The sequence below is a fragment of the Clarias gariepinus genome, chromosome 4, assembly GCF_024256425.1.
Source record: "Clarias gariepinus isolate MV-2021 ecotype Netherlands chromosome 4, CGAR_prim_01v2, whole genome shotgun sequence".
NCBI lineage: Eukaryota > Metazoa > Chordata > Actinopteri > Siluriformes > Clariidae > Clarias > Clarias gariepinus.
In genome coordinates, this window is record NC_071103.1 from 17,339,155 (window position 1) to 17,398,049 (window position 58,895).

The 58,895-nt window shown below is 36.8% G+C and overlaps 4 protein-coding genes across 5 annotated transcripts; 1 reads left to right on the plus strand and 3 right to left on the minus strand.

The window, feature by feature from the left end:
• The first annotated feature begins 535 nt into the window (after positions 1–535).
• On the plus strand, positions 536–12,296 carry polr3glb (RNA polymerase III subunit GL b). Of its 2 annotated transcripts, XM_053495287.1 has the most exons (8): positions 536–817; positions 3,372–3,528; positions 7,992–8,121; positions 8,491–8,559; positions 10,152–10,208; positions 11,141–11,208; positions 11,402–11,515; positions 11,622–12,295. In XM_053495287.1, the coding sequence occupies exons 2-8, from the start codon at positions 3,409–3,411 to the stop codon at positions 11,706–11,708; spliced, it is 645 nt and encodes a 214-aa protein (XP_053351262.1). In that variant the 5' UTR covers positions 536–817; positions 3,372–3,408; the 3' UTR covers positions 11,709–12,295. The 2 variants fall into 2 exon arrangements, with proteins under 2 accessions (XP_053351262.1, XP_053351263.1); XM_053495288.1 differs by lacking the exon at positions 536–817 and having other exon boundaries at positions 3,378–3,528; positions 11,622–12,296.
• Positions 12,297–19,893: 7,597 nt separating this feature from the next.
• On the minus strand, positions 19,894–22,483 carry txnipb (thioredoxin interacting protein b). Its single transcript, XM_053494785.1, has 6 exons — positions 21,999–22,483; positions 21,796–21,871; positions 21,566–21,713; positions 21,079–21,438; positions 20,678–20,980; positions 19,894–20,571 (listed from the first exon to the last, which is right to left on the minus strand). The coding sequence occupies exons 1-6, from the start codon at positions 22,252–22,254 to the stop codon at positions 20,533–20,535; spliced, it is 1,182 nt and encodes a 393-aa protein (XP_053350760.1). The 5' UTR covers positions 22,255–22,483; the 3' UTR covers positions 19,894–20,532.
• Positions 22,484–26,133: 3,650 nt separating this feature from the next.
• hjv (hemojuvelin BMP co-receptor) lies at positions 26,134–30,990 on the minus strand. Its single transcript, XM_053494965.1, has 5 exons — positions 30,864–30,990; positions 28,916–29,015; positions 28,470–28,645; positions 27,857–28,368; positions 26,134–27,537 (listed from the first exon to the last, which is right to left on the minus strand). The coding sequence occupies exons 3-5, from the start codon at positions 28,570–28,572 to the stop codon at positions 26,938–26,940; spliced, it is 1,215 nt and encodes a 404-aa protein (XP_053350940.1). The 5' UTR covers positions 28,573–28,645; positions 28,916–29,015; positions 30,864–30,990; the 3' UTR covers positions 26,134–26,937.
• A 6,282-nt stretch (positions 30,991–37,272) lies between these two features.
• thbs3a (thrombospondin 3a) lies at positions 37,273–56,161 on the minus strand. The gene is made up of 23 exons (XM_053494590.1): positions 55,914–56,161; positions 51,899–52,105; positions 51,252–51,505; positions 50,228–50,330; positions 50,019–50,045; positions 49,859–49,941; positions 49,708–49,759; positions 49,276–49,424; positions 49,044–49,184; positions 48,283–48,357; positions 48,005–48,157; positions 47,738–47,848; positions 46,936–47,043; positions 46,621–46,780; positions 45,909–46,027; positions 45,483–45,535; positions 43,470–43,672; positions 42,379–42,557; positions 42,124–42,172; positions 41,806–42,002; positions 41,429–41,601; positions 38,426–38,565; positions 37,273–38,240 (listed from the first exon to the last, which is right to left on the minus strand). The coding sequence occupies exons 1-23, from the start codon at positions 56,002–56,004 to the stop codon at positions 38,179–38,181; spliced, it is 2,889 nt and encodes a 962-aa protein (XP_053350565.1). The 5' UTR covers positions 56,005–56,161; the 3' UTR covers positions 37,273–38,178.
• Between the last annotated feature and the right edge of the window lie 2,734 nt (positions 56,162–58,895).

Below are 58,895 nucleotides of genomic sequence, written 5' to 3' on the forward strand. Positions count from 1 at the left end.
AAATTAATCATTTAGTTTGGAATTTACCATTATGTATGGAAAACCAATGTTATTGTTTTCCATACATAATGGTAAATTCCAAACTAAATGATTAATAAACTGGAGCTTCAGTGTTGTGACAATAGTGGTAAGGTAAGCTCTTAAATTCCCGCTGACTTTTATGGAGATTTATAATCTGAAGATCTTAATATGGAAAAAGCTCGAACCACACTATCAGTTACTGTAGAACTTAGGAAATTAAACTCAGCAAATACTGGTGTTAAGAAATCTCTGCATATCCTTAGTACCATGTTTGGAACCATATCAGCAAACTGTAAGCAGCTAGATTTGGGTTTAAATGCTTTGTCTTGCAGAAGTTGTTTACAGGCGATTTAGCCTTTATGCAGACTTGAGGCTAATAGCTGTTATGGTTGCATTGCATTAAGCCTGACGTTCTCAAGCGCGCGCAAATGGTTCGTAGGAAGTGAAACGGCAGACAGTTTCTGATTGGCTGTGCTGTTCGGGGGCGGGACGTGTGTCCACTTCCGCTGTGCATTTGGTTTACGTTTGTTTGGCGCGGAACTTCGTACCCGACTTAGCCGGGCGCTAATATCGCGCACATTTAGTTATGACTGTGTAATTAACACACTGTGATTTGTTTGCATTATTAACACTACCTGATGAAGTGGTGCTGCGCGGGGACACTTACAGTAAAGCTAGCATGCTTAGCTAGCTGGCTAACTCCTTAGATAGTTTGTTTTCTTTTCTCTTTTGTTTTTGTACTTAAAATACGAACTTCTTCACTAGACTCCACGGACACCAGGCACGGGAATTTACAGTAAGTTCAGATATGTATTTCACGTGATTACTGTATAGGTTTCATACTCCTTTTGTTTGTGCACGGCTTTAGCCACTGTGATGCACAAATGACACCGTCAGCTCCAAAAGTATTGGCACCTTCCTAAACACGTACACAATATGGACAAAAGTATTTGGCCAAACTTCCAATAGCTTTGTATGCTTTTCCAAATATATATACTTTAATATAGAGTTGAGTTGTCCCCCCCTTTGCAACAGGGCCTTCCCCAAACTGTTGCCACTGTTGGAAGCCTATCATTGTTGAGGATGTTTTGATATGCTGAAGCATTGAGACTGCCCTTGACTGGGGATAAGAGGCCTGAATAAAACACCTGAAATGTAATAATCAATAGATTTGGCCGAATACCTTTGTCCATATAGTGTGGCTACATGACTCATGTAACATGCAAAAAAATCCAAAATTATTTGCGCTTCTACAAATAGTCTTTCTTGAAGTTGTCTGCAAGGAGAGACTAAAAGTACTGAGGATCTTCCCTTAAAGTTTAACAGCACTGAAGATACTCATAGATGGATCTTGGACCTTCTTCTAAACACCACATTTTTGTGAGCTTTTATTTTCTTGGATTTGTGCAGGTTGAAATTCAGAGACTAAAATTACCTTTAAAACACAGCCATTTTGTGCCAGGATCATTTCTTTGTTGATAGGTCGGCTGCTGATTGAAATCTGCAAATAATCACTTATTTTGTACAACAAAGAGAGAAATAAAGAGAGGTTCCCAGCTTTGGCCGAGGCAACCCGGTGTTCTGCCAATGCTCTTTTTTTTGTTTTTGTTTGCTACCTTAGGGTTCGGTGCATACCAAGACCGACAAGCTTGGGAACTGTTTCATTTGTTTTGCTGATAGTGTGCTGTGCACATGATTCTATGGGAATATTTGTCTATCAGAATATGCTACCCCGAAATCCTCCAATAAATATGTTATAATTAAGTATCAAATTATGCTCTATTGTTATAGAACATTTACCTTTTTATCATCTACCATTTTTTTATAGGGTTTTGTGACTCTGTTAGTTTACGTGATGGTAGAATTTTGTGAAAAGGCAGAACACCAGACTTACCTTACTGCTTTGTGCATGTGGGCATGAGTGACTATTCAGCATGACTGCACATATTCTGGATGATAAGAGGAATAGACTGTCACTTAAATATGCAGAAGATCCAATATTTTTAATACTACTAACAAGTAGCCATGATTGGCTCTCCAAATACAAAGTGACTGATGTCTATGTTTATTTAAAAACATTTGGTGTAGAGTTTTGATTTTTTTATTCATTGACAGCTTTGTGTTTCATGCATAATAAGTGAGTATAGTAGAACAGTCGCATTTCAGATAAGCATTTCAGCATTTCTTCCCCCCTGATGCTAGATAAGGAATGGAAAATGTTTGCTCTTTAGCCGAGCATATGCTATTTTATTGGTTCTCGTTTCTTTCTAGTCCACATGAAATAACAGAAAGGTATATATTGCATATGTTTCCTTGCATTAAATAAAAGTAAAAAATGTATAATACTTTTTCAGATCTTAATTATATTTGCACACTGCTGTTTAGAGTATTGTTGATTTCTACTGCTATAAATATTAAATAAACAATACTACACAATAAATATGTAACTTTAAATGTAAGATCTCAATAACCCACACCCCTGTGACCAGCGATTGTTATCGGTATTGGCCAGTTCTAATTTCTTTGATCAGGGATTAGTGATTGGCCCTTAAAACCCTGATCGGAGCGCCCCCTAATATTTTGGATTATTGCAGTGACAATCAAAATCAGTGATTCACCACATTTTATTATTATTATTATTATTATTATTTTTTTTTTTTTTTTGTACATACACTTTTTTTCTGGCTGAAATGTGTACATGCAAAAAGCTTAATTTTGTTCCTATCTGTCTACAGAATTGAGCTGTATTTTGTTGCTTATGAAATACATCTTATTTGATTTCTAAACATTTTGGTGGTGTTCAATATCCGTATACAAGTCTAAAAATCAGCTAAACCATGCAAATTCTGCAAATGTTTTCTTGAAGGGTGCCGATAATTCTGGATTTTATATGTGCAAATTAGTTGAATGTGGAAATTGCTTGAATGTTTTTTTCTTTTTTCTTTTCTACTGAAAGGCAAAAAATGTATGTATATACAAATCTGGAGTGCATAAGACTTTTGCACAGTACTGTATGTTGTTTTACCAAAATAACAGTAATACTCGTTGTTAATGTGAATGTCTGGAGCCTCTCCACCTCCCTGCCAAATGCTGGTCTCTTGTATCTGTGTAGCTCTAAATTATATACAATGTCTAAAAAGTCAGGAATGAATAAGATTACCAAAAAATCCAAAACACTACTCTTTTATCCAATGTTAATGACCCTTTTCACTTGTAAGAAATTAAGAAATATAAACAATACTTGAAAAAGTAGATAAATAAATGTGTATGTATTGTTGTTTACTGAATTATTAGACACCCTGTAACATGTCTTCAGTTACACTGTCATGACATCTTTGGTCCATTTTCAGAAGCTGCACGTTGATTTCGGCTGAATGTGAGCTGAGAATGGCAGGGCGAGGTCGTGCCAGAGGACGAGCTCAGCTCAGTTTTCCTGTGGAGGCAGTGGGAATAGGCAAAGGAGAGAACCTTCCACCATCCACTGTCCAGCCTACACCACTGTTTCCTGTGAGTTACATACAATGTACAATGCTGTGTATACATGCAAATGTTTTACTTTCTGCCTGTAGTTAACTGTGGAGTACCGAAGAACATCAGCACCAGCATCTGGCTAATACAAAAAGTATGACTCCCTCAGACTGGGAGATATGGATATGGATATGAGATATATAAAAGAGTGTTTGTGAATCCATTATGAAAGACATGATAGGTTGTTAATGAACACACAGGAACTAATGAAATAATTGTGCAATTTGTGACAAAACACCTGATGTTTTGATGAGCTTGTTTCATTTTATAGTAAAGCAATGTCAGATGAGAGTGCTGATATTTAGCACAAGAGCACAATCAGAAGTGTGATATTACTTATATATAACAGTTTAACAGACACCATTTAATATTAACAGATTATGATTTGTTTGTTTATATAACCAGTTATTTTGCTTCGCTAACACACATCCTTCAGTGCTAGGCGTAACTAACTAATTGCAACTATAGGAGCTGGTAACTAATAGTTAATTAACAGCGGTGAAAGTAGTTTTATATTTTTACTGGTACAATGTAGGCAAAGGGCTGAGGAGAATAAAATATACAGGCAGTGGACAGTCCTGTAAATCTATTAATTTAAATTTTTAAAATATCAGCTCTGTTAACTTCTGGGCTCTATAGTTTAATCCCTAATAGCATTAAATGAAAAGTTGGTGTGTTATGTAGGGAGTAGAATCCTTTGTAGCACACACCAAGTGGTGCCCACGTTCAGGGATTAGAGAGGGGTTTTGGATCCAGCCTTTTCCTAGAAGCTAGTTAGCTTTATAGCTTGCCTTGATTGTAAGTAAAATACCGTGGAGTCCATTCAGAATGACTAATTACAGTCACTTATTACAGTACCATTTGTTACATAGAGTGTTATTTAAAATGACCTAGCGATATCAGATTGTTACTGGCCTTAAATGTGGGTTTTTACATGTAGCTGCTCTCTCCTTAGTACTGTGGACTGTACTGACCTATTTTTACTCATGACCATCAGTTACAGTAGTTTACTATATATACATATAGTTAAACATCCCAGTGCTATTACCATGCAATATCACCAGTAATGGAATGCCTATCATCCAGTCAGATTACTCTGTCATAACTAACTGTTAAATAAATTTCTTTGGAACGACGTTGTACAGGATACATTTACAAAAACTAGATTATGCTTCTAAAATAGTAATAAAAAAGAATATAAAAAATACAAATAATACATTATATCAGTTACAAATCAATCAATCACTCAGTCATCAACTAAACACCACATAGAAAGACAAACTGCTGAAAATAACAAAATATAAACTACTGAGCAAAGAACAAGGTAATACATTTCTCTCAGTGAGAAGTCTTGGTGATTTGAGCACCACTTGGTTTTACCACTGAGGAGAGGCTTCTTGACTTCTAGCTGATGATGGGAACATTCTCACCATTTAATCACTTCATGACTCACATGTGTAGCATCATGAGACTGACCTGACACTGGGTTCTAGAGATGTCATTCATCCTCAGTAATTGCTTCTTTCTCCTGTTTCGGGTTTCTGTGGTGTAAATTTCTAATTTGTTTATGTTTTAGGAAATAGAATACGTAACATTAATTTCATCATTTTTGTAGGCGAGTGCAAACAGAACCTAGCCAAAATGATCAAAGTTTTGTTGATTCAAGTGGCATTGCTAGCTATAAATAAATTATAAAATCAATTCTCTTTTCCACATGGCGACTGAAAACTTATAACCTAACTAGCTAACCCTTGCTAGCTATAGAGTACCAGTCAAAAGTTTGAACACACCTTCTAATTCTTTTAATTCATTGTTTTTTTTTGAGAGGTCAGTTAGAGTTACCAGCCTCAAAAATCACCATTTAACAGCAAACACATTTACATAGCAAACACATCTCAAAATCAACTGTTCAAATGAGATTATTGCATGTTTTGAATGCTTTCAGCATAGTTTTACAATGTAAAAAGAAATCAAATAAAAAAAAAAATCAGGAAATACCATTGAATTAGGTGTATCTAGTCTTTTGACTGATATTGCATATAAAGTTTTTCTATAAAAATTGGGAATAATTTCTGTCACATCCAAACACAAGTAAGTAATAAGGTACATGGTGATTCACCTCTTCAATTCTTGCTTGCTGGTTGAGAATTTTCAACCAAATGCTGAGTTATCTTGTTCTAGCAGGAATTAATCAAATAGCAGCTATTTGTGGCAACTGTGTTAGAACATAACAATTTAATTTAAACTAAATATTAAATTATATGCAAATTGCTTAACCCAGGTACTGTAGTTAACCCAGGATCTATAGACCATGGACTGGTTTAGAGTTTGCCCATGAGGATGGGCTGGTGAGTTGCTCCAAGCTTCCTTTAGTATTCCTTTTTTTTTCTTTCTTTTTTTCAGAATGTGGAAATTGATTGAATGTTTTTTCTTTTCTACTGAAAAGCAAAAACATGTATATACAAATCTGGAGTGCGTAAGACTTTTGCACAGTACTGTATGTTGTTTTACTAAAATAACAGTAATACTCGTTGTTAATGTGAATGTTTGGAGCCTCTCCACCTCCCTGCCAAATGCTGGTCGCTTGTATCTGTGTAGCTCTAAATCATATACTATATAGGCCATGAGTCAGTGTCTGGTTTAAACCTGTAAATAGTTATACAGTGGCACAATTTCTGGTTTGTCTCAGTCCTCTAGAATACAAAATTTAAAGGGAAGCAAAGAGAGTGAAGATGCACTGCATGTTAAAAACTAGGGAATACACAATATGGGTAATAATAGGGTGCCTAAATAAAGGTGTTGAATATGACACTATAATATGACAATATAAGATGTGATAAATGTAACTGGCTGTGATACAGAACATAAGACGAAAGGAGTTTGTTATATAAGATTTATTTCACAATATAAAATAGGGTTACATGAAATTATTTTACCCTAAAATTGGGGTAAAATGATTTGTTTAAAAATGTGCATAATAAAAAGATCAACATCTAGACACCATCCTTAGGTAGGGAAGGCAGAGCAGGTCAAGCAAACCTGTTATACCTAGCAAACGATAGTCCAGAATCATAGTCACCATGCAGGCAAAGGTCAAAGCATTAACAAACAGCATTAACTAGGGCAGGCAAGAGCAAGACGAGGAAACCACTAACAGATTCAGAACTGGGGGAAACAATCAGAAAATCAAGGTTAGGTAATGACTTGTGGGAATACACACAGCATATCCTTCACAATGTCAGTGTGGAGTAAAAGCCCTTTTGCATGATATATGAGAAGGTTTGTGATAGATCTGTTGTAGTCCATATCGGTCATGATTGCAGACTATGCTGATCCACACTGGGAATTAGTTTTACACGGATTATGGCAAAGATATGACACCTCATCAATATTCTGCATAGATGAGAAATAAAAAAATGGCACATCATAACACAAGAATCTCAAATAATTTCTAATTTAGTACTTATGGTGTTGTACACAATAAGTAGTGCACTATATGTAGGGCACGCCATTTGAGATTCAACAACAGAAGAAAATGCCATGGAAGAACAGAGACAAAAGTAACACTGCAGATGTAAATGTCTGCCTTTGCATAAGACTTAGAGCTATTCTTAAAAGTGCCTTAGTATTTCAAGAGTATTTTTTACTTTTGCTTGAATAGATTATTAAACGCCAAACTTGAAATTGAGTTGTCTTGTTTGAGATCAAACATCAGACATATCTTCATTTTTTTGTTACAGATTCAGTCTCACATTTTTCTCCCTGTTTGATTCTCTTGTCAGTATGTAATATTTTTTGTTACTATTTAAGCTTTTAAGCTTGTTTTAGAAGCTAAGGTTAAGATAACAAAAAAAATGCAATTAACTGCGTAGCCTACTGCCAGCAAACAAGATACAAACCCCAGCCCTTAAAAATAGTTCACCTAGTTCAGAGAAACAGAATTAATTTACCCTAAATAACGTTTTTTTGTCTAGTGGTTTTTATTTCAAGCTTGTTTCAGGATAGTCTATATGGTGCCTTCAGCCTTGTCTTAATTATGTAAAATGTATGAAATGAACACAAATGAGCCAAGCATTCTGTCTCACCATACTACATTTGTACTGTAAGTGGAAATAAATGAACGAGACGTTGAAAAAATGAGCCACAAGAATGAGACAGTTATGTTATAGGTGACTTACAGCACATATGGCTAGACACTTGATAACTATGTATTTATTATAACATAAAATAAACTTACCCCAAAATGTATATATTTTTTATTTTCTAGTAAATTGTTGTTTGTTTCTCGTGACACCCTGCATAGCATCATGTTGCTCAGACAATACTGCAATTCTGAGAATTTGTATGAATATTGCTGTAATCATTTTCATGGTTAACTACATTCATGTAACTATGTTTTTCATGTTAAACATATTAAACTTTCATGTTGTTTAAATGGAAAGCCATTGGAGCACAAGCCAGTGCCGTTACAGACAGGAGAAGAAGCAGAATATATGCTAGCTCTGAAGCAGGAGTTCCGAGGTGCCATGAAGACTCTGCCTTTCTACATACGACCTGCTGCACCCAAGAAAGGTCACTGATTCTCCACTCAGCAATAAATCACAACTCATTACATCAGTTACAGTTTTATCATTAATGTATTAGGCAGAGATGAGGCCATTTTCATGGGGGTAGGTCATGAGGTTGTAAATCTTGTCATTCTACAGTGCCGTTTTCATGATGGAGCTGACAGTGGCTGGTTACTGACCTAAATTGTATGGACAGTAATTCAGTTATTTTAGCTTTGGTTCATGATGATGCACTAGCAAGTTTATAAAAGAGCTCTATTTACAATTTGTAGATATATTTTATACACAGATAGTTGTAATGCATTATCCTGTCAACATTTGTTGTTTTTGTTATAAGCAGATGGTTTCATTTATTTATTTATTTTTTTGGCAGATGTGGAACGTTACTCTGACAAATATCAGAATATGGAACCATCTGACAACACCAATGAATGGAGCCCAGGTAAATGTTTTATTTGAGAATGCATGTTCCCTAACATAAAAGGGCTGAATGTTTTACTGAAACTTGATCTGCGGTGTTATTAAGGGATGTCGCTGAGGTTTGTTCCATTGGATCATCACTCCCATGGAGCCTGAATTGACACCGTTAATTGAATGACAAATTACCATGAAGCGAGGATTGGTTCTCAGCACACTAATTAAACGCCTTATCTTCAACAAAGCTCTGGCTGTTGAGAACAGTACTGCAATACAGACACAGTTAGATCTGCATATTTGTTTATGTACTACCTTAATATTCAAGTCAAGGCTATATTTCTATTCCTCTCTTCATAGTCAAAGGCAATATTAGAAATGAAATTATCTCAAGGTTACACACTAATGTAACAGTGATAAACAGGAGGGACAATAAATACATATAATAAATTATACAATAAACAATATAATAAACATGTTAAAGATGTTTACTGTGTAAATAAGGATATATATGAACTATGTATTGACATTCCCATTATTAATATGTATTAATTATTATTCCTATTATAAGTAGATATTAATAGTTTCAATGCATTAACTGTTATAAAAAATATATAAATAATTAATAAAAAAAAGTTAGAAAAAGAAGTGGAAGTAAAACATCTGCAGCTAAATAAATAATAAAAAAATAAATGTGCATGGTTTTCAGCACAGTGCTTTTTTGATTACATGGTCGATTGACACATTCGAGTTTTTTATGATTTAATTTTATTTTCAATTTCACATATCATGTTAATGCGGCTCAGCTGTAGTCACACATTACTCTTATTCCCTATAACGTATAATTATTTTGCGTTTTATAAGGCAAGTCTTAGGCAAGTTGGAGCATGTTAAAATGATTAGATCAACCCATGTGTTGCTCACAAAAGGTCACTAAAATAATAAATTTCTATTAATTTATATAATTATTATATTGTAAATAATTTGTAATATTATATTATAATATAATGAATTAATTACAATATATTAATTATATAATAAAATATATTATAATAAATATGTCTGTATATACTTTATATTACATCTAATTTTCAGTTTACTAAAATGATAATTTTTTATGAATTTTACATATATATCAGAAGTCCCAGGATGACTTCAACATCCCTAGTGTGTGTGTGTGTGTGTAGTGAAAAAAAAAAAAAAAAAACTTAAGCTAGGTTTTCACAGGCATTTTACATTTCACATAGGCTATATACAGAGTCATCCAAAGAAATGTATATATACTTCAGGAAAAGAAAAATACAATGGTGTATATTATATTAATATAATATTATAATTATTTAGCTGAAATTAAATTATAATGAAGTTAATAGTATTATTATTATCATAACATTGTCATATAATACATTTAGTATTAAAATATTTACTGTAATATATATATATATATATATATATATATATATATATATATATATATATATTTTTTTTTTTTTTATTATTATTATTATTTTTCCCTGTATATATTTTTTGGCTGATCTAATATTCTGTTGTCTTTTCTGATTTCTTTGTTTTTGTAATAATTTAGCAAAAAATTTTTTTACCTTTTTTTTTTTTTTTTAGACTGGAAGCGTTTGCCGAAAGAGCTGCGTGTGCGGGTGAAAAGGCCTCCAAGCGAGAGTTAGTGAGCTGCATTTTGCTCAACATCCTGAACGAACACTTCCATGCATGCAGAATCAGGCTGATTAGCAGCTCTACTTTCTGCTCTTCAGGGAAACAATCTAAAGCCACACCACAGTAACACTGCACACTATATTGGTGGGAAAGCTGTTCCAGTCTCACAGGCCGCAGAGGATACACACAGAGCTTTTAGACAGAAATGATGTCAGCCTTTAAATATATTTCCTTTGAAAAGTGAAGTCCTCTGCTTGTTAGCAGTGTGAATTTATAAGTTGCTTTCCACTGCAGTTGTGTGTCCTTTCACAGCACTCAGGCCTTTCTGTAGCCACACATCTTTAAAGAGGGTAAATGGCATAAATTAGAGCACATGGAAGAGGCAGCCTTGTCTTCTTGTCTTTAAGTGTGGAAGGTAGGCTCTGACTCATTGCTGTCTCAGGGGAAATCAGGAAGACAGCACTCTGTGCCATTACACACACCTTCAAAATGAAAGGCTGCAGACAGAGTGGTGAACGATGCAGAAAACAAGAGGTGTAGAAAACAGTGTTTTCTTAGAGCATTGAGAGGGTAGCATGCATTTAGCTCATTAGTTATGTACCTTTATTATGTATCTTATTGCTTTAATAGCATTTTCAACAAGATACACCTCTATAGAACAAGATATAAATATATAATACATTCTAACTGGATAATGCTACAAGATAATGCTCCATTTACATGAGACTCAAAAAAAGTATATTACAGACAAAATGTTTACACAGCTTGGTTATTAACAGTCTGTGTTAATGTTAATGCTTTTAGTGTTAATTTTAATGCTTGTTTTTCCAGCCTAGTGCTGTTTGATGCTAACTGATACTGTTTACACATTATCATTTTGTCCTCTATATTGAACTAAGCATAGATGGTTTTGTTTTTGGTGAAATGTGTATTTTTAGGAAGCAAGGTCTTTCCCAAAACCAGAAAACAGCCAGAAGTGGATAAAGATATCATCCGCAAACTGGAGGTAGTATCCAGTTATCCTATTATACAAACAACTTGCACATTATTTCTTATTCTATAGTTAAATCAAATTAAATCTGTCTTTACATCATAGAAAACTAATTTTCAGTGGTCAAATATTTTGGCTGATAAATAACAGTTAGTTAATGAATGACCAATTCATTTTCACAAATTCTTTGTCAAATGTAATCCTTTAGACGCTGGAGAAAAAGGAGGAGGTGAGTTCTGATGAAGAAGAAGGTGAAAAGAAAAAAGCAGAGGATGAAGAGGTAGAGGGGGAGGAGGAGTATGATGAAGAAGAGTTCGAAGAGGTAAGGTTTCCATAGTGGCCGACAAGATAATGATCATGTATGTGACGTGTTCCTCTTCCAGTCTAAAAAAAAAGTGTATGCGTGTGTTTTATGGTTATTTAAACAGGAGACAGACTACATCATGTCCTATTTTGAAAATGGAGAGGATTTTGGTGCAGACAGTGATGACAATATGGATGAGGCTGTTTACTGATGCAGAACTGCAAAGCCACAAATGATAAGCTGAGTGAATCTGAATCCCTCACACATTTAAGTATGGCTGGATTGCTGACGATTTCTCTGGGCAGCTGAGTTTGTTATACAGAAACACATGAAAATTTTTTCACAGTGAGATTGAACATGATATAAATGAAGTGCAACCTTTTGGTGGATTAACATGCTATAAGATATAATCAACTTTACACAGTTGAGGTTTACTTACAAGCACACAAAAAAATAAGTTTTAAATGTACAGTAATTAGCCAATTTCATGAAGATGTAACGTAAACACGTTGCCTTGTTAAATGAGCACAATAGATTTGACCAATTGAGATTTTGCAGTGCATGAAAATACACGACATAAAATGTTCTAAAAGAGATTTGTAGCCAGGTAGACGGATATCTGTATATTTTGTTTTCTTATTAATAGTAACATTTCGGATTAGTTTTATCATTTTTATTGTCATTTTAATCGTTAAACAGAAAACAAGGAGCACAATTTGTACACAATTTTAAAGTTTTATACAATGTTGTTATTTGAATATTAAATGCAGTTTTTGGCTAACACTTGTGTTGATTATTGAGTACATTCAGAAACTTTTTCCAATATAACACTTGTTATAAGCAAGCTTAAGACAGTGGGATTATTTTCTCTTGCTGTAATTAATTATTTATCCCCAATAAATGATAATGAGCCTAGTGATTTAGGTTTGATTTATGAATGAATGTGAAATACTCGCCTAGGTTTATTGCTGAATTCTTAGTCCCGATACAGAGGGAGGTACACACACACATGTATGTATATATATATATATATATATATATATGTGTAAATTTATATACACACACACACACACACAGGTTTATATGATTTTATGAGGCATAATAGATTTGCTGTAATACTCATACCTGAACTTAAGGTTTTGTATTATGTTTAATACTGGAGAGTGTGAACGCTGGCATATTTTATTCATTAAAATAAAGTTGCTAGTTCAAGCTATTTTATGTTACATCAAATAAGTATTACAATTAGAAATTATGTAAGGAATTATAGATTGTACCTTATATATTATAAAAATGTTTGTAGACACAAGACCATCACATCCATTATGATTAGTATGATGTAAGTTCACAATTTCCTTCAGTGGTTCTAAGAGGCCCAAACCTGTTTAAGCATGACAATTATTCCAGGCACAAATTGGTCCATGCTTTGCCAAGGTTAGTATGGAAGAATTGAAAGGAAAACCTGAACACCTTTGGAATAAACTAGAGTGCTGACTCCACCAGGACTGTGTCCTCACTAATTCTTTTGTGGCTGAATGGACAAATCCCCACAGCCACGCTCCAAAATCTAGTGCAAGGCCTGTTCAAAGGAGTTGAGATAAAAAAGGAAGTGTAAGGGGATGTTTAAAAAGCACATATGAGTGCTTACACATAAGATAGTCATGTGTTCAAAAACTTTTGGCCACATCATGTATATCTAAAGATGATGTAACTAATGATTATTTAACTTTTATAAAATATTAAACAATCAGTATAATAACAGCAGTTAAATTGAAAATCATGTAATGTAACATTTTTATCATGAATTTAGTAATTTATCACATTCCATCACCCTCACAACAAATGTGTTTAATATGTAATATAAAGTTTTTAAGATGGTAATAATGAGATGGCAGGATATATCCTCTGAATCATTGAACAAAGCAATTCCATAAATTAACATTTATTATATAATATCCGACCTAAAAAGACCCTGCAGGGAGCATAAGTTGAAATCCCCAACAGTTCATGAACTCTTCTTTAAGAACAGGAGCTTTTCCAAGAAAGGTCTTCTATTCGGGGAACTACTGAACTGTATTCAGTGGAAGATTCCCACAGTGTAACTTTATCCAGGACAAACCAGGTCAGAGCTGGAGGTTGAGGAATGAATCAGTGCATGTCTGTAAAATCCCTCAAGCTTGCTCATCACAACCTGACAGAATGATTAGAAGCCTAACTGGACACCACTGCTCCGCTGTTCAGCAGGCAGTCTCGTTTTGCACATACTTTTGTAAAACCTCACTAGTTCATAGCTTTATGTCAGAAAGGTTTTTGCTGCTTGCATTCTTTCACAGTGTGTCTAGTCCTGCGCATGCTTTTTCTTCAAAAGCCCAGGTACCCAGACATGGCCTGGGGTCTCCGACAACTGCAGGATAATGACTATCGCTACTAATTCTGTATGGTTTTCTAAAATAGAATTTTCATGCTTTATACTGGAAAGTATCGAAATATTATGTACTTTTAATGGTTCCTAACTGTCTTTTTGAGAAAAAGCACAAAATAGATGGGTCAGCATAGTAATTTGTCCATTATGCTTTCTCAGCATCCCTTTACTAAATACTGTTACATGAGCCTGTGACTGGTACATCAAGTGCTAACCCAGGGCTCAAGTGTAGCACATAGACATCTAAAACTGTCTCTTAGCAGATCTTCCAGTATATCTTTGACTACTGATAATACTGCTAAAGTGTTTTAAGTATTAATCACCATTTTGTACAATCAGTTTACCTTATGTTAGTGCAGTTCTGGAGAAAATGTGAACATGTGCTGACATTCAGTACAACCAGCAACTGTTAAATATGCAGTTAATACCATACCTAGGTAGAAAAAGGAAACATGAACTAAAATATATGATGATATACAGTACAGTATACTGCAGTTATATCCACAATGGCAAGATTGACAAGAGGATCCTCACAGGTTTAATGTAAATAAACTAAAACAGCCAAACAAAGCAGAATGTGTGCATATGTCTTTCATCCTCTTTAATTAAAATTCAGCACTTGGCGTGTATAAGAGAGGAGCAGCAGTTGTGTGCTGAAAACAAAAGCAATCCTTCATGAAACTCTCCACTCCACTTCATTTGTTCCCTTCAAGAATTTTTTTTTATTTATTTCAGTAATTGATGTTTGCTCTTGAACGCTGTTTATAATATATATATATATATATACACACACATTTATATGATTTTATGAGGCATAATAGAATTGCAGTAATACTCATACCTGAACTTAAGGTTTTGTATAAGGTTTAATTGGTCAAATTGGTCCATGCTTTGCCAAGGTTAGTATGGAAGAATTGAAAGGAAAACCTGAACACCTTTGGAATAAACTAAAGTGCTGACTCCACCAGGACTACTCGTCCAACATAAGTGTCTGACCTCACTAATTCTTTTGTGCCCCCCCCCCCCCCGCCTCCAATTAATATATTATACAAAAGTATGAAACACTTTCTAATTCCATGATCATTCCTGATTTTTATTTCTTTCTACATTGTAAAGGAATGCTGAAGGCGTCCAAAAAATGCATTAATCTCCTTTGAACAGTTGATATTGAGATGTTTCTGCTACTTCATAACACTTCTAATCTGAGGTGCTGTTAATTGGTCATTTTTCAGGCTGATAACTCTAAATTAACTTCTCGTCTGCGGCAAAGGTAAGTTTTGGTCTCGCCCTCCTGGGATGGCCTTCATGAGAGCCAGTTTCATTATGGTGCTTGACAGATTTTGCAAATGCACTTGATAATACTGTTCTTGCAAGAACTATTACAGAAAGGCTGCCCTCTGTGTCTTAAAATAACAACTAACTGTTGTTTTTCTTGTTGTTACGTAATTACCTAATCCCATATGTGTTATTTTATAGTTTGAAATCCCCAGTATTATATATATATATATATACTGTATACATCATTTTGTTTCTTTTGTTCATTTTCATACTTTCATGAAATTTCATGAATTTCATGAAATTCAATTCAATTTTATTTTATTTATATAGTGCTTTTAACAATGGTCATTGTCTCAAAGCAGCTTTACAAAAATTAAAGGTTTATTAATTTATTTTTTTAGTTTTATATATGTATTTTTTCTGTTTTTGTATGGCCTGGTTTAGAGCATACACTTTTCAACATAGGCTTTTGTATGATGTGCACAAAGCATCATGCTACAATTGGTCTTTTGGACTTTTTACATTTATTTAGCATTACAACCTCTGCAAAACACTTTAAGAAATTGCATGGATATAATTCACCCTGCAATCTTTATAATATACAAACATTCTGTGTATAGCATGCTAATGTACTGAATACTGAAAATGTTTTTGTTTTTTTTTAGTTTCCTGTGCCTCACTTTCAATTAGTAGGTCATGGCATCCTCAGAGACAACAGCTTGCAAGAACAGTTTGTTCTCATGCCTGACATTGTATAAGAATAATCCAGATGCACAACAAGCCTGGATTAGTTTTCAGCACCAGCCCTCAGCTGTTAGCCGTATCTGACAAGCCCGTCCTCCCTGACCACTACAGACAATGTGAGCCATCAAAGACAGGAATCATAAATTTCATCTGGTAAAATGTCATGCAGTGTAAATAATGATAATAATAATAAGAATAAGAAGTAGAAGAAGAAAGCCCAGAGAAATTATGTCAAAATGATGAGCAGTGTCTTATTAGAGACAGAATTCTAAAAATGGCAAAACATGTTGAAGGTTAGTTAGAAGTCTTGTTTTGGGATGCTATTAAAACACAGCACCCATGACCTGGATAATCCAAAGTGTTTGCCAGTACACTGTTTTTAGACTGAAGGAAAGCACTCCCATCTGTCCCTAATGATCAAACGAGTGTTAGGTAAAGAAAAAGTCTTTTAAGAGACCGACCACTCTTCCTTCTCTCCCAAAAGCTCAAATTCAACTCAGGAAAAGCTTAATCATTAGTTGGTGAACTGAATCAGGTGTGTTTGGAATTAATAAACCCAGGTCTGACCTGAAATGTTAGTGTATGACAATAAAACTATTTTTTCCCCAACATTCAATGTTGTCAACAAACAATTAAAGTCCTATGAAAAGTTAAGATTTAAATCAAACCCCTATTTAAATTAAGTCATGTTTATTGTTAGGTCTATAATTACTTACTTGCCAATAGTCTGCAATTTCACTAAGCTTCCATTTTGCTCAGCAACCAAGATGTTTATCCTTTAGATCATGTACTCAGCACATGAAACAAGACATTGACCAATCATTGCCTAATCTTGTTGCATGATTCTAGCTAGGAGCCAATCGCATACAAGGAAAACCCCAAATGCCAACCACTACACATCTCAAAGGGCCTGTTTAGTCATGTGCCCAATAAACGACACACTGTGTATTTCTAATATTTTATTTTATTTGGAGACATTAAAGATATATCACTTATGTATGTCACACAGTCATTTCATATAATTTCAGCATCTGGGCATCAAAAGGTGTAGGTTTATATCAGTGTTTGTGCGCATATATGTGTATTTGTGGATGATATGTGTGTGTCTGCAGAATGTGTGTGGAGTGTGCTTCAGCATGCAGGGTGCCGGTTTGCTGCTTGCTTGACATTTTGGTTTGAATGGTTCAGCAAACATAGTGGCCTCAGTGCATCAAATGTCACTACAAATTCAGGGCTGCTTCCAAGCATGCAGAAGGGCCTATGTAGAGCCACCACTAGCTCCTTTTTATCCCTTCAGCCGGTCTATTCCTCCTACTCGTCCCTACATTTAAAGTGTCTCATTAAACAATTAGACCAATATAAGCTGAACAATTTCAGTGGGTAGATTATTTGTCTCTGAAACTATACTAGAGGGATAAACGCCATTCATTCACATAATATTCCCTCAATTAATGTTTTGATGATGTCGTGGAGAATATTGTCTAACATGCCAGTCCAAAATCTCCATTTAATGAAAAAGTTTTTTCATTACTTTGAGAACTGGTGACTACGAGGTATCTGACTACTCAACCATTTGGTAATCCCTACGACTCTTTGGATGAGGAGACTGTCATTCTGGAAGAGTGCATACCTATTAGGATAGAATTTTTTTTCATAGGTGTCATAAATGTTGTAGGAGAGCTGCAGTTAGGAGTTGTTTTTTTTTGTTGTTAATTTGCAGTAATCCTTCTCACTAAAAGAAGAGGTTCCAAACATTGGTCCTGGAGTACCCTATATTCCATCGGCCAAAACATGGGATTGACACTATTGTCGCATCTAGGTAAAAAAGTGAATTTTCAGATAGAATCATATAATACCATTTTTCATAATCTATGCTTACACATTTGCTACAGTAAATACAATTTCATGCCTTTTTACGTACCTTTTTTATTTTAAATCTTAAATTTGAAATCATTCAATGATCTTATTTGTCGTTCAGATGAAACTTGGCCAATTTAGATTTAACATGAAAAGACCTGAAAAAGTGTACTATTCTAAAGTGCAAAAAAGATTACAGGTTATAGGCCTCTAAAAGCCTATACTAATATAACAGACCATATAACAGACCAATATAACAACTAATTGTGGTGTCAATTGCTCAGATTCATAGAAGTATAAATAAATTTTGTTTGAAGCAAGACAGTATAACCCTGAAAATGGCCATTTTTGGTACACATCTAAAATCATCTTTCCAACAGACTGTAGCTGAAGTTCGCAGCTTGAATTTTTTACCAAGATTGGTCACTTCCATGTTGCATAAACTTCAGAAATAGCTTCTTTGGCACAATCTTATGTATTATATGTATAACCTGAAAAAAAAATCAGCACCAATATTGTGGTTGGCCGTATGTATTTTAGTGTTATCCAGTTAATCCGCTAAGTAAACAGCCCTTCCTAAGTGGTTATTGGTGTGTTAGAGCTGGGAAAACCTTTACATGTGCAAGACAGGTGGTACTACTGGATTTGGAAACCTGTGTTTTATGGAGAAAAGTGAAGCTAAACCACAGCATACCAGCCAAAAACCTCCCATAGGAGAACCACACACTCATAGTGATTATCGAATAATATGCTGGTCCTTAAAATTGTTAACTGAACAACATTTTGGTTTAGTCAGAGCATGAAAGCAACAAGGCAATGTTAGGTGGTGACAAAGTTGGTTCATGGCTGCTGCTAAAGTTGGAGGGTGCTGCAGATTGAGGACTGCTCGAAAAGGAGAAAGCGAGGAAGGGGGAGTGGACAGAAAGAGACCCTGGGCCTTTTTCAGGAGGTTCACTCTACGAGGACAGCTGCAGTGGGAGTAAACAGCAGCATCAGATTTCTGCCTTGATGGCTGCAGACATGCTGAGCACACCCATGTCATGATTCACACGTACTGTAATGTGTACATTTTCTCCTGCACGTATACCTTCTGTACCCTGTTATGTAAAGCTGTACTTTGCACAATTGCTTAAAAAATTCCTTGCTTCCCTTTAATAATTGGTCACCAGTCAACAAAGATTGTTATTGGAGTTAAATTGGTCTGTTATATGGTGTAAGATGACATCATACATTAGAATAATAACAGAAAGGCAAACTACATTTGGATTTAATGATCTCATATTGCCAAGTGAGAATAATACAGCTCAACTTTTTATGTAGTTGTGTATTATTGCAACCAAATATAAATGATCAATTCAATAGCAATGAAGTTTCTTTGACTAAAAAGCATAAGGACTTATACTTCATTCACAAGTAGAGAAATGTTTTATTTGTGGCAGAATTTAGCTTCATATAGTGATATATATGTCTTTTTATTGACATGTATTAGTTGGTATACTCTTTGAATGCACCAAGCAGGGCTACATGCACATCACCATTATGCCATCCCCGTGTATTTGGAGGATGATATTCACATAAGTCACTAGGCAGCCCCTGAATTGTTTCCAGCTTAACAGATACTGTGACTAACACCATCTCTGATACACAACAGGTGGTATTTAATAATATTGTGTTTCCTGGATTTGCTCCATTGGGTTTCCACTGAATACCCTGCTTCCAACCTTTCCTCCACATTACAGGGATCTAAGAACTCAAACCCGTACATACTGTACATAAGCTTAGCAAAATCACAGGTGATTCCAGTAGAACTAGCATTGAAACTTCTGGACTGCATTATTCTTTTTTATACTTAATGTTTATTGACTAATGTTGTTACTCAATAGAGCCCCCCCCAAAGTAATATTAGCTCATCTGTCCTTGACTAGCTTGGCCACTGATTCAAATATGTATTTACATAATTTAGTTTATGGAATAAATACTGAAACTGTTTTCTTTCCAATTTTATTTGCAACTTTGCCCTTAAGACATATATGTATACATGTACAAATTAGATATATGTAAAAAATATATACACAAAAAAATTACATTAATTATATAATTCTTAAATTTCCAAAGCAACTCTGCACTCTTTTAATATTAATGAGTGCAATTAAAATAAAAATAAACAAACTGTTAGAAAATATTGTTAACATGTTTATGAGTAAATCGTTTGTCATTATCATAATCTAACAAACTAACCATTAACTCTGATACAAAGTTGTATACTATTTTCAAAAGTGCATTCTGATGCCCTCTGAACTCTTATTTAATATAGTACAGTAAAAAGACACTGTATGCCCACTGTTACATTGTTTGTTTGTCCCCCCCAATCTCAATGATCTTTTCTAAATTATGATCTGGAATGATTATAAAGGCAGACCCATCACAAAGCCAATATGGCAAAAGCTCAACTTCCATCTGAAAATCAAACAAACAACAATAACAAAATAAAAAAAACTCTTTTAGATCTAAAAACTGAGGATACCCCAGAAATAATCAAGAAACACAAAGTAGACACAAAAGTCTAATGTTGTTTTCCAGAAGCTAATTCTTACATAATTTCACTATATTGTGATAGCATCCTGTATTACATTACATGCTGAAATGTAAATATGTTTCATAACTTGCAAGAACATCTGCAGTTAATTTCTCATGAAAATAAACACTTTTTTGCATCTTCAGCTGTTTAAACTAACTAGAGTGTAGTGCCACTGCAACTGCATCCTTCTTGCACCTGCAACAAAGGAGGACAGGGACAAAGTGTTAGGCTTTTTCACTTTTTGCTAATTTACTTAAGGAACTATTCAAACTTTCACATTTTAGACATAACGTTTGCATACCTCTGTATATGCTGGAGGGGGTGTCTGATGGTGCTCTCTGGCATGCATGAAGATAGGACAGTCATCTTCATCATAGTCATTGAGCAACGGTGTGATGAATGGGTCCAAGCAGCCATGCAGAGGTATTTCACTGTAGCTAGGCGGAGCAGAGGGCATGGACACCAGGCTGCTAGTGGCTGCTGAGCTCCCATCTTGGCTACTCATACTGCTGGTACGACTGGAAAAGCCAGTAAAAGGAATTGTCCCGATGACCAAAGGAAGCTCTAAACATATTTTTTCACTTCCTGGGATGTGCACGTAAATCTGTAACACATACAAAACAAATAAATTAAGATCTATGCAGGTAAACCCCAGACATAATATGAACGATGATGGCTCTTGTTGGCGCCTGCTGAACTCACCATCAACGTGTAGTCCATGTGGATGATGTTGCAGCCCAAGATGGTGGGTCTTAGTTTTGGCACTCGTAAGGTCTTGCCCTGCCACATGTCACACATACCAGAGATGATATGATTGCCCCTGACAGCTGAGATCTTTTCGTGTAGCACCTTAGTGCGACCATTGGCCCAGAAGGTGTGTTTGATAATAATAGCAGCTTTCGGGACAATGATGCGAGAGCAAGTGTTCTCAAATTTGGCATCGATGCAGATGTTCTCTCCTTCACAATAACCCTTACGATCAATCTTTGCTGAGATTGATACACTACCATCAGGGATAAACATACAGGTCAGCTTTTTCTCTTTTACCCCTGCAACAGGAGACTAGAAAGAGAGAAAAAATAAAAAAAATCAGAAAAATTAAAATCTCAAGACATGCATTTGAGTGTAAAGTAGTGTCCATGACCAATGGGGAATTTTATAATCAGCTAAACTGTTAAGGCTGACTTACTGTAAGTTCAGGAGTGTTGACATCAATCGGTTCCTCAACCTGAAAATACTTCTTGCATTCTACATCAGACTGACGGGGCCGCTCCATCACTGCTTTTACATAGTACTCAACAGAGCCAAATTTGCCTTTATATGAGGACACCAGCTGCCTGTGAAAACAGAAATAATTAAATTTTAGCTATCTGCATAACAAGCAGAAGTTGACAAACTCAAGGTTGTAAAGATGCTTACCCTGACTGAGGAAGCTCGAACCCAAACGTGTACTCGTATCTGTTTCCAGGTCTGAGAGTAACAGAGCCATCCGAATCTTAAAAGCAAAGCCAGACCACATCAGATTATAAATTAGTTTATAATGATTGTTTAAGTCGTTCTTTAAATCGACGGGCACAAAATTAACTGTGTGTTAAACTATAGTGTAGTTTTATTTATTTTACCTGTAGGCTGCTGGTCCAGGTGAAGAACATCTTGGTATTTGAGGTAATCAATGGCATCCTTGCAGCGCTGCTTCCCTTTGCTGTACTCCACGCAGGCGCAGCCGATCCCGTGCAGTCTCATGGCCGTGACTCGGGTCGTTTCCGACACCTCCACCAGCACGCGACCTGCCACTTTGTCTCCACTCCTGTAAAAAGCCTTGCTGGAGTCGTGGAACTCAATCTTAAAAGTTTTTGGTTTTTTAGACAAAACAACCATTTTCGCGTTTTACACCAAACTAACACGCGATAAAACAATAAATTTAAAGAGGCGCCGAATTTCACTGCTCACTTTCTCTCTGTACTTAAATTACTCCCCTGTTCTACAACTTCAACAGGTTTAATTATTAATTGTTGTTTTTTTTTTTCTTTTAAGTGTCTGTTTGTTCCGTGGTGGCAGTGTTATGAAGAGAATATGGGCACAGCTGTTTTATATTTACCAACATGTGAAACCGCTCACTGGCCTATCCTCCTTAGAATATGATGTGGCTATACCTGACATGCCTACACGTGAATAACGCGTGTACGCTATGAATTACTTCTAGCGCTGCGCTCTGATTGGCCAGGTGTGTTGTTTTGTGTATCTTTTAACCAATGAACGATGAGCAGTGGCGCGTGGACACCGCGTGGACCTCACCACTTAGTGGGAAAAGGCGGCGTGGCCAGTTAGCGGTACTATAAGAGTAGGTGGGGCGTGTAAGAGGAACCCTACATGGACACCCTATCAGATTCTGTTTTATTCCTCACGCTTCCAGTGTATTGTACACACGCGGTAAATAAATCATCTTTATTAATTACTCTTTCTACGAATATAGGCCCTATTTCAAGTCATATTTAATGGCAGATAACTTTATCTATTTTCAGAACTTTGTATATAAGGTTCTGTCTCTATTTCATTCTTTTCCCTAAATAAAGAATTCACACTTTTTTCCAGTGTTGAATCACAGACACATTTTTTTGGGTGAAAACAGATCCTACATGTAAAGAAAAATGTACTAACCTTTGCTTTTATACTTTAATATGCATCTACTACCTGTGAATATGTACAACATGTGACTTGCCTTGAATTAGCTGTTAGAGTAAAGGTTTACAGTTGATTATTAAAAAAAAAAACTATAATCCTATGGGCAATAGTGATTCAATAGGGTTTCTCGCCTGCCATGCAGAAGGCCTGGGTTTAGTATCCAATGCCCAAACCTAAGCAACTGGATGCAGTGCCGATACCAAGCTTAGATAAAACGGGACCGTTAGGAAAGGCGGCCGGCGTAAAACCTGTGCCCAGTTGTTGTGCGGATCAGATGTGAAGCTGTGGTACCCCATGAAGTTAACAACTACAACAACTACTGTATATTCACATTTACAGGTGCAAAGGTATATTCTTCCTAGGACATCCTTACTGACACAGTCGGGAGGCGTGTCAGTCGGAGTGTGTATGCATACTTTTACTACATGGATCAATCAAAGTTGTGATTGATGCTGTGATATAGCAGCAGTTTAGTGAAGCCATTCTGCCTAGCTGGCTGTTTTTGGAGAATGGGAACCTATATAGGCTTCTTGCACTACACATAAGAGGGAGGAGCTGCATCTTTGCAGGGTCTGGATAAGTAGCTATCATTGAAGCAAATTCTACAACTTAAAAGCCTCATCAACACCTTGTCCTCTTTGTCATGTTTCTCAAACCTGTCTGTTGTTTATGCACATCAGTGAGCCTTGGGTGCCCATGACCATATAACTGGTTCACTGGTTGTCCTTCCTTGAATCATGTTTGTTAGGTATTAATTGCTGCATACAAAAAACAAACAAACAAACAAACAAAAAAAAAAAACACAAGACTTGCTAATTTGGAGACTCCAACACATCACCTTTAAGAACTTACAGTTCACTTGAAGCCTTATACAATATATCCCACCCCTGAACTGGGACCATTGTAACAAAATAATCAATATTTTTCACTTGACCTGTCGGAAGCATTTATGTTTTTGGAAAATGATGTAAATTATATGTTAAGACCTTTATAGACACAAGATCTTAACTCATTTATACATGCAGATTGGATTCCATTCTGAAATTGCCAAAAATGCTAAATATCATAAATTTCAAACTTGATACCTGTCATAGATTTAGAGGTTTTCATGTCTGAGCCCAGCCTTTTTAAAATGATGATGATGCTGTTGCTGCTGCTGATTATTATAATGATGGTGATTATTATTATTATTATTATTATTATGTTTCAGTTTTTATAAGTGTTTGAAAGCAGATTAAAAGCCTTGGTTTATACTTTGAACTCACATTTTCAGTGACATATCTACATTAGTGATGTGTACCTTACTTATGAAGAGCTTTGATCTTTTTGCAAAGTGTGCACTGCAGATAGCATACTCAGCCAGAGTATATATCTTCCTTAGCCAGTACAATGTGGGCAGTGATCAAATGCTGGCACAGAGTCACTCATAGGAGAAGACTGAGCAGTTTCACTCCCCCACTGTCTCACTTTTTGTTGGTGGTAGCTGTACTGCCATCTACTGAGTGATTTTTGAAAACAACTCTTAACTTGTACTGTATGTCTAAAAGTAATGGTATTATTGCTAACAATTTTATTACAGTTTTGTCAATATTTTGTTTTGTTATTAGCAATGCAGCCCTTTTTGAACTCCTAGAATAGTGTACCATTAAACTAATTCTTAGAAATAACAGAATCATGTGATTAGGATAAAATTACTTGTACAGCAAAATGGAAAGATATTTTTTTTTCACATATCCCAGATAGAAAGATGGGGTTAGAGGACACGGTTACCCTCTGGAGCAAACAGGGTTACAGGCCATGCGAGGGCACAACAGCCGCAGCTTGACAGTGCTAAAACTTGAACCACGGACCTTCTGATAAGTAACCTTTACAGCCACCACTGCCCCTTTGAGTCACCACTGCCCCTATCTAAAAAAATTATATATATTTTTTTACCTTTTGCATGTAGAGTTATTCTGTCAGGCTCCAGGCTACGTTTACACACACCTTTTTATTCAAGGCTTAAAAAAAAAAAAAATTTCAGCAAATATATATATTTTTAATATTTTATTGTTTTTATTTATAATTGTAGACACCTTCACAAACTATTTATTTATTTATTATCTTATTTATGTATTTATGTATTTATGTATGCATATATTTATTTATTTGCTTTTTGATGGGTCTACCAATTAACATAATGCAAGAACCCAAACAGTGCTCCCCTTTTTTGACTAATGGTAATCTATACAAAAAAAAGCTTAATTAGGTTTTTAAAAAATAAAAAGAAACAAAACTCTGATTCATAACATGATTCATAATAATCAGTTATTAACTTGCTTATGTCTTCCAAAATTCAAAGCCTTTACATAATTTCCAAAAGCTATTAAAATATTCTTAAATAATTGTTAAAGCTTTAGTATATATTGTTTTTTCTAATCAAGGATTTGATTAGATTTGCCTTGTCCACTATATCAAGGGTGTTCTTTGTGTTGTCTTCCATAACAGTGCAATTAGTTTTTTAGCATTTAGGAAACCATATCCTGTAGGAATTTTTCTAATTTTATTTTCAAAACATTTTGTATATCTACTATATTTTTAAGTTTACTTTTAAGTTAGTGTTATATTCATCCACATTAGCCATTTACAGTATATTGAATTTGATATGTGTGTTTATTTTTTGAGTGTTAGCACTGAAATTCCTTATCTGAAACAATCTTTGGGATATTTTATATCTTTTTTATTGTTGATTTTAAGGAACTGGTAAGTGTATTGTTTTCATTTTCTTTAACAAAAAATACAAGTTAATAGTTTTTGATAAAATGCTTTTTGAAAAGGATTATAACATCCGAACACATCAAAACTATAAAATAACACATATGGCATTAATTGGCAAACAAAAAAAGGTTTAAAAAGTTTTTTGCACATTAAGACACAGATTACTTTTCTGACAGCCTTGCAAACTATTAAAAGTCAGGAAGTGTTCAACACATACAGAAACCCCTTTAAGTCTGTTGGAAAATCTTAAAAAAATATATTCCAAAGCTGTCATTAAAGTTTACAGTGACTACTAAGAAGAAAGAGAAATATAAACCATTTTGTTTGATATTTTTTAATACTTTTTGCTTTGTTCTTTTTCATACCTTTATAGCCTTTGGCATTGTAGAAAATAGGAAAAGAAAAACAATCTTTAGGGAGTAGGTGTGTCCAAACTTTTGACTTGTAGTATACAGTATATGCACACAAGTAAAACAAGGTACACAATTAGAGCTTGACATGACCATCCATGAAATATATGTGGTAGATGTGTTGATGTAGATTATAATGATATGTTAAAACTCATTCCACAGTCACTGTGGTCCCAGGTATGATTTACCTCAAACACTGAAGGAATGGTAACTGTAAAAACAGTATCTGGTTTTAAAACTGTTTTAGAATTGAAAGCCATTGTTTGTGGTAATAGAAGGCCTACAATCTAATATGTTTTCATGTTTTTTTAATATGAATTGAAAAAGATCATATCAAAAATTGACCAAGATTTTACTTACATATTTTTAAATAACATAATACTGAGTCTCCCAAGAGACAGTTCCAGACTGTCTGCTCGAGTACATCCTGTGGGACATCCATTCCTTTCAACCTAGTCATAATAACAGAGATTTCTATATTAAATAATATTACAGTATTGTAAATTAACTTAACAATAACATTCCATATTACTGGAGAATATTTCAGATCACATATAATCATATATCGGGACATCCATTTTACATAGATCTGTTTGTTTAGTCATCACGGTTTTGAGAAAATAGGACATGAAAGAGGTACAGTATGACTATTTTATAAAAAATCTCAAAATAGAAAATAGCTGCCATTTGAGTGATACCAGCATGATCACATTTAAAACATGAGTCTAATTGTAAGCAGGGTCATGAATGCTGTCATGAGCAATGATGGTTGCCTGATGGTTGCCGCAGCTGCTAACAGATGCACCTTTTCTGGGTCAGCAATCATGGCTCGGGCATCCTCCAAAGCCTCGAGCGCAGACGAGCTGGAGTTCATGTCCCCAGTGGCCAGCAGATCAAAAAGACATGCTTGGAAGTAGACGTCCTGTGCTGGCAATAACGATGAACAGTGTATGTATGCATGTGTGGTGGGCCACACAGGTGGTGTTTGTAAGCGCTGAGATGCTGGGCATCCCCACAGGCACAGCTGCAAGTCCTGCTCAGGGGTATATGATTCGATAATGGCACGTGGAGAGCGCACAGCTAGCCCCAGCGAGTGGCCGCTCTGACGTACCACCACTGTGGTGCCAATGTGCGCTGCCCAGATCTCAGCATGGCGTCCCAGGGCTTGGGAACGCACCTGCAGGCTGTGCTGACCACGCCGCTCACCACTGCTTGTAGAACCATCTACAAATGCTGCAGGGACATTGTCTATCTCGGCTTGGTAAATCTGCTGCTCAGCACACTCCCGCCAGTTTTTAAAAATTATAGTGACCTGCAGAGGGAAAATGGAGATAAAGACAGATTTACTGTACAACTTATATATAAAGATTTCACAATCATTTACACTGTGACAATGAAATACACTATATGCCCAATAATATGTGAACCCAAGACCATCACAGCAATAGGTGGGTCTTCCCAAAACTGTTGTCACAAGGTTAGATTGTCTAGAAAGTCTCTGTTTGCTTTAGCATTACAATTTTCCTTCACTGGAGTAAAGAGGCCCAAACATATTTCAGCATGATAATGCTTGTGTGAGGTTCATGACACCGTTACATATACAATACAAAAGTGTATTTGTCTGTTCTAACCTTGGTAAGAGTAGTGGCATGAGAGCTCTCTCTAGTGGCTGAGCTGGTGGCCTGTATGTAGAGAAACTGGTTGTCAATGAGGGGCCAGGCTCCAGGTACAGCACAAGTCTGGAACTCATTGTTGAAGGTGCGGATATGAGGGTCTCCGAACACACCACAGTGCAGGTACTCTGGTGCACGGCCTTCGCGCTGTACATAGTTTTTCTCATAAAAGCAGGCATCCCCAGATACCGGGGTCTGGGGTAGAGGACGGGGTTGAGCCGTGGGCCCTGACTTAGGACAGCGGTGCTGAATGAGCAAGTCCTCAATGCCCTGCACTGCAGAGTGGTAAGCAAGGTCACCTCGACAGGCACGGGCAGTGCGCCGGGTGCAGGTGGCGTAGGAGCGCAGCGCGCTGCAGTAACCTACATTGCCTGCATCTTTCCCACCACCACCACCACCACTGCCTCCCAGGTCTAAAGTTGCTGCCACAAATTCTGAGTTACACTTTAGGATCCTACACTGGGCCGATGCTGCAGTTAAAAGGGAGTTGAAAAGATGTAAATAATCCCCATATAATTATTCACATAAATATCAACATAAAGCACAAAAAGCATAAGATAAAAAGTCATACCTTGTAATGCTAAAACAAGAACAAGCAGCAGTATGGTAAAAACATGATGTTTCCATGTAATTTGTACATGGTTATTGCAGGCAGCCCGTGTTCCCATTCCCATCCATACAGACACAGCCTTAGTAGACTGCTGGAGTTCTTTACTTAGCGACTTTGGCTTGAAAGACAGAGGCTCACTGCACACAACAGCCACATGATGGAGACACGTGCAAATGCAAATAACATATAAATGATCTGCTCTCCCTTTAATCCGTCAGCATTTCCATTAAGAAAAGCTGTGATTTTACTGTATTTTATAGTAAACTTTTAAGCAGTATTTTACTGCATATGTAATATCTAGATGATGATTGCACTTTTAAAGCAATAGTGTATATTATGATATATATGTGGTCAATTATGTGGTTCATTATATATATATATATATATGTACTTGAAGCTTTTCCTACCTTAAGTGTCATACTGATGCCGTTGCACTGGAATAAATGCAATAAACAAAGGTGCAAATCCCATTCACTGAATGGTGGCATCATTAGCACATTGCCCAACCTTGGAAAGGAGCACATAAAAACACACACAATAAGTATTCTTTAGGACCTGGTGGGTAACATTTACAGTAGGACAATTGGACAGATAAAAATAGCTTATACACACACTTTATAGTACAATATTACATTACTGTGGTAATGACTAACTTGTCCTATCAACATGGGACAACGTACTGCAGTTTGGACCTTAGCTGCAGTTTTGTTGTTTACAAAGTGGACAGCAAACACTAAAAGAAAGCAAGCAGACTCATGGAGTTTGTATTCATGTGTATTTGCATTAGGATCACTGAACTCCAAACTAAGTTTAAGCAAATCGGGCCAATCTGAATATAATCAGATTATAACAGAGGAAAGATAAGAGAAAAATCTTTTGGCATATGTGCACAAAAACACCAATAATCATGTTTCAGTTAAAATGTTTATTAACAAGCCCTTCCATTGATCCTGCTAGTTAAATTGAATTGACTGCATGGGGATATTTAGGTTTAAATTTCTTTTACTAATGTCCAGAAATTCCTGTTTACAGAGTGCTTTCATGACTGCTGGCAAAGTCAGCTATGACGTTCCTGTTGATGGAATCCTAAATGGAGCAATAGGAACAGGGGGAGTTACAGGACAGAAATATAGGGTGCTAAATAAACCCTGTGATGGTAGCCGGCTGCACACAACACCCCACCCTTGTCCCATCTGAAAAAGCATGGACAGAAATGCGGGGTGTGGATGGCAGGTGTTGGAAACACAGTCGAGCTTCCAGCATTCTGGCCCACATGAGCTATCTTCTTCCCTCAGTGATCTAATTTCATCTTGTGTCTCAATGAGCAGAACAGCTGAGCTATTTCTGACATCTGCTGCCACTGAGGGCCTCCATGCTACACCTCATGCATATGTCCGGTTTGGTTGGCCATTTGATGTGTAATTATGTGTCTGTGGAATCTTATAGATTTTGGTTCATCTTTATATTGTAACCAAGATGCACCACATGAATGTGCTAAAAAACATCACTTGATATACAACATATACAACAATATTACCTGAAGAGTACTGGGTTCCATCCCCCACAAGTTACTGGAATTTCCAATTCACAGGTGCACACACATATGTGCAAACACACGCACACACACATACAAACTACTGTAAACTGATCTCTTCCGGGAGCGTTCTTTACAAGAAGTAACTGTAAATTGTAGCATCATCACCACACACACTTGTTATATCTCTATGTGGTAATAAAATTCCTTTGCATTTTTCTTTTATTTCTTCGGGTTATACCGAAGTTGTTTGGTAAAAATAAATCTCAAATCACCCAACCACCCAAACAATATAAAAAATTTACAGCATATTGCCTTCATTTTTTACTCGTAAATACTGGAAACTGGAGGCATTTGACAGTTTTATTTTTATCGCCTGTTTCATTAGACTGACTAGTAGAACATGGAGTTGAATAAATATGTCATGCTGGTATACATGTTTCTTTCATTCTCTACTTGTAAGTGAAGTATGCACTGTATACTGGGGAAACCCTTGAATGCCAGCACTGGATCTGTCACAGTTCCACAGTCTTTAAAGTCTTTAAAAATAGCATACATATGAATACAATACCTGCCTAAAACAACCACCAGAAACCAAGTTGCAGCCTATTACAACTAGAAAGTTTCAATTGATCCAAATACCAAAGCAACAATTTGGTCTGTCTTTTTTGACAGTGCTGTCAATCACTACAGACCATACGGACTCTCTTGCATTTAAGCTTCTTCTCCTGCTTACTGAAAAGTGTTGCCATCACGTGACAGCAAGTTTTAAGCTTACTTAATGATTGTTCTTAAACAAGGGCTCTATGAAGATGACTTACCTCTATGAACTGCGTTAAATGAGAAGTGTGATCACCGCATATCCACCACAAATGTTGATTAAAAGTGCTCCCAGAGCAGTGGTGCTATTTGTGCCAGCACCGGTCAGCGCTGAAGGAGTGCGAGAGCGCTTCGACTGGCTGCGTAAATCACCCGCAGCGCACACCTGCCGCACTGCGCAACAACTGCGCCGCTCACGGAGCGCGCGGAGGCTATTTTAATCAGAACCCACGCCATATAACGACCCTCTGTGAGGGCACTTCAGCGGGGGGTATTGGGTGGGGGGGGGCGTATGTGTTTGACAACAAACCTTCATTTTTAATGTTTGTTAGGCTACAGTGGAGCCGTAACTCACTCTGAATAAGTGCATACGCGAATTAAATACGTGTTTTTGTCATCAATTGTATTATTGTGTTATAATATTTGGAAAATTGCTATTAAAACGCCTTCTGTAAAGCACGTGTGTTTGCTCATCTGTATATGCGAAAAGTGTCAGTTTGGTGTGAACTGTGATTGTAGCCCATAGCCACACATGTCCGTCCAACCAGTTTGTAAATTAAAGCTATCAGGAAGGCGGCATGGTGACTCTAGTGGTTAGCACTGTTGCCTCGCACCTCCAGACTCGGTTCTGTGTGCATGGAGTTTGCACGTGCTTGGTGGGTTTCCTCCAGGTACTCCAGTTTCCTCTCATAGTCCAAAGGCATGCAGATTAAGCTTATTGGTGTTCCCAAATTTCACATAGTGTGTGTGTATGCCCTGTGATGGATTGGCACCGGTGTGTACCCGCCTTGAGCCCAAAGTCTCCTGGGATAGGCTCTAGGCCCTCCATGACCCTGTACACAGTATAAGCAGTAAAGCAGATGAATAAATAAATGAAAAAAAGCTGAGTTACTCTTATTGTCACAAAAAAATGTTTTTATTTGTTTCTTACTGAAAATTATTTTAAAGTGAATTTAACTTAGGGATGAGACACCTGTGCTTTGCCTTAGTTATGACACCATTTCTGCTTAAGCTTACACGCTTCCTGTCCAGTGTAGGGTTGCAGAGGACCCAGAGTCTATTTCGCTAGATGGAAACCCATCACAGGGCAGAGGCATGCACACACACACACACACACACACACACACAATCATACACTAATGACAATTTGGGATCAGTCCGCCAACAGCACATATCCCCCCTGGAGGCTAGATTAACCTTCCCACCCTGGAGGTGTAAGACAACACTACGATCTGCTGCTCCACCGTAGAATTGACACCATGAAATTAAATTAACCTCAGTTTACAAATTAATGCAGGACAGAACAGGCTAGGCCTAAAAACTATAGATGAAGTTCGTTTTTGATGTAGCATACAAAATAGACTCTTTCAAAACACACACACACATACAACACACAAGATTCAGGCATTCAAACAATGCTCAGTTGGTATTAAAAAAACATTTCCCACAGTATGACACCACAACCATCAGCCTGAACTGTTGACACAAGGCACGCCTGGTCGACCGATTCATGTTGTTGATACCCAAAGACGTTAAAATCTGCATATCACAGCAGAATTTGACAATTATAATAGGTAAAATATTTTTTAATGCCACCATTACCAAACTGTACGAGTCTGTGGGAAGTTTGCATGTTCTCCTTGTGCTTTGGGGGTTTCTTCTGGGTAATCTACGTAGTTACGCCCGCAGTCCAAAGACAAGCACCGTGTTTTCAAATATTTACTATACTTGCTTAAAATTTTGACACAGTTTTATAAAAATGTATGCACCAAAATGTATCAAGATTTTGAGCAAGTATTATTAAGTTATTAATGTTTTATTTATATTTTGTCGACATTCCTTTAGCAGCCTTTAGAACATAGTTTGTTTTGACATAAAATGAACATAACAAAAGTGTTTCTCTAAAGGCCCAGTTTAACCTTTTTCTTTAAATTAAACTACAATTCTCTTAACAGTAGAGACTGGCCTTACAACATTCTTAGTTGTAATATCTGTCTTAGGTACATTTTCAGGCTGAATAACAATCTGGCCTACTTGAAAATTAGAAAATTATGTGAGCATGAAATCAGGGATTTCCACTTCTAGTCATGCTTAAAGGTGTTTAAAGAAGGAAACAAATACACTGACTGGCCAATAAAAGTCACCACCTGGATTTAAGTAAACAAAAAGTTAAGAGACTTCCAATGGATAATTACTGCAGTAATATGGTTCAGATAGCAACAAGTTATTTAATCCTAAGTGAGGCAATGATTAGCTTCTCATTTCCTAAACAACCATGTCAGGAGGCGTATCCTGTGGCCGAGCATAGATGTTTCGGAACACTCAGATTATTGTCCTGCATCAAGAAAATGAGATTGCTGAAACTGTTGAAATATGGTAAGGACTGTCAAACATATTATTATTATTATTATTATTATTATTATTATTATTATTATTATCTATAAGGATAGTGGTGACTCATCTTTGAGAAAGAAATGTGATCAAAAATAAATTTTAAATGAGTGTAATGGGAGATCCCTTAAATGTTAAATGAAATTAAATCATAAAAAAAAAACAGTAGAACGCTTAGCTATGCGGAGAGCATTGGGACTAAACAGCTGTGTATCCTTAAGAAACACACTCATCAGTGAGGCTAATTAGGTAAAATTGCTTCAATTTGTTAGAGAGCATAAAGAAATTGCACTGCAAAAACACATGGGAAAAATGTCATGTGGTCTGATGAGTCCAGATTTACACTGTTCCACTGTGATGGGTGCATCAGGGTAGGAAGAGAGGCAGATAAAGTGATGCACCCACTTATTGTACAAGCCTAGTGTACAAGCCTGTTGGGGCAGTTTTATAATCTGGGGTTGCTTTTGTTGGTCAGGTCTAAGTTCAGAAACATAATGTGACCAATAATTGGGGTCAGCTAACTACCTGAATATACTGAAAGTTCATCAGTGTTTTTTTCTTCTTCCCTGATGGTATAGACATATTCCAAGATGATGATGCCAAAATTGATCAGACTCACATTGTAAAAGAGTGGTTCAGGGAGCATGAGAGATTATATTTTAGACCTTAACTGCATTGAGAATCTTTGAGATGTGCTGGAGAATACTTTACGTAGGGCCATGACTCTCTCTTCACTATTACAAGATATTGGAGAGAATTTAATGGCACCATGGACTGAAATAAATGTTGTGATATTACAAAGCTAATCAAAATGATGCCACATTGAATGCATGTCGTAATCACAGAAAAAAATTTGTCCAACAAAATATTAGAGTGTGTGACCTTTTTTTGGCTGTGCAGTGGTCATAATATAGTGGTACCTTGACAATTTTATCAGTTCCAGAGAAAAATTTATATTTCGCATTGTGAGACGCATTTTCCCATATGAAATAATGTAAATGTAAATAATCTGTAATATTACCAATTTTCAACACTATAACTTAAGTTCATAATCTTTTTTGCATATTAAAAAAAACATTTAGAAAGGCATGTAAATTAAGTAAATAAAATGTAGACATTAAACCTCACTTACTGTAGCTTTAATTTATGATTCTTCTTGGCACCGGCTTCATTAAAAAGGAAACTAAAATTGGCCCCCTTTTCTTCTCACTACCTTGCTAACATTCTTTGGACCCATAGTGCTTTGTCTACACTAAATCTTGCACAAAATGCAAATAAAAAAAAAAGGAACTAGCCTCACTTCGTTTCTCACTGACCCAAAGCAGTTTTGAACGGCTCCCGGACGTGCACGCTACTTGCCAGTGATCTATAAACTCGTCTTACCCATCAGTCTCTCCTACCCTCACATGTGTCATGCTGCATGTTTTTTAATCATTTGTGTGATTTATTGCACATTATTTGAATGGTTTATTTAACAGTCAATTAATGTATTGATGAATAACATTATCATGGCAGAAAGGGCTAAAAGTGTTATAGAGTTCTACCAGTATATCAGAAAATGTTATCTCTGAAAAAACTGCGCTATATTTTTTTTTTGCTGAATTCAGACTTTTAAAGATAGAGGTAGAAGATAATAAGAAAGTACCACGGATTGATATAAATACGCATTCGTTGCTACCTGTAGAAAATTCTGGCAAGGTAGGAAAAAAAATGATAGAACACAAGCATTCGGTTCGACTTGGTTCATTTGCTTGTATGCCGAAAATAATTGGTATGCCATACTTTGGAACTGGAGGAAACCCACCAAGCATGCGCAAACTCCATGCACACAGACCCGAGGCAGGAATCGAGTCTGGAGGTGCGAGGCAACAGTGCTAACCACTAAAGTCACCGTGCCGCCTTCCTGATAGCTTTAATTCACAAAGTATTTTAAAAATTCATGAGGTGGGGCATTCGTATGCCAAGGTACCACCATAAAGGCAACACATTTGGTGCATAAATTGTATCATAAACCTATGGATGTCTGTTAAGTCCTTGCATGTGTGTAAAGCATTTTATTTATTGTTGGTGTCTATGTACTATATTTAAGCATGTTTTTAGTATAACAGTACAGTACAATGTAGTGTAGTCACAGGCTTCTTTCTGATTGGATGATTTGATGATGAGACAAGGGCACAGGGATAGGTGGAGGAGCGTAGCAGTTAGGGATTGAAAGTTGGAATATTTAAGCTGATGTCCATTAATTCATTAATCTTCTTCTGCACAAGGCAGGGTACACCCTGGATAGGGTGTCAATCAATCGCAGGGCATCCACTGGCGAACACACACACACACACACACACATACACACACGGTCTAGAGGAAAATTGGGAAGGCCAATTAGTCTAATTTGCATGTTTCTTTGGACTGTGGGAGACACACCAAGCACAGGGAGAACATGCAAACTCCAAAAACAGACCCCAGAAAGGAATCGAACCTGTATACTGGAGGCACATGGCGACAATGCTAACCACCATTACACTGTAACGTAAATATTTTAAACTATAAAAGCATATTGACATCATAATATTTTTATTACGTCTTTTAAAAAATATATTTTGAAATTTGCTCATTGCTGAATATTTAGTTTTAAATTTTAATTACTACTGAAGGTATTAAACGTGCTGTGAAGAGTATATAATCGATTTTATAAGTTTCGTGCAAACTATTTACTATGGTGAGTCGGTCACCTGTTAGTAGTTGATGGTCTATTTCACTTCCCACCCTGAGAGCACTCACTCTCAAGTCTCGCGCTGCGTGTGTGTCCGCGTGCACGCTTCAGTGAGCAGGCCACACTGCGCTTTGTTGGCGGCGGAGGCGGAGCTCGGCACTGAGGTGAAGCTTCGCGTGACGGGAGTCGCATTGTGCGCTGAGATTTTTAGGAAAAGCCCTAAAACGAAAAGTCGACACAGAGGAAGCGGAAAAGGGCAAGGAAACGGAGTATACCGAAAGGAGAAAGAAGATCCTTGCTGTATTTATTTTGTCGCCTTTTGTGTAAAAAAACACACACACATTGTTTGAAACTTATAGGGAGAGCTTCGGCAGCAACGGTTGCTCTATTGTTAGGGGTAAGTTAACAGTGTATTCATTTATTTATTTATTTATTTTTCACTTGTGGTCGAATTTGTCATGTGTTATTATCTTTGTTGTAGAAAAGTTAACTTTTACACGCTGATTTTTCCACGCTCTTTAGTAGGCAATGAACTACAACGTTTCATAGCAACCTGTTGTCTAGGAAACGGCCTCGCGGCGTTATTCATTGGTGGTTCTTCGAACCCCGCTTTATATCAGCGCACGTGCTCTCTGTATTGTTTAACGAAGAACTCGGAATTGCGCAGAAATTACACTTGCTTATAAAGTTAACATACAAAAAAATCTTTCTAATATGCCCATCCTGTGACTGACTCCGGTTCTGGTGCTCCTCCCTGTAACTCGTTCTCCGTGCAAATCAGTCAACACAACAAAGAACTGAATATTATTATTAATATACTAATACATTTTGCGTCACACAGACATATACTGTATGAATATCGTTATTATATAAGTTTAAAATGTGTACTATAATGCATTTGAAAAGTAAAAAGTCTGTTATGGACAGTTTGCTCCAACTCGTGTGTTTTTGTTGTGTTTAGTGCTGCTCGGCGGTTGGACGGTCACGTTATGGACAGCGCATGCGCGAACATCTTGTTTCCCGCCGGCCGGCAGGTGCGGGACGCGGTGCATTGTTGTAAGATTTCCCGCCAATATTGCACTCGTCCCGGCCTCCTGGAGCGCGAGGACACCGCAAGCCGGTCTAAACTAGCAATGGCTGGATTTATTCATGATGGTGAACAGAGAAACACCGAGAAAACTGCCCGAATGTGGTGCTGCTGGGTTAAGAACTAGAGAAAGGGGGCTGGGGTTCTGGCTATCTATAAACTCCCTCCCATTAAAAGTAATAAATAAAAGATTGGGAATATATATAAAAAAATAGTATCACACTACACTACAAATACATTTTAATTAAAATAAAAACCAATGTTCCTTAGCTGAATTAGAATCTCTAAATGACAGATAATGACACCCATACACCGTGCTAGCATTCAGAGCTGACGAGACAAATATATAAACACTGTTTTTGTGTTGAATCACTTACTAGTCTTGTGGTAGTTTTAGTCATGCAATTTAAAAGAGAATGCTACATTTATACTATGTGCCTTAGGTATGATTGTCAGTGTCACAATGAATGTAAAGACTTATTGTTTGATATCCGAGGCTATTAATTTTTAATTATGTATACTTAACGGTGGTCTAATAAACCTGCACTTTTTTTTCATTTTAGAATATAGACTGACACTATACAAGATGCCTCCTTGTGTCTTATTCTTGGCACATTTGTGTTCTGTATATGTTAAAGTTGATTTAATTTGATATTTACAGTAACGGGATGACAGATCTATGCCAAGAAGTTGCACAGGAAACCTGCACTAGATGTAAAAGTCAGTGATCATTAACACATGGTCATCTTTACACATTTTCCCTTTCACTTGTTCCTTTTCTTTCACACATCAGTACTCACACATTCATATACACACACACAGAGCTTACAGCGTTTTGCATTTTACATTGACCTGAGGCACCTCCCCACTACAACAGTCTCATTCATATAAGCTACTAAAAAGTCTGTTGTTGATTTCTCTACTTTGATTTAGCCTCTTTAGATTTAGAGGGATGTGGTCTCATTTTATCATTTTTAGATCATGTGTTCCCTTTCACACAAGAGCTCAACAGTCGGACTTGTGCACAGTGGCTGCTTTGCAGACTCAGAGCAAATGTAGAGGCGTTGTGAGTATTTCTGTATGAAGAGGCAGTGCAGGTCAGGGTGGCCAGCTTTGATTCTCCTAGTCCTCAGACCTTAATGTGCATTAGTACTTGTTTATGCTGTGACTCAAAGTCCTCCGGGACAGTGTCTGTAAAAACACACACACACACATATATATATATATATAGCCATCCTGGTCTATTCAATTATTATTATATCATCTAAGACTTTCAGTCTTGACTCAACTTTTTAGTCAGTGCAGATAATTATATAAAAATTTGCACTGTATGATTCATTGAATGTTTATCTGAGAGTGTGTTAAAAGAGGGGTACCATTGCATCGGTAGCGTAGGTTGGACCAGATGATGTTCTCTTGAGAAAAGCAGAAGACTCCAAGCCGACCTCCTCTCATAGTGGTGTCAACCAGTACATCCGAATCAGCCACCAAATCCATTCCCTCATAAAGTTTTACTCTGCCACACATATAAACACTTAGATACACTGTACTCAGGTTAGACAATTCTTAGTATAAGATGTATCAGTATATTTTAGTATCAAATCTGGAGTTTTACAACAGATTACTGGGTTTAATTCTGATATTGTTAATATTATTATGAATAATAATGTCAGTTCATAAAGTGCTTTGAAAATCAATACACAAGACCAAGAAACACACATGAAACCATACAACAGATAATTAAATGTAATCAGAAATTAAACAACCAAAGAGTCAATAAAATTTTCCCTAAAAAAAAAGAATAATAATACATGAATAAAACAAAAAAATATCACAATTTATAACTTTATGATACATAATAAAATGTAAGGTATTAAGTGATTGTACCTTTTTACTGCAAAAAGCATTTAACTGGACATATTTTTTAAATAAAATGTTATACATTATTCTATCATAAATATTTGACATACTTTTCCCATAAAATGCTTCATTTGATAAACTTTGTACTGATACACTGATCAGCCATATCATTAACACATTAAAATTGATTATCAATTATATACCAGTAAACTGGTGACAGGATCATGGGCAACCAAGGCTCATACTGTAGATGCCCACGGGAGCAAAGGCCAGCCAGTCCAGTTTTATCCCACAGAAAAGATATTGCTGGCCATAATAGAAAAACATCAGAACAACCAGAGCACCGCAATCTGCCGGGCAGGCAAAGAACCCAATGCTGATCCAACTCACAAATTCCCCAGGATCCAGCACCCATAGGATGCTCTGGACAAACAAGCCTGCTGTCCTTGTGCCACACACCCCAATGGTCTTGTGGAGCCATGCAATGAGGGACCAGAGCTACCCAGGTGGCACAAGGCAAACCTACACAGGATTTGGCATAATGTTTTGCATTATAATGTTACAACTGATCAGTTGAAGTGGGACACTTTAACATGAAAAATATATGCACAAATAATGACGGTTAAATGATCATCAACGAACATCAACGAAGGTGCTACTGTCAGAATAATACTATACTGTACATTGATGCCATAATCCAATTCGATTTAGAAGGGCATAGATAACAACCGTTAAAGTCTGTATGCATTTTGGGCCAGTCTGTATATAAACATACTACCGCTCAAAAGTTTGGAATCATTTGCAAATTTCTTTGTTTTTGTTTAGTGATTTTTTTGTTTTGTTGACATGCTACAACAATGCTGGGGATTTCAAAACTATGAAATAACACATTGAATTAGCTAATTATGTAACAACACCAACTGTCAGTTGTTATTTTAAGACAGCTCTTGCAAGAACAGTATTGTCAAGTGCATTTGCAAAACACATCAAGCACCATGATAAAACCGGCTCTCATTAAGACCATCAAGACCAAAACTTACCTCTGCTGCAGAGGAGAAGTTCATTTAGAGTTGCCAGCCTCAAAACTCAAAAATCACCAATTAACTGCCTCAGATTAGAGCCGCTTTGAAGGCTTTACAGATCATTAGTAGCGGGTACATCTCAACATACCTTTCAGCATTGCTTTACAATGTAGAAGGAAATAAATATCAGGAAGAACCATGGAGTTAGTGATCCCAAACATTTGATATATATATAAAAAAATCACATACTGTGATACAACATTTTTGCAATATTGTCCACTCCTAATACTCAGTAATTGCCCAGTAGCAACTGATTTGTATAAGAAATTACTAAGGATTTTAATAAATATTATTAGATTAGATTATAATTAGACAGTGTGGCTACACAGGTACAGAGACATAAGTCAATTAAAAGTGTCTGACAATTATTGCAATAAGACATATCCATACAAGAGAAAGGTTGCTGTAGGACAGGAGGGAAGGGTCCTGTAGGAGTTTGGAGGATGACGTGATGTTTTAGAGACATTCGACTAAAGTGCAGTATAGCGTGTGTGTGTGTGTTTGGTTCTATTCACCACTCTAACTGAATACAAAGCAGGTGTTTCTCTGTGTGCCTGAAAGAGCTTGGAATTTCACAGAGAACTGGCTATATACACACAGCAGCCTGATAGAGACGCCCCCACTACCCTCTCCCCCATCTGTTGTAAGTAGTAATGAGCAGAGAGGAGTGGGACAGTTTCTCCAAACCTAAATCCAAATCCCAGCCCTTGCATGGTTTTGTTTCTAAATGTAATAAAATGATTTCATGTTGATAATTAGTCTATTAACCTTAATAAATGCATATACATGTATTTAATTTAGCTTACTTATTTATCTCCTATGTCAGCATCTTTTTTTTCCTGAAACACTTGTATCAAGTCAAACTTTGTGTAATCGAATGAAAAATATAGTTTATATATTGTATATAATATGAAGTGAATCACACAGGTTCCTTTTTCTGTGTCTTTCCAGCACTACAGTCCACTACAGTAGTTTCCGTTGGATCTGCATATCAACAGGCACCAAGGAAATTCTTGCCAAGGATTTCATTGGCATGGCAACCCAAACAATAGAAGACCAGGAGGCCCAACCACTCACTAAAGTCACAGAGGTTTTGGAGGGCTAGAGCTTTAGGAAAAGGGGGAGTGGAACAAAAAAATAATACAAAGACAAGCATCCAGACCCCCATCTTCATGCTCACCAGTGAGGATTTTGTTCACCTTATGTTGGGATAAATGCATCCTTTAACTGTATACAGAAGGGCGCCCTCTAATGTTTAAAAGAATGTGAGATAATTAAATATTTCTGTTGACTGAACACAAACTAAATTGTAAAAAAAATATGAACAAAGAATTGTAGTTAGGTGTACAACATGGAGAAATTGGAATAGAAATTTATGTTAGACTATTGTTAGATGGTGTGCTGGTCTTTATCCTTGCTAGCTTTACATACACTCACCTTATGTAGCCAACCTGGGGCCGGTGACTGAGCTGCCAGCGATAGGAGGTTTTGTCTTTCCAGCCGACATTGCGTGGGTCTTTCCACAGTAACCTCACCTCTCCTTCTGTGTCTCCAGTGTGCCACAAAGCATTGCGGAGAAATTCACCTGGCCCTGTACGGGACTTTACTGCCTACAGAGGGAGCCAGGAGGCCAAGTGTGAGACGATTTCCTACATAATTTGAGATTACATTGCTCGGTATAATGGGCTTGCCAATTCACAAATACAATACCACATTAATTATACAATTAGAAGTCTGTTAGGTAAAATATATAAAACTTTTTAAAAATTCCAAATACAGCTGTGCTCGACTGAATATAAGTGGTGTATGGCTACCTTAAGCTGTAGACCAGGCTCAGCCATTGCTCTAAATGGCACATTTTGCCAATAGGTCTGCTCTGTCTGCTTCCACATCACAACATAGAAGCTGGATGAGTCCTGGTAACCAAAGATGAAGCCAGCATAGTCATCATCAGTTACTGTGTTTACATGGAAAGTACCCTCAAAGTCGACACCATTAAATGCAGTAAAACCTAAAGCAAGGACAGTCAGAAAGAACAGACAAAAGATTAATAACTATTTATAAATGCATGATTGTGGCTACTTCAAATAGAGAAAAATCAATCTTAGTAATCAATGTATTTCGAAGCCTACCGACTGCTAAACCAGGGTCGCTGTTCATCGTCTGAACAATCTCCATACCCTGAAATGCAAAAGATTTTTTAAGTATTAGCAACTATGCAGTTTTTTATTTATTTATTTTTTTTACTTAAGTGAAGTTCATACAAATAATTAACGAACAATTTTGAAATCGATTGACTAAGTTATAATGCATTACTGCTAGATTTAAGCTCATCAAAGTTAATGAAGTGCACAGGAGTTGTCTGAGAAATCATCTGCCACGCTGACCTGGTTAAGCACCACCCAGTTAGGATCAATTTGAGCATCACCCTCAGGATCCAGTATGACAGTCTGATAGGCTCTGAAGTCTGTAAGTGTGACTTCAGAACTCTCTGGACACACATCAACCAAATCCAGTACTGCATCATTGTCAAAGTCATTCTCACACACGTCTCCAACACCATTACCTGGGGAGATGGGGAGAAATATAGGAAAAAATATCTTGCTTGGTTTAAATTTAAAAAGCATGTTTGATGTTGTTTACAACATCATTTGACCTCCTTTAGCTTTGGTTTTACATTCCCAATTCATGTGCAAGAAGGATTCCTCATTCCCCAGAACCATCTTTAACAATTTGAGTCCTGGAATATGCCTATGTCTGCAGCATTGGAAAAATTTTATATTCATTTTCAAAATCCAGAAATCCCACTAAGGGTGGTATTTATGTCCATTCAAGACTCAGTAGGGATTAATCAGTGCATAGCAGGACACTCATAAAACCTGGTCATATGCTAGATTTAATACTTATGTTCAAATTAAATAAATAATATATAGTGACATTTTCACAGTCTAAAGTAATCTCAGATCATTATTTTATTTAAAGTGTGTCTTAGTAATAATGTACAGTATGTACATCACAATGTCACCACATTAAATATACATTTATGACAGCTATTGCACAGAGCTTTATCAATAATCTTCCAGGAAAAGGTCACTGTGTTAAGTGTTAATGCCACTGTTCCCCGTTGAGGTAAGCCGCCGGAATGTCATAAGGACTCAGGATTGGGGCTGCACCAGTGGATGGCTGGTTGACTGATAGAGCCTCGTGGACAAGCCTGCAGGAGACGCTGCCTGCACTGATCCACTCTGCCCATCTACTGCCGCAAACATTCGCCCTCTCTGCACCCTCACTACTTTCCTTCCCTTTATTTCCTTCCTCCGTCCTTAAACCCCATCCTTTTCCTATTATACCTAATGAAACTAACCTGTCTTCATGAGACCTTGCCTTGTGTCTGTATGTCACAGTTTGTAGACGTAAATAAGTAGTGATGGTCATGATCATAATACCAGTGGAAATAATCATGAAGTGATTTTATTACCATCGGAATCTTTTTGGTTGGGATTGGGAATGAGTCGGCAGTTATCAGGACCGAGACCTTCTGCAGTCTCGATGTCAGGAATTCCATCATTGTCATCATCATCATCGCAGTCATCTCCAATACCATCGTTATCCGAGTCAAGCTGGGAGCTGTTGGGGATGTCAGGGCAGTTGTCTCGACTGTCTTGGTGTCCATCCCCATCACTGGCCAAACAACCATACACTTTAAATTACATATACATTAAAAATACAATCAAATATAAAGATACTATGTGGAAAGGTTTATATGACATGCATGTTTAGTGACATCCTACAGAAAGCAAAAATGTTACAGAAACAGGAAGGCTTATAATATTACGTAGGTTAGAAGGTAGACATGAAGCTTACAGAACAAAGAATCTTTAGTATCCAGTCAGGGTGGTTTAAATTAGGCTGCTACATCATTGAAAGCTATATTTTAGGAAATAAAACAGACTTAATTTGTTCGGGAATGTAATAGGTAGGTGTAAATAAAGACGCAAGCCAGAATTACAAAAAAAAAAAAAAAGCCCTACAGGTGCACTTGTTGCAAATATCCTGTTCTAACCACCAGTTGTTATAATTGATTTAGATCCAGTGACCACGATGGTCATTGAAGAACACCATTGTCATGTTCATGAAACCAGTTTGAGGTGACTTTTACTTTGTGACATGCTGGAAGTAGCCATTAGAAGATGGTAACTTGTGGCCATCAACGAATGCTCATGGTCAGCAATAATATTCGCTATGAAATTCAAGTTAGGATTGATTGAAATTAACAAGCACAAAGTGTACCAAGAAAACGTTTCCCACACCCTCATACCAGGTCTTTCAGCCTGGACTGTTGACGTTGATTGCAGTCTGGCTGACAGAAGTGCAACCTGGCATGGTCTTCTGCTGCTGTAGCCCAACCTCCCTCAAGGTTTGTGTATGTAATGTACATTTTGAGATGATTTGTCTGCTCTCTGCAATCACCCAGAGTTGTTATCGGAGGTAGATTATCTGCAAACAAGTTTGGTCATTCTCCATTGACCTACGGGTATCTCATTAACTAGGCTTTTACTTTTGCAGAACTGCCACTCACTGAATGTTTTTCGATTCTTAAAGATCCATTTTGAATATCATCCAGAGACTGTTGTGTGTAAAAACCTCAGGAGTTCAATAGTTATAGAAATACTCAAACCAGCCAGCCTGGCATCAAAATTCATACCATTGGGCAAAATTAGTGAGCTCACATTTTCCTCATTTTGATGGTTAATGTAAACAGTACTCGCAGCTGCTGGTGCGTATCTGCATGATTTTATGCATTGCACTGCTTCCACATGACCGGCTGATTAGATAATTGCATACATGAGCAGGTGTACAGGTGTTCCTAATAAAGTGATGCCGAACTTGGCGTACTGTCTGTTTGGAGCCGTCTAAAGATATAGTTTGTCTTCAGTATTATTGCTTGGGTTTTCTCCAGTTTCCTCTGACATATATGCCAGTAGATGATTGTCTAAATTGCCCCTAGATGTGATGAGCAAATATAAGTGCATGTGAGTGCATGTAATGTACTGTCTTCTTTTTATATTTCCTACGCATTTTTATAATTTCCCTTTGATTCTGTAAAGCTGCTTTACAACAATGACCATTGTTAAAAGTGCTATACAAATAAAGTTGAATTAAACTGACTTATTCTGGGTGTATTTCCGTCTTACACCCAGTGTACCCAGGATAGGTCCTAAATCTACCACGAATGATACACATTTATCACATTTAACTGTATTATTAATATAAATTACATTTGTCTTCTTCAATACGCTTTATGAGTGCAAACATTTGTGCTGAGCTATAAAGTACTATAATAATACAATCAAATTTTTTTTTTTTTAAATATGTGCGACAGTACAGTAGGAAAAAAGTCTGAGGTCTAGGTGGCGCCAGAGTAATAGATAAGCTTTCTTACATTACACAAAAATTTAATGTGTACATGTGTGTGCGTGTTTAAACTTACGAGTCTTGATTGGTGTCGCACACATCTCCAACTAGGTCATTGTCTATGTCGGTCTGTAAGGACATAAGCCTCATTGTGTTAGCTTTTTTTAGCACCTTAATTTGATTACATTATCCCAATGAGTAAAGGCCATTAACTGAAAGAACCTAAAACAAATCCATTAGTTAAATCCAAGTTAGAATTTAAAATTTTAGAAATTTTTTAAATGTAAAGGTAAAATGCATATAAAAAAGATGCTCAACAATAAAACAGATAAATGAATTCAAACAGATTTTGACAATTATGCAATCTGTTTGGTGCAAACAAACCAAATATTACCAACCCAGTGGTTACTAGACCAAAACTAAACTAGTCCAACACTGGTCGCTTTAATTGCTTAAACTGAGACATTAGACCCCAGTATGGTGCTTTATAAACTGTAATGACCTGCATGGGGTTGTTCATTTCAGGGCAGCTGTCACAGGCGTCTCCCACTCCATCATAATCCCGGTCTGTCTGCATAGGGTTCGGCACTTTGGGACAGTTATCCAGCACATTCTGAACACCTGCGATGCATGAACACACACGTGACATTAAATTGTGATCAGGATTGTGAAGTGAAAGTTTACCTGTTTGGGTCTAAGCTGCAATGTCAATTTTTACTTTGTTTAACAGTTTCCTACATTACCCAAGATACTATTTAACTGCCTGCTGATATCGGTGCCAGTGGAAATTATTCTTATTATTCTCTTATTTCTAGCTAAAAGCAGAATTAAGCCATGATTTTTTGTTATTATTCCATCTAGCCATCTCTCTCACCTCCTCATGTGTACAATCAGTTCAAATGTTTATGCTAATCAATGCTAATTATGCTTGTTGTAATGTATGACATGTATGTCATGTTAAAGATTGCTAACTAACTAAGCTGAATCTGTGCGTTATATTTGATCTATTATATAACTACTGTACATTACATTCCTTAACTTTTGAGTTTTTTATTTATTTACTTGTACATTGGCGTTCTTGTCCTTCAATGATGTCAGAAAAGCAGACATTCTGTAATGTCTCACAGGAACAACAAAAATCCAGCACCAACCAACAATTTACCCACAGAATCCTCAAGCACATCATTCAAAAGAAACAGAGAAATCATATTGACCGTCTCCATCAATGTCTTGGTCACAAGCATCGCCCTCTCCGTTGTTGTCTGTGTCTTTCTGGTCAATGTTGGGCACATTGGGACAGTTGTCACATGCGTCACCGAAGGAGTCTGTGTCTGAATTCTGTTGGTCTTTATTAGGTACCAGCCGACAGTTGTCCTACAACAATGTGAGTAGCGGAGAAAAAAATGAACGCATAACTAATATTCATGGACTTCTTACACTGTATTTCAAACAGTCAGCAAGTAAACTTGGTAAAGATGCTGTAAATATAGATGTGTTTTTTTATGGTAGAATAGTCTCCATCAGTTTACCTCCACATTCTTAATGCCATCCCCATCAGCGTCTTCATCACACTGGTCACCTATGCCATCATTATCTGCATCTTCCTGGCCAGAGTTTGGTGTATATATACAGTTATCCTGTAAAAATTATAATACCAACATTATATACTTTATGTTATATAATAGGTGAGAAGTTAACAACACAGTAAAAAATCATAGGGGATGTTTTTTTTAAAATTATTATTACAAAGCATGAATTGTTTAAAAATGTTATAATGAACATTGCTTATGTGTAAGGGCAGATCATTAGAGTCAGAGCTGTGTATTATGTTTGGTAATTCAACACTGAATCCTTATTATTGCTGTATAAAATTTAAACACAGAGATATAATATAAGATATTTAAATATAATACCTTTTCCAGGAACACATGGACACAAAACATATTAGGTGCATCTAGCATATGTACACCACAAAAGTTTATGTGTATTGGGACAGGAAGTTTTTTAGTTATTGTTTATGCAACTCAACACCTCTCATAGACTTAGACTTCTACCGGCTATCCAATCAACATGATAGCTGTGTGTGTTGAGGGTTAACGCAAGCTCCTTCAGTGACATATTAAATACATCTGATATTTAAATACTTAATCATATAGCAGCCAACCATTCTTTAAGGAAAGTAGATCATTACTGGGAATTAAACACAGTCCCAGTTTTGGGATACTTCTTTGCAAATTTGTCAATTTCCAAGTCAGAAAAAAAATAAACTTGAAACTTGGCCTATTCTAGCTGCAACTAAGAGAAATTTAAATGTACTTTATAACTTCAAACCTGTCTGCAGTGTTTATTATTGTCCATGCAGGGCAAAGCACGGTCAGGATAGCCATCAATGTCTGTGTCTATACCACATGTGTTCCCATTACCAGCCCAGCCAACATTACACTGAAAAACACAGAACATATCAAGACATAAGAATCATACACACACTTCCTCAATCATACCAGACACAGCAAAAGCCACAATAAAATATGCCTGTTCCTAAAATTTGATGCTTTTACTTTTTTTCTAATGTAAAACTGATATTAGCTGTTAACATACCGCACAGGACACATCACCGTTCCTCTCAATGATACAGTGAGCATGGGAGTGACATGGGTTAAAAGCAAGTGTAGCACAGGATTTCCGGGGAAAACAGCCCGCTGTCTGATTTCCCACATAGCCAGCTTTGCACTGACCACACTTAAATGACCCCTAAGGAAAGAAAAAGTGTAAAAAAAAAAAAAAAGGTTGTTGGCACTACACCCTATTTATCATAGAGTATATGTCATATTAGGAAACTGGGATGCTAAAGTCTAAACAAAGGCTTTAATACTTACAATGATGTTTATACAGACAGAATTGGCTGTGCATGCATTGGCAACTTCCACACATTCATCTATGTCTAGACATTCCTGTGAAAGAAAAACCCAATGAGAGAAAAGTGCAGTGTGTCAGACATCACCAAAGTATAATATCCTAATAATAATAATATGTATATCTAAATAACAGGGGAAAAAATTAACCCCCCCCACACCCACAAACACACTCGTTTTCCATATGCATAAGCTTACATAGCGATGTGATAAGATAGTGTTGTGATTTGAATAAAGGCATTCTTTGCTCCCAAACTGCAGGACAAATGATGCTTTCTCGAACCACTGGCCATACATGGATGTAGCATCATCAGGATTACCCTATTATAAGATAATCTCTCTATTATAAGATTAATGCTTTTCTGCCAAAAAGAAGCAAGTGATCAATCATCTGCCAAGATAAATTATATAATTATGTAGTTTCAACATGCTAAAATTGGACACCCTATGACATACATTTCCATTAGACACAACCTAATGGTTTCTTCTGTAATTTGCATCAACAGCCTATTATTTTTCAAAACAAGCTTTCTTGGCCATTGGAGCAGCTGTTGCTTTTTCCAATTATATAAAATGGCACAATTTTTATAATAGTTTTATTTAGGATGTGGAAAGTGAGTAATGACAAAAGAACTGACTAATATGACGAAACAATTGCCTGTTTTTTTTTTCAACTGCATCCAGGTGCATCCTATAAAAATGTGCTTGTGTGTCCTTGTGAGCACCTGTTTGTGGTTCTTGGCATAATCTAGACCAAACCCTAAGACCGGTTTCCCCCAATATCCAGGTGGGCATGGCTCACATCTGAAACCTTTCACTGTGTTTACACATGCACTTGGAGAGTAGCAGGGCTGTGCCAGTGAACACTGAAATAAATGCAGAAAGAAAACACTAGCATACACATGCTTTGCATTAATATATTCCAGTATTTGTTTTTTGTTATAGCAACACACTCACTTCATCAAGGTCTTGACAGTGGCTGCCATTGCCAGTCATTCCTTCAGGACAAGGCCCACAGCGGTATCCTGGAAACTCAAATGTCTCCATGCAAGGAACACCATTAAAGCATGGGTTGGGATGACAGCGAGAGCGGGGCTCATGGAATCCTATATAACACATGAAAACAACAAAAATGAAAAAGAAATTCTACAATACTCAATTTGTTTCTGATTTTGCCATTTCTGGTTTGGTTAAAATGCTGCACTAAATCATGTCTGCCACTTAATTATCAAAATGTCCTCACATTTAAATATCTACTAATCACCCTGACAGCAACAGGCTACAGCCTTACAGGCTTATTAACATAAGCTTTTACAGAATTAAGTTTAGTTTTTTAGGGCAACTAGACTGACTTGAACTGTAGGTGGGACTTAGACAGAGAAGACGTACCGCACACTTGGCACTCCAGTATGGTATTCCTAATGAGAGACATCTCCTTCACCTATAACAGACAAATATGCACATCCACACACAGTCAAAAGACAGCAAAAGTAACAGACATCTATCGTGATCCATTCTTAACCACATAACACACACACACCTGTTCTCTGATGTCTTGTCGAAGCTCACCCAGGATCTGATTAAAGATAATGAGCTGTCCAATAAGAACTTTGGTGTGATCACCTGTGGCCAGCAAACATAAATCTTTGTTATATGCACTCACAAATATGAATGTTCTATAGTTGGTTAATTGCTCTCACCAAGAATGGAGTTCACTTCCCCATTTACTGTGAGCAGAGCAAAGAGATGTACATTTATTACAACAGAATACAAGGGAAGAATATACAGCTGGAATTCACTACAGACATTCAATAACACTTTGAGACTATCTTACAGAAAACTGACATAATAAAAAAAAATATTGTACTGTGTGTTACATTATCCAGCCGAGTATGTGATGTTGTGTTACCTATATTGTATGAGGAGGCGTCACCCTGAAAAGGGCAGTCAGTGAGCGCGCCTGCATTAGCTACGGTTCCCCCAAGAGCGAGTCTAAGGCTCTCCACTGATCCCTGTGATCAAAAACAAACATTTTCCGCGTTATACTAATATCTCCAGGATACTCACTCAAGTTGCCCTCCTTTCATAGCTTCAGTTCAAAATACGAGGGGAGTTTAAGTCAAACCAGGACTTGTGATGAACCTTCTCATGAGTGAAGGTGTAAAACCGATTGACATTTACAGAAGCACAGTAGGGTGATGAGAATCTCAGCCCAAGTAAAACATCTTGTAAAACATCGAATGGTGGAAATGCTAAAGAAGGCCGTACGGCCATGAATAATGATTCCACCCGAAGGGGGTTGGAGTCCCCATGCAGGTCCTTATAGTTTATAAAGCACCATACTGAGGTCTAATGTCTCAGTTTAAGCAATTAAAGCGACCAGTGTTGGACTGTCGTTTCTGTGAATATTCAGCGAGTGGAACACCTAATCATTGAAAATCTATGGATAACTAGTCACCAACCTGCGAATGAGACGCCTCTGTCTGTGGGAACTGTTCACAAAATCATCACTTACACATGACAGGAAATCGTCCCGGAACTATTTCCAATTATTTTTTTCTTACAGTTCTGTTCTCGCTTCAAGCCATTTCCACATGTTTCTGCCATTAAAGAATTTCCTGGGAGGCCAGCGTTTCAGACTTAAAGCAAGCGGTCCGATCATGGCTACAGTATACACAGAAAACCTTTTACCTTGGTGGTATCCAAGCACTAGTTAAACGCTGATGTAAATGCATTAATATAGTTGGGAACTGTATAGAGAAATAAAGGAAGTTTTTACTTTCATAACTGTTCTGTTATTCTTCATAATCAAAAGTCTCAGTTTGACTTGAACACACCTCATACAAAACTCTGTCCTGTACAGGACCACAACTGCTTCGTTGATGTTTTTCATACAGAACAAGTAAAACAGTATCTGAGTAAATTTATTTTACCTGAAGTCGAGCATATGCCTTGAAACCATTCCTTATCTCCACCAACTCCGCCTCTGAAGGAAGGGCAACCAATTGAGGCAGGCGCTGGGCAGAATCAACAAGGCGGCAGTTGACATAAAGCTCAAGACTGAGATTTTGTCTTTGCAGTCCTCCTACGCGGAGAATGATGGACTGAGTACGCCCATCTGCCAAGTTAGAGCTTTGCAGATTTACTGTGTGCAGCTTGCCGTCTTCACGAACATACCGCACAAGGGCTGTCAGAACAGTGACATTTATTATCAGTGACCTTAAATGTTGATATTACCTATAATTAAGTAGTTAATAATGATTTAAAGATTATAGTGCAGGCAACACAGTTATTATGTTGTTAAGGGTGATTTCGGCAAGGCAGTGGGGCCTTTGTGGAAGGTCAAAGAACATCAGTGTGTGTATACTAACAGAGTACTAAGCCTATCCTTTAATGACTTCAGTACTCTGACATTTCTTTTTTAATAGAACAGTACAAGCATTGATTAGATAATAATAATGGTTTAGTTTTGGTTTATGTTTTATCCGCCTTCTCAAAACCCAATACAGACCTTAGCACCCTGCTCAATACTGACATCACATCACATATAGAGTTACGCTCACTGTATGTCTAAAAGTACCTTTATTAATTTTGCCCATGATGGCAAGTTCTAGGTACTTTTTATTGTCCTGCTTATTGTAGAAGCCAAGCAGCACTCCTCCAAGTTTGGGTGGCAGTCGGAAGGTGGACACGATGTAAATATCACTGAGAGTTTTCATTGCTCCAGAAATCTTTTCTACCGCAGCCACATTCTGCTTGATATCTTGCAGCGCCAACATGTCTATCACTGCAATACAAGAACAATAGATTTAGTGCTTAAGAAAGCCTCTGCACTTAATCCACAATTATTATAACTTCAATATCATAATTTTAAGTAATAATGCTCCTCTTTTCTTATTTCCAGCTGCATATTTAAGGGGTTTTGGTGCGCTTTTTGTAATAGTCCTTTCTACCTTGGAGCCCCATATACTGTACAGTACACATTCACTCTAACTTAACATTTACAGTGCCTTGCAGAAGTATTCATACCCCTTGACCTTTTTTAAATTTTGTCACATTACAACCATTAAAATGTATTTTAATGGGATTTAATGTGATAGACCAACACAAAGTGGCACATAAGAAGTGGAAGAAAAGTTAAAAACGGTTTTCAAAATTTTTTTAAAATTAAAATCTGAAAAGTATGGCGTGCATTTGTATTTAGCCACCTTTACTCTGATCTTTACCCCTAACTAAAATCCAGTGAAACCAATTGCCTATTTTGTTCAAATCCAAAATCCATTAATGAAAAATCTGGTCATTCAGCATATTCAGGTCATCAGCTGACCATATTTTTGTGAAGATGACAGTGCAGAACCCAGACCTGACCAACAGAAGAAACCCCAGATCATAACACCGGCCACACAGGTTTCTACAGTAGGCACTAGGTATGATGGGTGCATCACTTCACCTGCCTCTCGACTTACCCTGATGCACTTCTTTTTTCTGATTCGCTTGACTGATAAGTGTTCTTAAGGCTACACAGCTTTTTAGTCCCAATCCTTTGAGTTCTCTTCATATTGTGCATGTGGAAATGCTCTCAAGTTTTACTGTTGTTTTCTGCGATTTAATTTCACCACACATTTAAGTAATCCTTGATCAAATTTTTTTTCTAACCACATTTCTTCTTTGAAGATGATGGCTCACCACTATCCTTGTGTTGGACCGTTCTTAACCAAATTTTAATAGTTTCAAGAATTAGTTTTCTTTGCTTGATGCAGGCCAATATTGTGACCCTTCTAAAAACATCTTGGCATTGATGTAACGACTTTGCAACAACCACAGGCTATGTTTTCTGACATTGCTGTTCAAAATATGAAAAGCTACTCACTTCATCAGTCAGGGTTAAGTAAATCAAGGTGGTGACCTTTTTTTGACAAGTCAGTATATTACTTGCTTAGTAATATTAGGAAAATAGAAAAGAAAACTGATTATCTTTTACAATGGCACCTGTACAAACTGATGTGTTGGAAGGAGAAAAAATAGGCAACCAAAAGATTAAATCAACATGATGGTTACATGGCCTTGTGGCGTATTCCAAGAAAGGACTAGTGAACCAGCAAAAGGATGCCCAAGGCTTACTGATGTGTGGAAAACTAAATTAAGTCTGTGTGGTCCAATCACACAGGAAAGCTACTATAGCAGAGATTGATAAAAAAAAAGTGTGAAAAGAAGTAAAGAGTGCCGACGTGACAATCACTTGTTTACCAGTGAAACTCATAAAGGGAATGTAAGTATCAGAATTATACCATGAAACAATGGTTAAAGATAGCCTCGTCCAAAAAAATATGTTTTCTATAGCATCCTTTAAATGCCAGGGTGTATGTATTGCTAACCTAAGGACAAAATTGCACAAGGATGCACTATAAGAAGATGACAATATGGCGGATTACAGTGTGATGCTCTGGGCAATATTCTGCTATCTAGGTAGTATCACCTACCTAAATGTTGCTTCAGACCAAACAGACCAGTTTATGGCAACTGTAGTCCTTACTGGCGGTCTCTTTTTTTAACAAGATTACATACCCTGCAAAATTTTTTATGAACAGTTTGAGGAATATGGCAGATTGTGCAAGGTGGAGACTTGGCCTCCCAATTCCCCAAACCCCAATCTCCGCAAGCATCTGTGGGATGTACTGATCAAAAAAGGCTGATCCATGGAAGGCCAACCTCACAGCTTACATTACATTACATAAGGGGCTGCTAATAATGTCTTTATGCCAAATTGATGCCTTGATGCTAATGTCTCAGATACTGCACCTCAGTGGTCTTGATATATACAGTTAAACCTTGGATTGCAAGCCATTTGTTCTGGAAGCGTGGCTTTATATCATTAACCTGCACTTCACCCTTATATATATATTATACAGCATATACACCATGTACTGTATATACTGTATAATACACACACACACATACACACACACACACACACACACCTACACACACACACACACACATATATATATATATATATATATATATATATATATATATATATATATATATATATATATACTGAATATATATATATACTATACTATATGAGTTTTACCAGGTAAAGGGCTTTTTTAGTGCGTTTTATTTTCATGTGCATGGGATTGTAGTGGAAAGTGCAGATATTTTTTTTTAAACCCACAGCCTAGACATTTCCAAGCCCAATGCCCAAAGAATCTATAAACAACACATCCTACCAATTACAGAATAGAGTAATGAGAAAGAAGGGAAAATAGTTACTTCACTATAGCACCATGAATAAATCCATGCACTTTAAACAGGAAATGAACAGTTTTTTTTTTATTTTAGTTATTGCAATATTTGGGTAATAAGTATAGATTTACATCAAAAATAGATTGCATCCACGTCAACAAAACCATTGAGCATTATCATCCATATAAGCACTAATCTGAGTGTTACATTTACAATTTTGGGACACTCAATGCCCGCTTAAGCAGCAGGTTAAAGACCCCTGCTGCCTTCCAAGTGCTTTCCTCTATAGTTATTTCTCACATATTGACTCACTTACTATCAAAATGTTTATGCAATGGTTTGTGGCAGGCCAGCAGTACTTGAGCCAGGACAAGGCTCTGTGTGTGTCTGAGGTAGAGACAGAAGGAAAGAATGAACCAAGGAGACAGTACACAGATCCAGGGAAGCGGAAAAGCCTCTGTGTTGTCTCACTTTGTGTTCAGACTGCTTTAGATCACCACACAGATACAGGTGAATGACAAATCAAAGCACAACCCAGCCTGTTATCCATGTCTTGATAAAGATGAAAAGGGCTTTAAAAAAAAGTAGATGAATTAAGATACCTAGAATACATCAAAGCCATTTGGTAATAAGATGCATAAAGTATTCCTGAAATGCATGACATGGTTCGGTATGAGCGCTACTACTACTAATAATAACAACAATATAAATAATCATTTCGATAATAAATAATAATGATGATGATGCTAAGTAGTAGTAGTAGTAAGAAGAAGAATACTTTGCAATCATATTGTGCTTTTTAAGATCCTATAAATTCACACTTGAGAAAAGCTCTTGCTTCCTCATGGGGTTATATCTGGAGACTTTTCAGGAACAAGACAACCCTACAAAACATTAGGTTTGTAAACAAAACAGAATACTGTTCCTACAATTTAATGAAGTTTATTTAGTAAGACTGATTAATAATTGTTTAAAACAACCACAGCAAAATGAATCTGTATTGTCCGAGGTGTTGATGATGCTCAGAGCATACAAAGATGTTAGTATAAACGTATTGTGTAACTCTAATAGTATACATGTGCACATACATGACAATGTACTAGAGCAAATAGAAAAATGTAGAAAGTATTTATCACATGCACTTAATTATGTTTAAATAAGCATAATTGTTAACGTGTGAACACAAACATGAAGAAGTACCACATCTGTCTCCAAGCAGCTAGACACAGAAAACTGATGTTTAAAAAAAAAATCTAAACAGAAAGTCGTTTTTTGGTTAAATAATTTAAGGATGTAACAAATTCACACATTTTACAGACATAATAATGTCTGAGTAATAATGATACCTTGGTCGTCTTGTTTCTCCAGAGGTTCACACAGGCAGATCTGCATCATAGTCAATACAATCCAGACTGCCACAGATCGCATTGCATCCATGCTCTTAGATTAAAAACAACAGGCTAATGTCCAGAGGAAGAAAGACAAATAAAGTTTTTCTTATCAAATCAGTGCGCGTGAAGTTGCGGTTGCCGCGTTCAGCGCGCGCTCCTTAAGACCAACTGGCTCGTGCGCTCAGAGAGAGAGAGAGAGAGAGAGAGAGAGAGTGAAAGAGAGAGAGAAAGAGAGAGAGAGAAAGTGAGTGAGAGAGAGAGAGAGAAAGTGAGTGAGAGAGAGAGAGAGAAAGTGATAGAGAGAGAGTGTGTGTATGTGTGTGAGAGAGAGAGAGAGAGAGTGAAAGAGAGAGAGAGAGAGAGAAAGTGAGTGAGAGAGAGAGAGAGAGAGAGAGAGAAAGTGAGAGAGAGAGAGAGTGTGTGTGTGTGTGTGTGTGAGAGAGAGAGAGAGAGAGAGAGACGGTCCAATTAAGCGCGGTGGGAGTGTGTCGGTTAATTAAACAGGGGTGGACTTTATGACTCACTCGTTCGATTCCCTCTGTTTACCCGTTAAATTGACATTTCTCTGGAATCATTTAGAAATACTGTGTATTTACCCCTTTATAAGTGGATTGTATGACTAAAATGATCCGCACTCTGGCTGTAGACATTATTTCAAATAAATCATTTTTCGACATAATCTCCTTGCTTTTTAATACACTTGGTCCATCTGTCAACAAGTTTTTGTATTCCCTCATTAAAAAAATGTTTTAGGCTATATAGGAAGCAGAAATATAGGAAGGATGCTTTAACACCTCAGAGTATCGACAGTTTGGGCAGAAGTATGCAGACATGCACTGTCATGCAATATCACAACCCCCTTGGATAACAGTCCTCTGTGTTTAATCTGAAGTTTAGGCACCAGCTCTTCATAAAGAATGAGTCTATCAGAGGGATACCCCATGTTAAGGCCAGAGGTCAGATTAAGGTGGATTGGACCAGTTCAGTGGAGAGCTTGTGAGCATATCGGTAGAAGGATACTGAGGTTGAAACTGACAGACAGGAGGTCTAGAGGAAGACCAAGGAGGAAATTTGTGAATGCGGTGAGAGAGGACATGCAGTTGGTTAGTGTGAGAGAAGAGAATGCGGAGGATAGGGTTAGATGGAGACAGATGATTCACTGTGGTGAGTGAATGGGAATAGCCTAAAGGAAAAGAAGAAGAAGAAAAAGGCTTCAGCTCTTCAATAAGCATCTCACTATTAAAAGCAATGTTTATTGCTGAACCTTTTTCCTGATAATATTTCAATTCTGGCCCTTGGGAATCTCAGAAAACTATAAGCATTAATTTTCCAGCTGATGGTTGACTTTTAAATATCTTCTTGGTCAGTGATTAAGGATGTTTCCATTTCATACTCTGTCATTTTCTCTTAGGCTTGAATCCAAGTCACGTCAGCAGTAATGATTCTCTTTAAGAAACCTTCACCTTCCAAATTTTGTTAGCAGCTATCCAAATGACAAAAAAACAAACAAACAAAAAACACTGCAAGCTGTTCCTTCTCTGTGCAAATCACAAATGGGGCTTCCATTTTTGCCACACTGCAGTTACAAATGAACTGATGTAACACGTTCACAGCCGCACAGCACAGCACCAGAGTGCGGATAATTTTTGACTTACCTTCGTATATATGTCTACCAAAGAGCTAAAAAGTGTGTAATAACAGCCACTGTTTGGACAAAAGTTTGTGGACACCTGACCATGATATAAATATGTGAGTTTAACACAGTTTGAAGGACACAGTAGTCTTTGTACAGTATGATGTAGACTTGCAGTGTCTAAGCATAACAATGTCCCTGTTCACAAAGCAAACTTTATAAAGATGTGGATTGCTAATGGCCAACACATGGTATTGGTGCTAAGTGTCTAACCTAGGTGGAAAAGTGAATTATCAGATAGAATCACATTACACTATTTTTTCTAGTACTTAATGCTATAATCAATTCTTCATTTTTTTGTAAATATGCATTCATATTTATGTTTCTATCAGATAAAAAAACACTTGATAAATACAATTTCATACCCCTTATGTAGAGTCTATAACTTTTTTTAATTCATTCTTTCAGAGTTGATCTATTTAGATTTGAGAATACATGAGAATCACATGAGAATACATAAACCTGAAAATATGTATTATTCTAAAATGCAAAAATGTTAAGATATTGTACATGAATTTGACATGGTTATGGAAACTACAGAGGTTTTTTTTAATCCCTAATTTTGCACTAAATGGTTTAATTTAAGCAACAATTTTACACCAATTTTAATATCAATAGTCATAAAGAAATATAAAAAATCAGCATTTTAAATTATTATTGTTTAAAGCGAGACAGTATAATGCTAAAAAAGAGGGCATTTTTGCTGCAAATATGAAATCCTCTTCGAAACTTTAGCAACTTAAAATTTTATAGGAAAGCAAGATTGGTCACGTCTGTGGAGCATAAACTTCAGAAGTAGCTCCTTTGGCACACACATTTTCTATGGCACACACATTTTCTTTGGTTTCAAAGAAGTGCACTGCACAGAGCCCCGACTTTAACCACACTGATCACATTTAGGCTAAATGGATAATTAGTTGTGCACCAGTCCTTGAGTGCCTGATTTGCCTATGGTCAGGAATCGAATGAGGTTTAGTGCCAAGGGGGATTCCACATATAAGCAATAGCAATGTGCTGCAAACTATTATAACAAAGAAAAAAGAAGAAGTGCCATAAAAGAAAATACTACATACAAAAAGTAAGATGTTTTCTTACAATAACCCTATACTAAAATGATTCATTATGTCCCCCCAGCCCAATCACTCACTCACTCACTCATTCACTCATTCAACGTCTATAACGTGAGGTAAGGTACACCCTGGACTGGGTGCCTATCAATCGCAGGACACACATATAAACACACT

Coding starts and splice junctions, on each gene's coding strand:
- thbs3a (XM_053494590.1), bottom strand. CDS start 56,004: ATGGATGCAATGCGATCTGTGGCAGTCTGGATTGTATTGACTATGATG. Junction 41,602..41,805: donor AGCCTGGTCTACAGCTTAAG/GTAGCCATACAC, acceptor CTCCCTCTGTAG/GCAGTAAAGTCCCGTACAGG. Junction 38,241..38,425: donor CCTACGCTACCGATGCAATG/GTACCCCTCTTT, acceptor GTGTTTTTACAG/ACACTGTCCCGGAGGACTTT.
- txnipb (XM_053494785.1), bottom strand. CDS start 22,254: ATGGTTGTTTTGTCTAAAAAACCAAAAACTTTTAAGATTGAGTTCCAC. Junction 21,439..21,565: donor TCAACACTCCTGAACTTACA/GTAAGTCAGCCT, acceptor CTCTCTTTCTAG/TCTCCTGTTGCAGGGGTAAA. Junction 20,572..20,677: donor CCCCTCCAGCATATACAGAG/GTATGCAAACGT, acceptor CCTTTGTTGCAG/GTGCAAGAAGGATGCAGTTG.
- hjv (XM_053494965.1), bottom strand. CDS start 28,572: ATGGGAATGGGAACACGGGCTGCCTGCAATAACCATGTACAAATTACA. Junction 28,369..28,469: donor TCTTGTTTTAGCATTACAAG/GTATGACTTTTT, acceptor TTTTAACTGCAG/CATCGGCCCAGTGTAGGATC. Junction 27,538..27,856: donor ATGCCACTACTCTTACCAAG/GTTAGAACAGAC, acceptor TTCCCTCTGCAG/GTCACTATAATTTTTAAAAA.
- polr3glb (XM_053495287.1), top strand. CDS start 3,409: ATGGCAGGGCGAGGTCGTGCCAGAGGACGAGCTCAGCTCAGTTTTCCT. Junction 10,209..11,140: donor GAAAAGGCCTCCAAGCGAGA/GTTAGTGAGCTG, acceptor GTGTATTTTTAG/GAAGCAAGGTCTTTCCCAAA. Junction 11,209..11,401: donor ATATCATCCGCAAACTGGAG/GTAGTATCCAGT, acceptor GTAATCCTTTAG/ACGCTGGAGAAAAAGGAGGA.